This window comes from Apteryx rowi, unplaced genomic scaffold (assembly GCF_003343035.1).
Source record: "Apteryx rowi isolate R43461 unplaced genomic scaffold, aptRow1 scaffold_293, whole genome shotgun sequence".
NCBI classification, from domain to species: domain Eukaryota; kingdom Metazoa; phylum Chordata; class Aves; order Apterygiformes; family Apterygidae; genus Apteryx; species Apteryx rowi.
The window spans coordinates 788,370-860,458 of NW_020449341.1; positions in this window are offsets into that span (position 1 = coordinate 788,370).

The window sequence follows — 72,089 nt, forward strand, 5'->3', positions numbered from 1 at the left end:
CTGCCCTCCACTATTTTCAGTCATTCCTGAATCAGCTACCATCAACTAGTCACATCTTAATCTGTCATATTCAGGACTACACCCTGGCCAAGTTTTGGAAAGTGGGAAATACTTGCCAATTCAAATTTCACGAAAAAAAGGTCACTGCATATTATTCATGTACAGGTACAGAGTCTGAAGTATCTGTTTTTCTTTTCTCTCTATGCAGATATTTTTATAGCATCTCATCTATACACTGAAAAGAAGGAAAAGCATGAACATTTAGGATTCCTTGAAAATTATGTAATGAAAACCAAAAACACATCAATAATTGTATGCATTCTCTGCATCCTTCCTGCAAATTGATGTCTGTCAGGAGAACAAGACTGTGAACAGATTTTAGAAATTGTTGTAGTCATCTGACTTTTATCTGCAGTAAATTATCAGCAAGTGAGACTCTTAAATAGTCTGTCTTACACCTGCATGTAAACCTTGTGGACTTCCAGTATTGCTAATTTTCACACCACCACATTCTGAACAAACCAACCCAAAATGGTTCCTCAACAGCACAATGAATACTCTAAAGACTGGCTTAGAGACACTTGCTTCCGTGACCTGGAAATCAGGCCCCAAAACCACCTCATCCAATTTTATCTGTTATGAGAGGCACGAGATTAACTATTAACCTGCGATTAATGCTTCCAGCACAGCTCTTCAGATCTCTGCAGATGAGATAAAATAACAAGATCTCAACTGACCAAACAGATTTAGGGTGGTGTCTATTTTACCCCAGTAATAAATGCCAAGAAATGGTTACCTGGTTACATTATTCAGCTCCAGAAATGGAGCAGTTTTCTATAAAGATTCATAGAACTATTCCTTACCAGGAGGTGACATACTGACATGACACATAAAATGAAATCTGAAATGTTCACTGTGTCCCACATGTCTCAGACTGAGCCTAGTAACAGTAAGAATGTTCTATACTAAAGTACTGGGTAGTTTGGAGTAAGAGATATTAATAAATAGGTACAGTTCCATACCTATTTGCTACTATCCATCTGAAGAAACTATGGATTCCAAATTCAGCTCGCAGGGGTTGCAACTTTGGGTTGCAAAAATGAGTGCATGAAAAATAACACTTTGATGGGTGCATTAAAAAAGTTACTTGTTTTATTTTAAAAATATAGCTGAGTTCCAATTTCTACATCAAGTCTAACTTGAAGTATGATGTAAGTTGTATGATAGACATGGAAATACGCATGGAAGGTACCAAGAGGTGCAATATTACTAAAAATAAATACATTTCTTGTCTGATATCAGTGTTATTATCTGAGCATTTGTTATTTTCTTTGCTTAGTCTTTGCTGGTGTATAGTAATGGTATTATACAACTTTTTTTTTTTGATTTATAGGACAAGAGAGGTTTCCTTTAGATTTTATAGAAGATATTTTTCTGGCTTTAGTTGGCAGAATTACCAAATGATTAATTTATTTTACTGTTTCATAGAACAGATTCTAACAACTAACTTATTTTTCCAACTCTCAGAGTAAATCCAAACCCCAAATGAATGTTTTTTTCTTTCTAAGTATATGTCATGACATTCCATATTAATGGTTTCCTCATAAAGTAATAATGACAAAATTTTAAAGCAATATTTTTTCACTAGCACAAAATCATCAGGGCTAGTATATAAAATTTTCCTAACGTTGTGACTGTATCTATTTTTTTTTCAGTATTATCTTGCTGAATCATAAAAAGTAAACAATGGCTTTTTCTCTACCTTCTTGAAAACGTAAGTATTTATCCATATCAAAGCTATAATAACTGTGTAGGATGTTTTCCAAGGACTCTGGCCTTGGAAAGGAAAAAAAGATTATGATCCATAGTTTAATTGTCAAGTGACTCAGAGAAATGACATCTTAATCTTGAAAATGATTCATCTGAAAGATTTACTAATAGGCTAACAATCCTTTAAACTTATTCAGTGACAGATAAGATAAAAATCTTCTTTGAATTCAAAGATATCTAAAATAGAAGATGATTTATTTTTATATCTATCTACATAAGCTACTTCTAAAATATCTTTTTATCCTGCTTACATTAAGATCCTAAGTATATAGCCTAAAACAGGGAGAATGCATTAATGATAAGCCTGTGTGTTTGTAAAGTACATGAAATAAAAAATAATGTCTACTGTAGGATATATTCATGAAATTATTCCAACAACGCAAGATTCTGAATTTTAGAAAACAAATTAAACCTATACATGCTTGTGCAGAGCATAGAATGTTATAAAATGACCATTAATTTTAATTCACTCCCAATGCATATGTGTAATCAGCACTAGCACAGAAATGAAACACCTCTGAGATGTAATGCTGTCCTGTTCACAGACGGGGCATCCACTTACGTATATTTTTTTGAACGTGAATCTTTCTGAAGGTCATAGCCTCTCTCAATTCCAGTGTCTGCATTAAAATGTTAGACACTGAGGCAAAATAGTGTTTCATCTTATTTGGTCATGGAAGACTAAACGGAATCTAAGTAGATTTTAGTAGAGCAGTCCTCAAATCCAAATGATACATTTTAGAACACAGGAAAACCTTTTTCACTTTTTTAATGGCATAATCAGTTCAAATTCACAATGTTAAAGTCTCATTTCAATGCACAGTTTAAAAGATTTTATTCTGAGGAAAAAGGCCTGTTCCTCCATCTCAAGGCTGTCCCTCTATTTTGATATTGCTGCCTGGAACAGAAAGTGAGCTACACCAGGGGAAAATTTTGACCTGGTTGGAATGATAGTTTCCTCATTTCCTTCCACGGATTCTAAATCACATATTCTTTAGCATCTGCTATAGACATGCACAAAGTTATTGCAAAGCCATTCTGCTGTCATCTTCAAGCTGTAACACCTCCTCACGTTCTTTGCAACAGCCGATGTACATACTAGGAGATCCAGTGTTCCTAGCCCACAGGAACAGCAGGGGCTACAAAGTTTCCTCCTGGCCTGAGCACCTAGTGCGGGGATCAGGCACTTGTGGGACCTCTGCAAGTTATCCTACAAGGTTTCTGGTATTTTGTATCAGTCTTAGCTGAGCAGTTCTTTTGTGCTTGACTCCCTGACTCTCATGGTGAAAGACAAAGTTGCATATGTATATTTGAAGTTCAGCCATGATGACTGAAAACAACATTTATGCACATTTGTCTTGATCTCATCCCACTCTCTTTTCCCTAACAAAGATAATGATGATAGTGATGTAAGGCCTACCACTGGTTTTTTTTTTTGAAAGAAAGGAAGTGACGGAGAGATTAAGTGATGAGTGAAGGTCATATTGATAGTTAGGCACAGAGCAGAATTGAACCCTGGTTTCCTGTTCTAATGACTGTCTCGTTGCACCTCTGCACACACTCTGTAATGTTTATGCAGAATAAATCACAGATTTCTTCTGAGGGCAATTGTTTGTCTTCTTTGCCTGTTTTTCAAGCCATTTGTATCCCCACACATTCAGCATGTATATAAAATTTCTTTAAGCTCGTCCATCTCGATTTTAAGAATATCAAAGACACTGTTACTTTCTTAGTTTTCAGGAAACTTTCAAGCAGTTCTCTGAAGATTCTTTAATATTAATATAGCAGTCTCAAGTCATATCTTTGCCAGTATAATGAAAAGAGATAGAGATGTCCTCTGCAGATATAGAAGTTGATAGTCCTTTCTAAATTTTCAAGAAAGCTTTCAAAACCTACTTAGTTATTCTGTATACATCTTTGCAAGATTTTGCACCCTGTTATATTCTGGTCAAGGGACTATTCATCATCTAACCTTTCTTTATTAATTTCCTTTTCTATTATACAAATAGAGTGCAGCTTCAGCTGTAATTAGATAAGTGCTAATAAATAAAAAATGCATACTTTCTTATGTATTGAAGATGAACATTCACATTACAGTCAATATTTCAGCCTTACAGCTTACATTGACTATATTCTTATGGTCGCATAACTGATTATCTTTCACTCAGTAACACAATTCATCCCCACAAAAGTATAATACATTCAGAACACTATTAAAGTATTATGGTGAAAGATAAGAATAGCCACAAAGTATATATAAAATAACTGAATAACTAATAATTTATTATATCCACAATGTAAAATACTAAGATGGAAGTAGGCCATAAGACATTGCACTATAGTTCTCATAACTTAACCCTATTGTGGCTAGAGTTAAAATAAAAACACAAAGCAAACACTACTACAAAGACAAAACTCCATGATAAGTTAAAAAAAAGATCAAACATGGCAATGAGTTAAATGAGCCTTCATCACCTATTTTTTGTAACAGAAATTGGCACAGCAAGGAAGAAATGCGGATTTGAAAATTAACCAGAACGCAGAATTTTGACCACTTTGGGGCGTTTTTTTTTGATATAGTGCTTCATTTAATTCTTATACCAGGTGCCACATAAGAGGCAAGAATGAAATTGTTTTGAATAATGTTTTTAAAGAACTATCCTCACATGCTTCATAGCATCCAATCGTTTTGACAGGCTTCTGGAGAAAAGCTTTTAAGCTTTTTCCACCATTAAGGACTGTGAGGAAAGGTTCACACCACCCAAGCAGTCAAATCTGTTTCTAAGTCCAGATCAACAGCTCTATCCCACCATTTCTGTTGATTAGGGCAGGAGTGTTATTATTAGGTTTTAAGGGACATTCACTAGACATCTCTTGAGGGAGAGAGTTGGAATTTTTCCCTCTTCACCAAGTGGGCAGGTAAAGGTTAGACTTTTTTTTTCCTCTGCTTCCAGAAAAGCTCAGGCTTGCTCAACTACAATCTGACAGAGTCCCTTGGATATTCACTTCATGGGGTGATGTTCCCTAGCAAACCACTATATGAAGTAGACTTAGAAGATCATCCCATTAAACAGCTGGGCCTCATTTGGGCTTTGATTGACTAGAAAAATAATGGAGTAACTCCCTCCTCAATGACTTTATGCCAAGGAAAAGCAGGGGAATTCCAATGACTACTGAGGGCTTCAGAGGTTACAACTGCTTTCCTTCAAATGGAAATGATCAGAGGACACATCATAACCCATCACTTGTCTCATAATACCATCTGCATCGTGTCTTGTCTTTGTCTTTTTCGGATGGGAAAATGTTCCCTGATGCATGTGGAGCAGCGTATGCCTTTTGCTGAGAACATTACACACCTTTGCCATTGCTGACTCTTGGTGAAGAAAAAAATCACCTGTGTTGTGATCGGTTGCTGAAAATGTTATGTGAGGTCTGTAAGTAAAAGAAAAGTCTAAGATCTCTGTGTCATAGAAAAAAATCGCCAGGATTTGTGTTATGCACAATACATTTCTGTCCCAGCTGACACTTCACAGAATCACAGAATCACAGAATCACTAAGGTTGGAAGGGACCTCTGGAGATCATCTAGTCCAACMCCCCTGCTCAAGCAGGGTCACCTACAGCACATTGAACAGGATTGCATCCAGGCGCGTTTTGAATATCTCCAGAGAAGGAGACTCCACAGCCTCTCTGGGCAACCTGTTCCAGTGCTCTGTCACCCTCATAGTGAAAAAGTTTTTCCTCATGTTCAGATGGAACTTCCCGTGTTTCAGTTTGTGCCCGTTGCCTCGCATCCTGTCGCTCGGCACCACTGAAAAGAGTCTGGCTCCATCCTCTTGACACCCTCCCTTCAGATACTTGTACACGTTGATAAGATCTCCTCTCAGCCTTCTCTTCTCCAGGCTAAACAGGCCCAGCTCTCTCAGTCTTTCCTCATAAGAGAGATGTTCCAGTCCCCTAATCATCTTAGTAGCCTTCAGTTCACAATATGTGCTGCAACTAGCATCACCTTTAGTCAGGTGCTACTTTTCTGCAGTAAGAAGTATAGATAAAAAGAGCTAGAGTGCTGAAGAACTTGCAGACTAATGTAGTAGAAATTTGGGACAGGTAACATTCATACAAATTAAATTCAGGTGATACATTTGGAAGGGAAGAGAGGAAGACTGAAAGCCATGAAAATGGTATTTACTTAAGTGATCCCATGAAAATTAACAGTGTGTGAGCTGGGCAGTTCACATAACTCACATTCCTGTCCAAAAAGTGTTGATGAAATGCTGGTTATAAAATCAATGAAAAGTACAATAATTTATGATTTTCTTATTTTCCCTTGGCAACGTGCTCCAGGTGACCCTGCTTGAGCAGTGGGGTTGGGCTAGATGATCTCCAGAAGTCCCTTCCAACCTCAATCGTTCTGTCATTCTGGGATTGCAATAGCATGTAAATAAGTTGAAAACACAAAACAAGGTAAATGTTTCTGCAGCCTTAATTCAGACATTAGCTTACTGATCTAGCAAGGACCTAAAAATATATGTTCTCTCTCATAGAACATGTGGTCTTTTTCAACAGATGAGAGACTATTGTAGTTCTAGTTTTATTCAAAACCACTGAATTTATTCTCTCCAACCACTGTGAAAATAAAAGGTAATATTTCTACTAGTAAAGCAGCAGAAAAGTTTGATCCTTCCAATTAAGAGAATGAAAGGCATAAAAGAAGAGAAGGATTGAAAGCAGAGATAGATAAAGTCCTGACTGTCATTGAAAACAAGGGAATCCTTTCCAAAACAAAATTCAGAGATTTAGCAAACTCCGTTTAGGCAACTTTCATTAAGTACCTAAATAAGTGTATCTACCTTTTTGAAGACTTAAAGTTATTCAATTAGACAGGATAAAACTGTTCCTAACAAAAACTTAAAGACAACAAAGATTGTGCTAATAATGGAGACAGCAGTGATTTCAAATGTATTGACTTGACCTATTTGATGAGTCCACAGATGTAAAAGGGTTTACAGGAAATAAATGCCAAGAATAGAATAAAAATAGGACTTATACAGAGCAAAAGGTGGAGCARTATATTCAAGAATATGAGTGCAGAGCATGTATCCTGTAAAAGCATGAACACATTAACTGAAGTTTCATTGACACTAACTTGAACTACTGAATCTGTGGGAAGGTTTCACTTGTATATTCTTTAGGGATAGCTGAAAAAAAATAGTTTACTGCAGAAACTATCCAGGCAACCATTATAAATTATACTTTGAAAAAAATTCTTGCTGAAGCTTTTAAAATAACATTCTTCAAAATTTCAGACTTTAAGATAGGGCGCAATTCATCATGAAGTCTTTAACACCACCATCTCTATATCTGCAGAATATACCATGTATTCTATCTGAAACTGTATTAACATCGTATCTCGTGTTTTAATAATATTCACTTAAATAAAAAATATGCTAAAATAAAATGCACATCTTTGGAATTGCTCATGTTAAAAGACCTGAACTGAGAGGATAAAGAGGAACACAGTGAGCAGCTAAGACTTTGCAGGTTTTTATAACCACTCCATTTTTTTTAACACACATTGCACATTTTTGTTTTAACTTAATCTTTGATACCTCCTCCTATGCAAAAGAAAGGGCTGGAGGGACAGATGCATGGGATGAGAGACCTGAGTGCCAGCACCTGCTCGCTGGACATGGGGCTGCAACACCCATCTAGCAGACTGGGACCAGAGGGATCCCCAGGACCTCAGAGCTCACCACAAATGGCTCTTGTGGGCGGGCAGAGAGAAAGCCCTGGGGTCCTAAAGTATACCAGATCTGGCTGTCTCTAACAAAATGGTAATAACTTTATTTCTCATTTGGAGGACGTGTGCAAAAGCATCCAGTGAGGAAGCAGAAAAATTAACACGTCATATAAAAGCTACTAAATACTAAAATGCACTAGTATGCATTAGAAATAATCTCAAGAATTTAAGTGTTCACTGCTAGAGAGTTATATAGTTCACTGTTTGCTTTAATAGACTATTAAAGTTTAAAATTGTTACCACAATGTTTTTATTCTCTCAAATGTTAAGGAAACTGAAGAACCCTAACAAGTTAAAATTATCTTAAGAATCTAATGTAGAGATCATTTCTTATTATATAAAGTGATTAGTCCAATGTGGTTCCAATCTCTATGCAGAACCACAGTAAATATCTAAAAAGTAGGTCCAATACCATGTTATAGTTCTGGCAGCCTCTGTAGATGCAGCATTATTTCTGTTTTTCTGCAGTTACCATGAAACTCTGAAGAGTGGATAGCAACCGTGTTGTAAAACTAACTTAGTCATTTGTATCTTTTTTTTTGAGAATGCCTGTAGCACTTCTCAGTGTGAAATGCATTAGCCTATACTGGGTGACAAATGAAACTATGGCAAATGTGTTTTAAAAGAAACTTCCCACTAATTAGTTTTTAAAAGAAAAACCTAACACATATGATTGCTTTGCCTGTAGAGTTGAAATTATCTTAATTCATTAACTCAGGCAAAATTGCTCACTCTCCCCAGCTCCACTGGTATATGCATATACACATTTAATTCACATTTAATTTTAAGTATGTGCTCAAGCCTCATCAATATTTGTAGCTGCCCTTGCAAAGCAAAAAGGATTTCTTGAAACTGTGTGCCTACATATTTGTAGCAGTTTCTACATGATTTTCAAAGTTAATAAGGTACCTCCATCCCAGAATAACACCCATCTAGCAAAGTTTCCCTCCTAATCTTTCTTATATGAGTTCTTTATAAATCATTAACAGAAAACAACAACAATTCACTGAAGACTCTAGTTTACAAGCAACATGCAAGCAAAATATAATAAAGGTGTACTATAGTATCTATTAATTTCTCACTTCAGAAAAAGCCAAGGAATAGGTATGGCGGTATGTCTCCATGCAGAGGACCCTAGTGCACTATTTTTTGGAAGGTGAAGGGAGAGAGAGACCGGGCTGGGAAAGAAGAATTGTTGGCTGTTAGTGATCTGGAAACTTGTCACTTCATCTGGTTTACTAACAGCACAATAAAACACATTACATTTTCCAGAGCATTTCAGGTAGCTTTTATGTAATCAATAAAAGCATTACAGTGTCTAGAACAAGGGGTGCATTTTAGGATAAATGTAAAGCTGACAGCACATATCTCACATGGATTAATTCTGTTTGGGAGTCTGATAACAGGGCTACTCTAGTTGCAGAACAAATGCCTGTACTTAGTTATGAGTTGCTCCACCTCTTAGTAAAGTGATAACCTTATCAAATGCATTTACAGATTTTTTTAAAAAATCTTGTTGAGTCCTGTTAAGCTACTTTTTTTTTTTTTTTTTTTTTTGCTATGATTACTGTTATGTGAAGTTAGTGGTATGTCTAAAGGGGTGAATCTAACTTTGTATATCTCCTTGTGGAATACTCACAGTTTTTACCCTTATCATGAATTATGGTGCAATAAAAATCTCTAGGAAGAAGAGGAATTGAAGGTTTCCCTTAAAAAAGAAATGCAATTGAAATTATGCTAATTTCACCATATGGTCACGGTTTAAAAATTCAGGTAGCTATGAAAAGTACGTAGCCTAAATTGTATCACACATGTGTAACRTTGCCTCTTTGGGCTGCTAAGTTCTATCCTGTGTTGGATACGCTCATGTACCTCTTCAGTTGACTTCAGTAGGAGTTACGCTGCTGGATCTGAAGCCAAAACTAAGGTCCTCCTATTACAGGAGGAAAAGGTCCTAGCAAAATGAAGACCTTAACATTTGACTAGGTATATTAAATTATGTCTCTAAAAGCAGTAAAATAGTTACCAGAAAACTATATTCATGGTAATTGTGTCAATTGTGAATAACTTCTTAGCAAAGATTGAAACAAGATTTAGTCTTCCTGACATGCATAGAGAACCACAACTTAAGTCTACATAATGGAATATAGAAAAAAAAATTGAGCACATTTACATACCAAAGGAGCCTACAAAGGCTTAGATTCATTGTGCCTTTGACAATTTGACTCCAGGCAAAGGTACAGACATACTTTTGAAGTTGTGAAAACATAAGCACATACAGGGAGTAGCAAGTCTTTACTCATTACATATTTGTAAAGGATTTTTTAAAACCATCTTTGAAGACAGAAAGAGGAGACTGCTCCAATGAGAAATTTTTTCTCTGCCTTGCATTTTGCATTTTCCTTTCTTATGGAAAATGCCTTCATATGGCACTAAGTAAAACTTTCAGGTCAGAAACAAATTCATACTGCACTGTAGAGCTGATTCTATAAAAAGCCCAAATGGGCCACAGGACTGAAGTGAAGCTTATTCAAGACTGTAAACCAAGACTCTTTCATCCTGATTTCTAAGGGCAAAACCCAGCACTGAACATAATTTCAAGCAACTGAACTGAAATTTGACTGAAATTGTCACATAGCTGGGTTTTAGCATATGAAACAGTTTGGGGTGAAAAAAAAAATCAGTATCTTCTTTTACAGCTGTTTTATTTAGCCTCCTCTATCTTATATGAGCCCTTACATTAGCTCATCTCTTTCCCTCAAATCTAATGAGTCTGAAGAGCAATGCAATTGCTTACTGTGTGTTTCACTATGTTCTTCTGATTATATTTTGCTTTTAGGGAAGGGACTAGAGCTATATAATCTGCCTATTGAACTGCAGTATTATCTTAGATCTTGAAAGAGGGAGGACAGGAGAAGGGGAAAAGGGAAAACTGTACTATAGAGAAAAAAATTCATCAGAGAGTATGAAAAAAGGGCAAGACACATTGGCAGTGTCATTTGGTGTATCTGGTGCTAACTATTGGTACTGCTATCTCTATTGCTAGTCAAATATTTGGCAGCCAAGTATGTGCTTTGTAATTCCCCTAACAAACTTACATGAATAAATCAGCTCTGCTATAGGTAAATATCAGCAAGAAACCTAGACTCTAAATCTTTTGACCCTTTTGACCACACACTGCTTAAATATACTCCCATTCAGGGATCTAAAGTCTGAATGGTCATGTCTCAATGCATCAAACTAAGATCTATATAAAGACACTGGGCTAAGATCAAAATATGAAATAATCATAATTTCTAATAAAAATGTTTAAAGCTGCAAAGAGAACTTGACAGAGGGATCAAATGGATAAGAAATATAACTAATTGGCCATATTTTTAAGTCTTTAGATACAACAACTTTACAGTTCAGATCCACTCATCTACTTCATGTTCCCTGTTATCAGTCTGATCTGTCAATGTAAAGCAGCATGAAGAATGTTAAGTCTGTATTCCTCTGTAAAGTTTTCTTTGACCACACCGTTGAATTGGTATTAAATTAGTGCAAGGCACTGTACAAGTCTTTTAGATATGTAATCATTGGTGCTGTTTTACAGCCATCTATACACTCCAACTACTAAAGACATTTTTATAGTAATCTTCAACATTTCTCCTTTATAAGCCCCCATCAAATGATGCTGCACTGGGGGATGTCAGGGAGTAAAATTGTTGCTGCTTTTTGAATCACAAGCTGAGGTTTTCTTCAAATGCTTTTACAAACACATCTTTTTAAAATTAAATATGAAATTAAGAAAATTTGTGCTAAGGACTGTTTTTTATAGTACCATCTATTAAAATCACTTTTATTTAAACAAAAATCTATGATCAAGCCATTAAAGTTATGAAGAAAGATAAATAAATCACTAAGCAATTGGAAATCACTTGCTAGGCAGATGGAGCCAAATTAAGCTAGCCAGTTTTTGACAATATAACCTCTTTGCAAACACAGAAAATATTTTCTTCATTTCAATTAATTCTACTACTTGAACTCAATTGCTATCTTATTCTATGTCAAAAAGTAATTAGGGATTAAAAAAAAAGAAAATAAGTTTTCTTTCTCTAATCTTTGAATAAACATTATGTGAAAGAAAATGAGCTCTATCAGTTGTATATTCTTGTAGGATGCAGTGGCCAGAAACTAAACTACAAATAGTACTATATTTGTTTAATAAATCACTTAGCTTATCAAAACATGCTCTATTCTAAATGAATTTTTGCTATATATCCCGTAAATTTATAGTACACAAATAAACAAATTTAAAATGCTGGTTATGTACCATTTTAATTGAATTCCAATTTCCATCCTAATGAAGCTTGACAGAAATCACAAGTAAAAATAAAATCATTATCTAGTAAAAGAGAAATGCACCATTTACCATTTTCTATCATAAAAAAAATATGCRAAGATTAAGAATCTGGATAAATGGTTGCTGAACTATAGACTAGCTTAATAGATACACATTTAGGATATTTTCCTCCCTAGGAGTAAAAGGCACAATTTTAGAAAAAAAGACTATATTCAGTCATCAGTCATGACACTTGTCATCAGCCAATAGGAATCAATTTCTCTTTTCTATTCTTTTTTCCTAGACTACTTATGCAAAAATGAATTAAAACTGCTGTTTTGAAATCCAGGTTTCTTGTTTGCTGATTTAAATCATGATTAAAATTGATGATTTAATCTTTTTTTTCCAATCATTTTGGTTTAAAACAATCCACCCTCTGCTGCTTTAAAGATCATTTAAGCTGGTAAAATGAACATTGTCCACTAGTTCAATCTGCTTAAACAGAATAGAAATCAGCCAATGTTAGCGTCAAGAAGAAAAGGAAAGCTTCTTCATTTCTGTAAGCAGCTGACCTGTTTCAAAGAGGACAGCTCTGGTTTCTCTGTCCTCAGTGCATCCTGGCCTGAAGCCAGACCTGCATTATGAAACATGCTTTAAACTAAACCAGTTTCTGCTTTTCAGAGTGAAGCTCAGATTTTGAAGGCTCAATTTTGTCATAAAAGCAGCATGAATCAGCCGCTTACTCAGTGTTTTCATTGGAGACAACGGTAAAAAAACACTTCGAGAATTTATAGACTAGATTTTTTCCAAGGATTCAGGTACCTCGAGGTACCTGAAAGCACTTCTAAGAATCTAACTAGTTGCACAGATTTCATTTTGAAATCAGTGGGAACTAATCGCATCAATACTTTGAAAATACTGCTAAGTCTTTAAGTGTATTTCTTACTATGTAAGTAACCCCAAAAAACTGTTCCAAATACTTATGAGCACAAGGCTGTTTCAAAAAAACTGAATAAATATTCAGACCTACAATCCAACTGTTTGCACACAATAAGTAAACACAAGTTAACTGTGTGCACACACACTTTAGCTCATCACGGGCTAGCATCACGATGCACTAGCTTAAACCTCTGCTTTACCGGTTTTAAGACTCCCTGCTATCTTTAGTTAGCTTTCTTTTAAATGTGCTGCATAAGCTAATGATATATTAGAGTTTCTCTGTACCAACTGAACATGCATAGATATCATACCAGCTGTGAGTAATAACGCCCACAAATTTTTAAACTTAAGACTTAAAGTAACACATTTTACCTCGCGCTTGCTTGCCTCTGCAGGCTAAGAGAGCACATGCAGACCAGCCTCGAGGGAACCCATTAAGCCAAAATAACCAGCCCAGGTGTCCAGTCCACAGGCACAGGGGAATCCAAGTTTCATGGAATTTAAGTGAGAATTTGCAGCTTCTGTTCCCCTCAAAGACTTACCTCATTACAGGCAGTCCTGGGTTTTCTGACTTTTCTCTCTGGATAATTAGGCCATTGACTTGACCGGGTACTTTTGAACAAGAGCAGACTGACTCTTTTAAAAAATCGTTACCAAAAATGCCATATGCCAATGGCATATTTTCCTTAACCCTTCATGGGATCAAGGTATACAGTTTGCTTCCCTATCAACATTTGAAGCCAGAAGAAGGAGGAGAGACGACACCCCTTCATATTATGAAATCATTTGTTTTGAATAAATTCTACAGCAACCTCCTAAAACAAGATTCAAACGACAGTATAACTGAAGACTAGGAAACATTTCACCTGACTTTAGCCACCAAAATGAATCATCTAATCTAATTTATTCACCCAGGCCCCTTTTGTAGTCAGCAGAACTAGCACCTCTAGCAGCAATTCATGAATTCCCATGAGAAGTATCAAACTCCTTCCTGCCTATTGTATGACTTTGCTAAACTTTTGCCTACTGAAGACTGCTGTTAGCTTCTGGTCATTGCACTCATAAAGTCTTTATGATTTTACCCTCTGGCTCTTGTGTGTTATTTCTCACACATTATCAGTTTCATGTATATTAATCTTCAAGCATACATATCATGTTAAATCTGCCTTTTGAAATGTTTTACATCTTAAAACTTTTCATACTTATCAAATAGCTTGAGAAAAGGACCAAAATCCAGAAGCTAATTTTGATTTTGTCACTGACAAGCTGCATATAGCCTCCAGGCTAAGCCTGTCTCCTTACAATCTGCTCCGAGAAAGAGGAAATGTGTAGTTGCATATCTCTCAGCAACAAAATAAGGACCAAATTGTGACTCATTGTCACGTTTCTGTTTGACTCCTGCTTCTCTCTTGCTCCACTGGGGAAATAAGTTGTGTCAGACAAACAGCTGGCATAGAAACCTTGTCTTTCTCCTTTCCTCACCTCCCAGGATTGGATCAGTATACAACCTCCAGAGCATTGCAGCAGGCAGAGCTAAGGCTCTGTTCATTGCGCCATGAGTGGGAGGATAAAGTGCCAGGGGACAGCCATCAACCTTGCACTGTGACCTGCAGTAGATTGGACTAGAAAGCACCAACTATAGGGCTCCTGCTGGCACATACTGATTAAGCTGTACATTGGTAGAAGCCATTTCTCAGGGATGCCAGGCTTTTTATATTTGTATTTCAGTGGTGGCAGTTCTAACTGCATGCGTCATTGAGTCCAGTCCAATGCCCATGTTCATAAACACAGCAGAGTAGCAGAGTTAGATGCCTGTGGTTTTCTAGGCATGCTCATAGGTGGATCACAATACAGTCCCTGGCCATTACAGAACACTCAGTAACAGCTGAAATATAATAATAATAATAACAACAACAACAACAACAATAATAATAATAATAACGTTCCTGAGAGTGTTGCAAAGAGGGAGTACCTAATATCTGTAGTGAGCTTCCATTTGTACATAATTTTATGCAATTTCCCAAGAAACATTTTAATAGGACATTACTGTTGTTACAATTAAATGTAACATGAGGGTGCTGAAGAAAATCCTTTGGAATCTCCTTTCAAATATTTATCACTTGGAGACCCAAGTCCTGCCAGCTTTCTAAGGTTAACTATAATCTTTGCAGATCTTTTGTTTTTCACCAAGTATACTTCACTAGTATATCTGATCACCATGCCACCTGTAGCTGTGATAACGTATAGGTAGCACAGGTGACTTGCAATTAAAACAGGCCAGGGTCATTGCTCAGTGGCTACATTTTCCATCTATTTAGTGTCATTATCATTACAGTGATGCTGAACTGAAAGAGCACCCTTCATCTCCATGTATTCTGCCGCTGAAAAGATCGTGATATCGACATGGGCTATCAGAAAAAAGATACCTCGAGATCTGTATCAAATGTACCAGTCTGCCAGAGCTGGACCACCGCTCTCTAAATCTGCAGCTGGGCTGGGCATGGCAGTGTCAAGACCTGCATGGCTCCAGGCACGCTGGTCACTATGCACTGCTGTCTGACATGTAGGCATGGTATCTCAAGGGGCAAGTAGTCTGACAGTCTGTCTGATGTGTGGCTGACAGCATAAAATAGTGATAAGAATACCTATCACGAGGAACAAGTAGTTTAATCCTAACAAGCCATGAAGACTCCAGCAAATCGTAGATTGGGAAGCAGTAATAAAAAAAAAAAAAGGAAGAATAAAAAAAACTTGTATGAAAACAAGAGATATTTTAATTGTTTTTCTATTTGTCCCAATGATGTGTTTGTTGAAGTTTAGATTTGAATTTTCAGACAGCCTTTTGAGTGGCAGCAGTAGCCCCAGAGGAAAATAATCTGCAGTAAAACATTAGCCCCAGGCTGAATTTTTAGTTTTCTGCCATGGGTAAAATTTCCATCTCATGGATCCAGAGTTTAAAAATCAGACAATGAGCATAACTCCGTTCCAAATATAAGAGAAAGAAAATTGTATTCTATGACTGAAGGTCAGATTACTGTGTCGCTGATATCCATTACCACCTGAAGTCTCCATTGCCTTGCACAGGCAAAAGAAAGATGAAAGACACACAATATGACAGCTAAGGAACAGCTACCTGTAAGCACGATAAGGACATTGTCAAACTTTCTGTTTTATTCCTTTTATATACATACATATATATACACACAGACACACATATATATATGTTTTTATATATATATGAATATATAAAATTTTAGGGGGGTATCTTCTCTTTTTCAATTAGAAAATCCAAGATTTAGCAGCGCAGAACACCTCTGTAGACACATTCAGTGTAGCTAAGTGATTTACTTACTGAAAAGTCTTCTATGTTTGATATTAATTTTGGACTAAGAATCTTGCTAATTTTCATTTTTAAGCAGGGTTCCCTAAAGATGGAGAACCTCCCAAGAGGCACCTCCACACAGCTTACCTGACACTTAACGGTGTTAATGCACACATTTTGGAAGACAAATAAAATTTCACGGATTTGCCTGATAACAATTACAAAATAAACAGTGTTTCCAACAAATCAGGTTAAGAATATCCAAAAAAACTAGTTGCTACCATCTGAATTAGGGCTGTCAGGCTAAGCCACCTGTTTTGGCAGTATTTGCTGCCAGAAGTGAATTATAAGTCCATCCACCTGATGACCAAAAAAACCACTCATAACCACATCAACTCTTTACTGTCGCTAACTGGACATGAGGCAAGAGCTGTAAGCAGTTTGACATAGTCCTGATTTGGATCCTCTGGGAGAAAATGTACAGTCTCTAATATTGCTTAATGCAGATCATCTTACAAATATTAACAATGAAGAATGGAAAATGAAAAGTACRTCTTTCATACACTGAAACACCACATAACCTTGACAAGTGAAATAAAAATAACTTTCAGAATGCTGTTTAAAAACCTTCTTTTTTTGTTTTTATAGTGTCTTTATGAAATTTGGATAAACAGTAGAGTGACCCATACTATTAAAAAAGGTTAGCATGAAATTCCACTGAAAAATTCAATATTAAATTTGAAGAAGTTTGCATTTTAAACATCTCCCCTGTCTGACTGTGGTTGATAAAATATTGTTACGCATCTAAAATGTTATCTAAATATGAATGGTCAGGAAATATTAAAGTACATGAAATATTCATATTTTAGAACATATATTTATTGGCTAATACAATTGCCTTTCATTCCTGTGCATCTCTAGAGCACTTATTTCAGCAAAACTTTCACCGACTCCCCTGGAAGCTTATCTGAATAAGAATTGCAGTCCTGATAGCGTTTACCCTTCAATAACTTTATTTACTGTTCACAAACATTCTGTGCTCCTATGGAAAAATCAGGGTCACCCAGCTAAGCTCCCATATTCTGATCCAGGCAAATCTCCTATTATAAGGGACTATCAGAGATTTACCTGAGTAAAGACTGGAGGATGGAACCATGTGATTTTTCCCTTCTTGTATCATACTAATGGAACTGCCTAAGCAGTGTTGTTCTGCCTGTGAGACTAATGCTATTTTTAGAGGTGCACAAAGATCTAGCTTCAGTAACTAGTAGAAAGGCTAGTTACAGGAGTGAAAAAGAGGGGGGGGAAAAAAAGGAAAGAAAAGAAGAAAGCAATCCGACAAACAAAAGTAAATGACCCTGCAGTAAAAATGTTATTTTCTAAGAGCAATAAATCACATTGACACAGTAGCTCAATTACATTGTCAAAGTATATAACATTTTTGGTTAATTCTATYTGAAAATAGTTACGGTACCTTCTGCTGTAATCTCGGCCATAACGATGATGGTAAGAGATACTCTGTTAAAAAGGTCAAGGTATACTGTGACAGCTCAGATAATACTTCTGGGTTGCTGGCTCTTGCAGAAGTTGCAGAATGAAAAGGAGGGAGGTCCTTTGTTTTTTCTAATTCTGTTTCTTCTTCTTTTGTGCCCCTTCGAACTTTGTTTCCTCTGCAGACTCCTGCCCACCCAGAACAACCTAGGGCCTTCCAAAGGCAATGCATAAAGCTCAGTCCAAAGTATCAGCATCTAACAAAAATAGCCATGCCTCACAGTGAATCTTCTGCACGTTTTTTCTAACAACCTAAGCACTTTGCACACGATGAAAAAAAGGTAAAAATACCCAGCTTCAAATAGGACAGGAAAGCATGGAAACGCAGCAAAAAGCAAAAGAACTGGGAAAGAACTGTTTAGAGCTCCTGCAGCCTCTCTAGCATAATTCCAGTTCTTTAGAGTGTATGTCAGGAAACATGAAATATAGAGTTCAAAGTAACCTTATCCATCTCAGCTCAACTTTATTCTTAGCACACTCGGTGCTTAGCACATTCTTCCCTGCCTTATTTGGTTTGGGGAGGGTCCTATTAGGTTTACCACTAACTAAGGGGGAGGGTAAATTTAGGTAATTTTCTCCATTTTGATTCTTAGTCCCAATTACAGAGCCAATAAAGATGCCACTCTAAACCTGTAAAACTGGTAACTTTGGGGGGTTTGATTTTTTGGATCTTTTTTGATTTGTAATGATGACACATACCTGTGAAGTTCATCTAAGTATTAAAGATCACTGGTAAAAAAGTAAATAGTAATAGTTTACACATGCTATAGTAATAGTTTATATAATCTAAATGTGTCAAGGTAACATGAAAAAAATATTAAGAAGATCAGATTTTTTTTTCAGGTCTAATTTACAGAAAATGTCAAACTTGGTTAAAAAAGCTGAGGTTGTAAACAAAATTTTGTAAAAGTGAAAACAAGTAGACTTTAACCAATATTACAGCAAAAAAAATAATAATTTAAGCAACAATAATAAATGAAAAACATGAGCAATCTATTGATTGCATTGCTTGCAATTCCACAGTTGTAAGATTATTGCAAGTTTGAAAGTGAGATTAACTAAAAAGCGCCCTTGAGCCAGCATGCCTCTACATGAATGTCATCGTCACATGAAATCGGATGCCATCTTAAACAGTTCTGAGCAGGGAACCTATAGTCAGCTCTTCTCCACTACATGGGCTGGCATTTGCACTTCTCATCTTCCCCGCAGGAGATATAAGCAACTGGCTCTGCGGCAAAGTACAAGCAAGRGAATCTGTTTATCCAGTGCACAAGATGCAGAAGGGAAGACTCACTGAACAGAAGTTAACAGTCACCATTAGAATTTCTTTCTGCTGTAACCCACTTCAAATGCGCTGCATGACTGAAAATGTTAAAAATGGCTCTAATAGCCATTTTCTAGTCAAAGCTTAGAATCAGTACTCCATCCCTTTTCTCCTTCAGCTCTGTTGAACAAATCTTTTGCACTGACAACTCTGGCTGCTCCATGCTCAGTACTCAGTGCTGTTCTCTTTGTTCCCATAACCCTCCCTTTTTTCTTCTTTAGCCTAGGCCTGTCTTCCTGAGAAGATCCTCCTCATTGAAGCTGATGAGTACATTTTAGACAAAGCCTTATTCCTTCAAAAAATGCTGTTTTATGAATGCCTAAATGTTCTGTGGAATCATATGCACATCAATAAACAGCAGCCCACAATAGCTTAGCGGTTAGTAAACTGTAGTAAATTGTGTGATACTAAAGCAAAATCCTAGTCTTTCTTAATTACTTCATTTTTTTCTGCTGGAGCATTTCCATTTTCCACGAACAATTAAATATTTTGGGTCATCTGTAGTTCCACAGCTAGGCTACTTGCTTGAGATGTGAGACATATCATCTCAGCTGATGCTGAACAGATCAAGCACAAAGCAATTCATTACCGTGAAGTCAGGATTGCTTTCACAGGTATTAATATACAAAGTGAAATGAAATAATAAGGCTCAGTTTGGGTATATAAGAGAAGAGAACTGGAGATAATACCCATGGATGAATTTTGTTTTTGCTTTTTGGCTATAAGGCAAGCTTCTGAGACCATGGACATCTCTGCTTGTTTAATTGTGTTTGTATGTTTTTCTGTCCCTCACTGTTTCCATTTTCAGCTCCTACCACCTGCCTTCTCGCCCTCATGCCTTACTTCCTTTGCTGCTATTTTTTGCTCAATCACCAATCATAGGCTGATACTCTGAAACTAAAATATAAGAGCAGAGGAAGTGAGAGAATCCAAGTGGACATCACTTTTCCACACATCAGTCCAGCGGCCAGAGAGAGAACTGCTTGCTAATCTCTGTATCCCTTGCAGATGCAACACATTCATTCTGGAAAGCAGGCTAAAGCTGTCATGTGCACAAATATCTTACAGCAGGCATAGCTCTAGGCAACCATATTGAGATTTACATAGCTCCCTCTTAAGGGGGCAAAGTCAGGGGAGCTGTGTGTCATATTTATTGGAGACAATCACAACCTTTGCAAAAATATGCCAGATTATGGTAAACAAGGTTCTGATTTTGTGTGCACGTGCATATATGTACCTTTACTTTGAACAATAAATGTCACTTTCAGAAAATTATAGAGTGTTATGCTTCTTCTTTAGGAGACTAAGGAAGGGAAGTTCCCCAAATTAGGTTTAGGGCTGGTTAGAAGTTTTGTTAAAATCTGAAGTCTAGCAGCTGACTCACTAGTCTATGAAATTCAGATTATGCAGAAAGCCAGCACAAAGTATATATAGCTCTTCATCCTACAGATTAAAGGTTAATTCCCTGGGTTAATTCCTTGACCTAGCTTACATATTGATTCTGACCCAGAATGCATATGAGTGGGAGCCTACCCTGTCTAACTGGATGGAAATTTTGACTCTTTTTGTAAAACGTCCTTTCTCTGTCCTTCATATTATAAAAGACAAAAATAATGAAAAATTAAAAACTTTCTTTGATTCTTTGAAGAGATATCCAGACCTAGACACACACACAATTTCTCCTCATTTTCTTCACATCAGGTCTCAGGCATGATATAAAAACGCTCTTGGCTCTGTTCTTCAAGCAAGCAACAGGTATTCTCTTCCCACCCACAGAAGCTACATCTTAAATGAACTGCTCCAGGATCAGATCTCAGATTCAGTGATAATGGAGAGAGTTATAACAGAAGGTTAATTTTCCCTCCTCATACAAGATTTCTGAGCTATACAAGTCAGTTGAAAGATAATAAAATGAATGTTCTCTTTACTCTCTACCTGCCTGGATAGAGAAAAATTAGCAATCTTGTAGAAAAGAAAAATCTGAACAGAAGAGTAAAAAAGGGCTTTATGCTACTACAGCTGTCTGCATGTGACCATGTGCCTTGATCTCAGGTAATGTTTCATTTAAGTGAGAGTCTTAACTAAAAATTCAAGGAAAAGCAATAACTTGAACATTTTATTTTAGGAAAAAGTCATAGATTTACTATTTGATAAGCTCTACTACTAACTCCCACTTTTAAATGACAAGTTGTGTTGTTCAAATAATCAGAGTAGGTGTACACAAATTCTTTATGAGCTGATTTCTGGGTTGCCATGATGATATTGTTAAAAAGGGAATAAAGAAAGACAATAGATCACATTAAATTACTAGGTAATGAGAGGAGAGACTTTCATACTGATTCAAGGAAATATTTGAGGAACAGAGTAAAACCGTCTGTCAATAAGAAAATGCAGAACAATGTTTGAAGTTATCTGCGAACACATTGCTGAGGAATTCTAGGAGTTCAGTCTTACAAAATCAAACTAAGCAAAAGAAAAGGGCTTTGTATCTCAGTGCATGCTCAGCAACACAGCAGGGTCAAGGAAAGGAATCTTAACCTTAATTCTGATATAGCTGATGAATCCTGGGAGTATATTGTTATCAGAAAACACCCAGTAATCAACTGGTATGAACTGAATATAGGATGGAGGTATAAAGCTAGGTGAATGATACCCAATCTGTGGATACTGGTGAAAGTAAAAATGCAGGCAGAAACAAAGAGGGGATTATAGTGATGTCTGTCACTGAGCTATGAGATACATATAAAAAAAATACTAGTATTTGTTTGGTGCATTGACTGGTTTCCACTGAACATAATATTTCCCCCTCCTTTTTTTTAGTTCAGGAATGCTGTTACATATAGATGTGACTTTTGTTAAGTTCCACTGATAAGATCGTATGTTCTTCAGTAGGAATAGGAGCAGAAATTCAGATTTTGGTGCCCATGAAGCCTGCTCAGTCACAGATATAGTTCTTGTGACCTGCTATGTACCTTTACACACTCTGAAATAATTCTCTTCCATTCAGGCTGAAATGTAATGAATAGCATGTGCAAGATTTTTGGCATCACCATGACCAGAGTAAGGCATACTCACAGTACAGGTAGACCTAAACAAGACCTAAGTATCGTTTCTGATTTAGATTGAAACTTGACACAGGTTTAAATATTTTCATAAATCAGTCTGCATCATTTTTCACTGAGAGAGTTACATACATAGCACCTTTAAAAATTTTCTTCTTTAAAGTGTAGGAGAGAGTTAGTTAAAACTGTGTGGTAGATTTAATGTGAACTATTGACAGATGAATGTAGAATACAATTAAGAAGCCCTGTCTCTGTAGACAGACCAGTCTGAATTCAAATCAGCCTCTGCCTGGGGACAGCTGACAAGCACACTAGGGTCATATCACGCTGACACTCTGAGCTCATTAAGGGACATCTGATAGGTTAGGTTTCACAAAAAGAAATTACTTTAAAGCTACATGATGGAAAGTTAGCAGATATGAAGGAAAATATCTATTATACTAACTATTCCATCTCACTATAGACAATACCCCCAATTAGACATTATGCTGCAAAATTGCTGATGACACCTCAGCCTGGATGTATGATTCAATTATGAACCATTTTTAATATCAGAAGACCCACCGATTGTAAAACTATTTGAATCCCAGGAAGCAAGGATGTTACAAGATTCCCTACTCTGTCTTCTTGTAAGCTGACTGAGAAGAGGGTCAAAGGAGGGAAATTAGACTACAGCAGACCCTTTGCTTAGGAGTGTTTTTTCAATTTTATTTGCTCTAACTGTACTCAATATTACTATGAGCTAGGTTCAGGGAGGGCATCTATTACAGCATATCAATGTAGACTGTATTTGTATGAGCTTTAGCAGTTCTGTATCACATAATGTTCCTTTAACCTGTTTTATTCTTGCTGTTCTTAACTAGTATTGTTTTATTACAATCCTTGTGAATTTACATTCATATCTGGGAAACTTCTCAGAGGCGGTCTTACAGATAACCTCCATGATAACAAAGAAGGGATATCCGGATCCAACCCTTTTTAGGAAGCAATGACAAAAAGTGCACGTTAATTGTCTTTTCCCTCAGGACAAGCTGTGTCCAAGGTTAACGGTGTACATAACATAACAAGTAGCCAGCTAGTTAGTAGAGACATGGGTGGGCTCTGACATAACATTAATTACCTCATCCAGAAATATTGACTGAGATCTGTTCTAATATCCTAATGAACCTGGTGTACTGGCTGGCCAAAATGTTCTTTCAAAGAAAGACGACTGTACACTCTGTGACAAAGTTTTGCTTGAGAACAGGAAATTTTTTTGTTAAAAAATGACTGCTTGTTCAAAATTTTATTTAAACCAAGTTTCTCTGATGAACTCACAGGACTCAGAAATATGTCACACAAAAGACGTAGCAAAATATCTGAGCTGTTTCTGAACTTCAAATTGCAGACCTAGTTCCAAATTTTCACTGATGTATGTTTAAGTTTGTCTCCCAGTCTCTCTCTCAAAAACAATTTCAATAGAAATCAGCATATAAAATAAAATTCAGCTATACTACGTAGTAGAGCATCCTGCCAAAAACAGAAGAAAAGAAAAGYAATTTTGGAGAAAAGCCTGATTGCACCTATGTTAAAAGGCAAAGACAAATACATATTCTCATGCCAAAAACTTTCGAAAAAATATGGGATCAAATTAGCGCTCCAAGTGTCTTCACTAGTAAGAACCCTCTTTGGGACATTGGAAACTATCTGCTGGGTCTGATCTTCATAACCAAAGGGAAACCTCATCTTTTTTTCCATTTTATGACTCATCTTTCTGCTTGATATTTTATGTTATGTATCGTGTGCTCTTAGGCACTGTGGAACTCCCACAGTCACATTAGCAAAGGATTCCTCTCATAACTAATACCAGTCAAAACCTCAGGAGGTCCTTCTGGATTTTGGCTCTTGCCAAGGTCTTTCTGCAAACAGATAGTCTGGATCAAGGCATGGTGATATAAAAACCATTTCCAAGCTAAGCACCATTTGCTTGGAAAAACAACAGCAGTGTAGAAATAGGCTTAGACAAAAAAAGGTTATAAGTCTCAGTCCTTGCTTGCAACTTTAGGTAGGCCTTCTTATCCTAGACATTCCCTAGGTGGTATGGACAGTATCTCTAAGAGTGTTCCTGTAGATAGCGTGCCTCTGCTGTACTTTTTTTAATGTCTTTTTTCTTTTTTTTTCTTTTTTAACCATTCCAAGGTTTCTCTTTGCCCTGGGACATCAGAATCTGGTTGAGTTATACATTTCCACAGATGGGATAGATATCAGCTCCTGTCAGTGAATTCACGATTATGTCCAACTGAAAATCATTCTTCAAATACTAAAATATGAAAGGCTCCAGACTGAATTAACCCTTTGTGTGCCAAAAAGTCAGTCACCCACCCAGCAATACACAAACCTAAGATGCAAAATACTTGGGAAATACTGGCATCTGTTATTTGTCATAAGTGTATAGAGAGGCAGATACAGGAAAAAGGAGAAAAAATATAAAGCAGGCAAAATATTTCAGCAGTATCAGCTAYAGGAAAGAAATTACATGACAGCAACCAGATTTCTGAAAAGGTAGAGTTTAAAAGGAAAAATATGCTTGTTTTAACAATAGCTACAATTTTTCTTTCCATTTCTTTCTTTCTGCCTCATGCTAGCCATGGTCTAGGACTGATCAAAGTCAGAATTGCAGATGAAGAACCTGCTTTATTATTATTATTATTATTATTATTATGATCATTATTAAAAGAAATCTAAACAGGGAGCTTTTCATTAGGCAATTTAGTCTCTTTATAGAGTATGAGTGGAATGAAAGAATTAGTAAATTCAAACTTGTCAGTGCTGACAGCTGCAACTGCACTGAAAAAGTTTGTGCAAAAAATGAAGGATCTTTTAAAAAAAGAAATCAGTTTGAGCATTAATGTCTTTACCACTCAGCATAGCAGATATATTAATTTTCCTTGAATAGTACATCACCATTTGTCACTGTCGATCTTATTAGATTCCTGTCCAAGCTCCAACATATGTCCAAAGTCAACTTTCTAATGCAAACCATAAAGAATATTTGTCTGTAAAGCAGTTATTGAAAAGACTTGCTGCTTCTTCCTTACTCCTCCCCCTGTCTCCCTGAAATAGTAGAAAACAAATGCAGAAGGGTGCAACAATCCTAAAGGGACAGTTCAGCCAAATTCAACCAAATGAATTTTTCCAAATTCACAGTTTAAAGGAAAATAAAAATATTACCCCGGAGACAGAGAGTCGGAGATCCTCAGCGACGGCCACAGAGCTCAGAATGCAAGGCAAGGACATTGGGGACTTTTGGAAGCTCACGGCTGCATTCCCAGGGTCTGAGGAAATTGTGTGCAACTCTGGTACAACTGGCACAAACTACAGCTGCCAAGGACCTGTTGGCAGTTGTTCCCTGTGGGGTGAAGGCTGTACAGCCACAAGCAGCAGCCTAGTACATTCAACCATTGTGCCACTGTTAAAACAATCCAGACTGGGACATAAATGTTTTCAGTGTAAGGGGGATTTGGCCTGGAGGTAAAGGATTTTGTTTGAGATAATTTTATGGGTCTTGCAAAGAATCATATCTTTAATTGTGTATTTTAATTTCCTAGACACTTTTTGAAGTGTGCATTTCGGTATAAAATGCCATTTTATATCCCTGGTGTCTTAAAGATTTTCTTTCTCTGATTGCTTGTAGTTCTTCCTCTTTCCTCAGCTAGCAGGACAGTTAACACATCTGCTCAAACTCATGAGTAGTGAAAGGTTTTGTGAAACAACTGTACCTTGAATATTTGGATTGCACTTCATCTAACAGTGCTACTTTATAATGATCAAGGAAAAGTCMTGTTTCTTTTACTTAGATGACAGCTGACTGCGGGGGCGGGGGGTCAATTCGAAGTAGAAAGTTAACTAGGGTTTTACTTAATTTCTGTGGAGGGAAGATTTAACAATACTCCTATGCACCACATTTCAGAGCAACAAAAAAAATGTTGTCTGTCTACTCTACAGATAAGAAACAAAGCACGACAGCTGTGGGAAAGCAACTCTGTGGCTCAGCTGCAATAATAACAGAAGCAACACAGCATCAAGACTACACAAACTCAGGGCTAGAAGTACATCCAGCCAGAACATGTGTTTTTCACACATCACCAAATTCAAGCTAATGTTTGGGATCATGAATATAGCCTATATACTGCAAAGAGGTGCTCAATGTAAATGTAGGTACTGTGCAGTCCTGGGGGCAGTAACGTACTCAGGCAGAACAGGGCAAACAGTGAAATGTGTATGTCACAGTCCAGGTTACAGATCACGCTACCACCTTAACTATCTGATTTGACAAGCCTACTCTGAACGTCATCACCCTACTTCCTCTACAACACTCATCAGATGAGTCCTTTTTGCCTCACTCTTTCCATCAGTACTTTCCTCTTCTTATTTAAAAAGCACCTGCGTATTTGCCCAGTTGTGCTCGGCAGGAATCAGCAGGGTCTTATAGGCTTTTTAAATCACTCAGACTAATGTTCCCAGTTGTGATCCACTAACATAAGTGTCCGTGGAAATAAATTTGCTCCTATTCTTTTTTTCCTCCTAAAAGACTTCAGTCAACATATATTAGGAAGACAGCAAAAGCTCTTTTGCCTTGCCTAGACATGCAAGGCATATCAACTCTTTCATTGGTGTCAAAAGAAGTGGAGGATCAGCCACTTAAAGCTGGTGTTCCTGAAGTAAATTCATGTCTTGAACAGTCTGGGTTTTTTTCAAGAGATTAATTTAAACACACCTGTCACTCTTACATGCAAGGCAGTTGGAGGATATTAATATTCTCTTGAATTATTTAAAAGATATGACTAATGCTTCATGTACTATAAGACTGTTATCTGCAAAAATAACATCTGTGTCAGTCATTGCTGGGCAGTGAGGATTTCATTGCTAGCATTTATGAGAATCTCTGAATCCAGGGTGCAAGGGATTTCATCAGGTTACAAGCTCTTCTTCACCTTCAGGTGTAAAACCCAACTTACAGATTCTTTCATATTATTCCTTTTGATCAGGGATGAGTCAGACAATGGTATGGAGGTTCCTTCCTGAATAGAAACTCATATAAAAAGATATAAATATATATATATTATATATATATAATATAAAAATATTTCAGAAAGATTCTGATAAACTATTTATTTTCACTGCCAAAGACTATGTTCTAGATAAGTTAGTCTGATGTGATTTAAGTCTTCTCTCAAGAAAGCAGAAATTGATCCTACAAAATTTTCATCTGAGTCCCGAAGAAGAGCAATAGTACCCAAAGTAATAGCTCAAGGAACTGAACTAAGTACATTCTTGAAAGGCACTAAGAAAAAAAAAAAAAGGAGAAAGAAAAAACTCTTACAGTTTATGCTAGATAAATCCACCTTTTGGCAGTGGTAATGTTGCCAGGTACGTATAAAAGACAGTCTTCATTTGTACACTAGCAGTGAATCATCATTGGGAGGAAAAATAAAAAGGACATTATAAAGTGTGAAAAACAAATTCTATTTCCTTCAGTTATGGAAAAGCGCACCTGTCTCCCATGATATGTGTGTGATGCCACATGCAGAATGCCTGGCTATGGAAGTTATTTYTGGTAATTATCAGTTCTGTTTGGAGAGGCAATTCATGAAAGAGATTGTTTCTGCATTCTTCTGCTTCTGAATGGGACAGCACCAGAGTAACAAATTACGCACCCCTTTAAAAGTTTAACCATCTCAGTGATTCATCAAACCAAAGTCATCCACGAAGTACAAGAATATTTCAAAGAAAACAGTTTCCTTCCTGCTACAGCATGCATGAAATAAGCTTTTTATCACCTGTTACTCATGCATTACAAAAGGGGTCCTGGCCAAAGCCTTTCAATTAGAGTCTAATTTTCAGTGTTGAGATTATCAGTTAAAGCAAATGAGAACTACAGGAAATTTTAAAAATAAAATGCAAGTTATGTACTCATATTGCATTTATAGTTTTATCACATACGCAATCAATGATTGCAAATGTAAGAATTTAATTGATGGCATGTATATGTTATGTTTGTACTGAAAAACAATCATTTTATTAAATGGTTTAAATTTTCAGTTACTTCATAAAATATCTTTCCGTAATCTCACAGTTACAGAGAATTTGAATCAGCTTATGGAATGAATGCATGAATGAATGTTTAGTAGTAGCCACATGTTTTGCAGAAGGTCTAGACTTTGATTATTTGATATTTTCCATGTAAAAGGACATGTAATTTTTCTATTACATTTAGTTGTGAACCTTGCTGTCTCTGTAAAAGTGAAATTTATTTCCATAATCGAGACTATCAAGACATTGGTGCTCTGACTTCAGTTTATTTATATAAACTTCGTATCTGTTTGTTTTACACTTTGGACCATTCCCATTACACTGTACAAAATCCTGTTTTCCACACACAGCAGAGTGTTAGCTAGTAGCCTCACACAGTGACAGAAGCATATCTCATCATAGTCACCGATAGGAATGAACTTCAATGTGTGAGATACATTTCCCCCTACACACATCAAATACATTTCCATGGAATTTCTAAAGAAGATTCAGTTTTCATAGTAATTTTACGCTAATCATTTTCATTTAGGTCTTGGCTAGATCCCAGGACATTGCATACAGCCAACACCTAAGCCTTGGTTAACTGTGGGGATGGGAGCAGTTACAATACTCCAAGTTCATCTGCCTGACTGTCTAGTCAGAGCATTAGATCATGCATGCTGTTAAAGTCCAGGCTGAGAGGACTCCTGAAAACTTCTGCTGGCAACTTCTGGACTGCCTGGGACACACTGCCTTGTGATGGCTAGCTGTGTAGGATTCGGGCTATGTAAATCTAGAGTCAAAACAGTGGAAAATTCTGGAACTCCAGAGTTCAGGCAGGGGCCCAAAGGTAGGAGCGTATATAGCCTCAGCTGGAATAGTAGAAGCGTTGTGGTTCCTGGGTCTGTATAAGACATGGGGCTACAAGTGCCTGAAAGAGCAGATCTACTGCTACAGTAGAGTTGGGAGAGGCACAGTGAGTATCTAGAGCTGGTCATCTCGCTTTCTAGATTTGTGCTAACCTCCACCAGAGCAAGAATTTGAAATAAATGCACCTTGGGGACAAGTAGTAGATAGATATGAGTATGTCAAACAATTTATGAATGAAAAGTTCTGATCCAAGTGCATTCCCATGCCCCTGTCTTGAGAACTGTTTTCAGCCATATTTTCAGATTAGACAGCAAATTATGTCCATAACTCAAAAGAAGAGGTCAAGTACCTCATTTGGATGCGTCTCACTCAGTTAATGTACTTTCTGCATTTCAACTAGGGCAACTGCTGCTGTGCCAAAGGCATCTGAAATGAAATATTAAGATGTGATATTTACATTACTGTTTTATAAACCTTTGCAAGAACCTGGAATCCAGTGTAAGAAGTTTACACCTGTGACCACCTACTGTGTCTGTTGCTCAACACCAAAATAACTTAGGGAGTATTCATCTGTCACTATTAGAAAGTAATAAAACAGGACTATAAAAATGTAAGCTCACCATGAGAATTTTAAATACTTTGACACATTTTTACAAAAAAAAAACCACTTAAAAGCTATTTTTCAAGTGATTAACATTGATTAATTCACCACTATAAAGATTATTTGCATAATTTTGGGGATGTATAATTAACACAGTGATTTGTATGAACACTTTAGTCTTGAAAGAGTCTTTAAAGGTTCTCCTTTCAAATCAAGCTGCTATTTTTGCATTCACAGCCAGTAGAGCAAAATTAAAAATATATGGCTTGTTCTTTATACTGTCCACATTTATTTTATGTAGAGAATACAAACGCAAATTTTGAGGCTGTTCAGGGTGAGCCAGCAGTGACAGAAATTCTGTGCCTGAGTGTTCTGACAGCTACATAATATAGTGTCATTAAGGTGGAGGAATTCCAGTCGCAATTGCAATTTTACTGGTTGTTAACAACAGATGACTGCTGTTAGCACCTGATCACTAGCCTACCTCACACACTGCTGAGAGAAAACCCAGCTAAGTTCATAACTRAAGAACCAAACTCAGTTGTACTAGAAAATATGCTTAGAAAGCATGAGTGACAAAAAGCAAAACCAAAAGAACATGACACACATACAGTACGGATATGCAGGATATGCAAGAGGAGGCTGGCACTCTTATTTTCTCCCTGGCAATTCTGATCTTGGACAAAGGCAAAGAAAATGCAGAATTCGGAATTTTCTGTGTTATCTACCTATCCCTTTAAGATAATCTAAAGTTAGAGCCCTGTGTTCCCTACAGTGTCCAAGGAAAGCTCTCTCTGGAACACAGCACCTCCTTCTATGCTTTCTATGTTTAATCTTTGACTGCTGTGAAGCTCACACACTAATTTTACAAAGAGACAATGTTCTAAAGAATATCCTAATAAAAAGGGGAGCAAAGCTATTGCATGAATTCAGCACAGTGGAGAAATAAACTGGCTGCCCATATCCTCCAAGGAAGTACCATAAGAAAGGCAGGAAAGAGGATACTTGACATGAGCATGATTCTACTGCTGCTGAAAAAAATTGACCTGTAGCCAAAATACCAGTTCTTTGGTCAGATTTTAGCAATAAAACCCAGCTAATTCACTGATTAATATCTAAACTACATCTCTTTCCTGGCAAATTTTAAAACCTTCTTCTTATTCTGGAAGATCAAAAAGTCTATTATCACTATTCTTGGTGACTTGTCAGCAGAAGGATTTGCCTTTTTAATGCAAAAACAAGCGCACTGATACTTGTTGTAAAGGTTTCCTTTAAAATTTATTTAAAAAATGACAGCCTCTTTTCTCTTTCATTTCCCTCTGGAAAACCTAGCATTCACAAATTTGATCTTTTGTCTTCCAGATTTTCAAACATCTCCTGAATCTTCATAACATCAGATTGATTCTGTCACTGAGTTTGATATGAAGTTTCTCACTCCTTGTTATCCCTATTTCAGTATTCTAGCTCAGAATCCCTTGCACTTATCATTTATTCCTTTAGCTTTAGAAATCATCTGACAAAAGAAACACTGGAACAAAATATCCCTCTAAGATTTCTCGTGCAGCTGCCACTGTCCTGCTCTGGCAGGCTGGCAAGCAATTCTACCTGATTCTACAGACCTGCTACATCTTGCCCTGAGAGGTTTTAACCTTGCTTGTTTAAGAGCACTAGCAATGGTGGCAGTTAATATCTGTGAAGAACTGTCGGCCTACTACAATTCTGAGCCCTGTTAATCCAGTGAAAGCCCTCTAAGTACTACCCAGAGCAATATATTTCCTTAGCCATAGGAGAACAGCCCTTGATTCTTCAGGTGGATTCCTATAAACATAGCCTGACAAATAACAGAGGATTGCTTTGTCTTGCAAGGACCATCAGAAATAAGCAATGCAATTACCCTAAGCATGGTTGCTTAGGCAGAAGACGACCAGCATGACACAAAAATGTCTCATAGTAACAAGCATGACACAACTGTTCTGCAAAAGAAGTATGTGGTGGTGGGGTCTCTCAGGTCTACAGCCATCAATAGTCAGGCTAAGCTAACATTTTCTTGGTGGCAAAGGGATGCCACCCTGGACATATTAATTTCATCCAGTTCATTCGGCCTCTATCAGCAAAACTGCCACTGCAGACATTCACCATATTCAGGCAACACTAGTCACAGGCCTTTTCTCCCCATGGATATCTCCAGGCTACTGTTTCTTACCACACAGAGCCTCCTTATGTCTCCTGAGGCAGGCCTTTTTATAACTTCATCACTATATTGGGGAAGCCACAGCCAATTACTGACAAACAGCTTTTCTCTGGATGACCACAGTACCAGGTAAGGAGCTATCAGCTCCACTACAGTATCTTTACGGTACAGTATTCTCAAATGGAGACCATAGTTTCTTCAGTGACTTTAGAAACTTCAATAACTGTTGGAGCCATAAGGTTGAATATAGACAAGGCCCAAAACCACAGGCCACAAAACACCAGTTCTTCCAATTTCCAGGTTTGTCTCTTTTAGACAAAGAAAATTATGGGGCTAGGAATTCCTTCAGCCCTTTGAGACCTTGACTGTCTTCTCACACTTACCTGCTTACAGCTGGTTAAGTAGCTTGCCTAATTTATGAGACAGTTGCATCAGTCTTTCTGCTTTTTATTTGAGTGATTCAAAACACTCACCTCAGTGCTTCCTGTCAAATCTCCTTAAGGAATAAAACATAGAATGCAAGATACGGTCATCTCTGAATTTCAAATTTGTGCCTGAAGTGGAGATTAAGAACTAAACAAAAGATGGAGTAAAATATAAAATAAAATAAAATAAAATAAAGAAAATTAACAAAGGAAGGAAAGATTTATCAGTCTGAATCAAGTTTTGGAGAAGGGATGGTCAGTGTTGGGGACTAGCAAAAAATTCCACAGAAAAGGTTTCTTATAACACCACTAGCCAGCTGTACAAAACTATGCTAGTCTTTCATTGCAAGGAATTAAATACAGTCCAAAAATGAAATGTATAATATTTTGCATATTAATTTAACTGTACCTCACAAAGGGACCTATGAACCTAAGTCCTGCTCTCCCTATAAAGAGCTAAAAATATATCAGTTTTTAACTTTAATGTGGATGAGTAGTGCTGTTAATGTACCTGCGTCACACATAATTGTGTCATCAAACACTTGTTTGGAAGGATGTAGAAAAGCTTTCATGAGAACTGTGATAAATGGAAATATTCCCTTCAAAAATAGTCCTGTGACTTTGTCCTCCATTTAAAGCCTTTTCTCAGGATTCCAGATTCTAGTCCAGTGTAGGGCTCAAATTATTCTTATGACTCAGAATATCTGAAGAATACATGAAGACTCCTCTAATATTGACAAGGTTTCTTTTATAACTTGTGTTAATTATTTTTGTATTTTACCTACTGCTGAAATCACTGAAGATTTCAACTTGACATGCGTTTCTTTGCACCAGGTTAAAATGAGTTCATGAATCTGACTTACTTCTGCTGTATTTCTTCCTAAAATCTTTATTTCTCTCTCTCTGCTTTAAATATGCACAGACTGCTTGGCTGAAACTGTCTTGGGATATCTGAGAACTGAATGTAAAAAATTATATTAATTCTCACTGACTAAAAAATCAGTCAGAGGGTTCTCCTACCCTCTATCCACATTAGCCTTTAGTGGTGTAGAAGCTGATTGAACTTATAGATAAGGTATCTTTATCTTATTTTTTTATTAAAACTATTTTTACTGCCACTAAAAAGGAACCAAAAAGTTACATGGAATGAAAATGAAACTTTGAAGACAAAGGATTAGTTCTTAGTAGTCTCTTGTCAGGTCACTGTTGTTTAGTTGCTGTTGACTCAAACGCTATTCCCCGAAAGGGGTTTGTTTGTTACCTTTGTATTCCACTAAGCCTAAACCCAGAAGGACAGTGTTTACTATTTCTGTGGATAAGTGGGTTTTGTCACTCTGCAATAGAGTGCTCACTTCTGTACCTAACTCTTCAAAGATGAGAGAAGTACAGAGGTCACAGGCAGTGGAAACTCTCATCTTCAGCAAAGAAGAAAACAGAGAAAATTATATACTCCTGCAAAAGTTACTTAGGAAAAATCAAATATATCTTTAAGTTGTATTTCAATGGAGCAACCTCCAGGGTTAAAATCTGATTTAAGGATAGGTTTCTGGACCTGACTATGGACAAGAATAGTCTTAGAAAATTTGGCTGACAGATGCAAGCATGGAAGCATTACAAGAGACCAAGCTGGTGTTAAAGCACTGCTCACATGGCCACACTTTCTTGCATAGTTTGGTGTTCTTGTGTTTGCAGCCTAGTTTTTTGCTCCTTCAATAGTGAAAGAAAACACGCTTCTAGCCTCATTCAAATGCCATGCATGTGGATGCTTTCTCCCAGCTGTTTCTCCATTGCAAGGAGTGATACAGCTCTCTAACTGCTGGATGATCAATTCATCAATTCATTTCAAATGATGTACACCAGTTTTCACTTTGCCCTAAGAGGAGGTACTTACAGATCAAGAGGAATGCACTTTCCCTGATCTCATTAAAGTTTAGAGTTATAGAGCACATCATCAAGCTATACTCTACAACTAGACTTCCACAGATTTAAAGAAAGACTTTAAAGAAGGTAGACATCATTTATTTCACTTTCTAATCCCTAGRGAAAGTAAAGCAGCAGCAACAATCACACACTTCATGGCATTTATTGTTGGGAATGTCTCTAGAAAGGAGTAGATAAATACAATTTCTTAAAAGTTATTAAAGTCAGATTGTAGGAAAGTGCAGTTTTAGAAAACAGTGGGAGATATCAACAGGAAACGTGATAAGAGGGAGCAATGGGAATTCATTTTGGAGGGAAGCTGCTATATCCTCCATCTGCACTTCCATTAGGGAAAACCATTTTAAAGTTGTTTGCTACATGTAAACAACACATCCAGAGGTTCTGTGAATACTGGCTAGGAAAGATGGTTAGAACTTGTTAGGGTGGTAAGAGGAGAAGAGTTTATGGTGCCTCATATACCGTATGAGAGTCCAAGTGTTATTCTAAAGTCAACCCTTTTGCATCCTGAATTAGATTATAAATTTTATTTCCACTGGGCATTCCTCATGATATTTTTAGCTTTTCTAGTAAGAGATGATAACAGCTTGAGTAATAAGAAATTCATTTCTCATGTATTAGTGACTACCAGATGTTCAGTTCTAGGCAGAAAAGCAATGGTAGAGATTAAAAAGCTCCACTGAACTTCAAGCACCCTGATTTCTCTTGTTCTGCCTGAGTRTCATTATTCCATTAAGAGACTTCTAAGATATACTACTTAGGCAGCAAAGAATAGGAAATACCTTATGTAGTGTTTACTAAAATACATTTGATATTTATTTCAGTCTAGCCACTTAGAAAGAGTATACGTTTTGGATTGCTTTTTGGGTATGCAAGCACAGCGGATATAAAACAGAGAATTTTTGTTCTTGTTCCCATAATATTAAAGAATTATATCAGAACTGCATTCTTTCCCTATTTTTTGCCCAGATAATGGTTGATGTAAAATTTTTTGTTAGTTACTATACCTTCAGTCCCAAGAGAACCCTGTCCTTACATCCTGAAGGAGCAGAAATCAGTCTAAAGAAAAGGTAAAGGGAGGCTGAATATTTTGTTATGAATGAGACGAATATCTGTATCAGGTTGTTTCAGAGCTCCAAACTCTGCGAATATTTCAGTACTGAACATTTTTTCTATGTTAGATCGAAATCATACATATTTTCCATTTGCTTCCATCAAAACTAAAATACTGAAGAAGTGTTAGCCTTAAGTAAATGAGCACATTTATTTACTTGCCCTGCCTGGGGCTGCATCAGGGACTGCATCACTGTTTCTCTTCTCTGCCAGTTCAGTTTCACACTGCTGGTACAAAGAGTTTGCTGGTGGAGACAGAATTTGGTCAAAGTAGATGTTACTGGCCATTAACAGCTGCTCGTTGTCTTGCACACAGACTAGTGATATAGAGAAAAAGGGGTAGGGCTTTTTAACTCCCCCTTCATAGATATGCAGTACAGCTCATGACTAAGCCCTTGCAAGAAGAACAGCTTTTACTAGACACATTCAAAGTTCTCCAGTGAATGGGAAATCTGGGAGAGACAGGCACAGGTGACTTGTTTTCTCTGTTTTGAGCCACAGGTAGGAGAAGCGTAACATAAAGTGGTAATACTCAATTAGTAGGGTCAATACTGTGGAGCCATAGCAGATAGCTTGATACTGAATGGTTCTTGGTCAGTCCAAAAGCAGCGGAAAGTGACTGAATTTACAAAATAGTGTCACCTGACCTCCTGGTTATAATAAGCATCAGTATCCAGGAAATGCTACAGGAGCCTGAGAAGAGAGAATTTGCACTCCTCAGTGACCATATTCCACATTATAATATAACAACACTAGTTCTCTTTCCTAGGTCTAATTATTAGAAATGATATGGAATTAAGAACTAGATGCCAAATTCTGAAGAAGACTTTGAACATCTTTAAGAGATGCACAGCAACTCTGTTTCTGATTACATACCAGTCTGGGGACTTGCACTGCCAACAAATAAGCCTCTGAATACCTTAAACAATCCTAGAGATAGCCTGAAATGACATCTGCCCATGCCCAATGATCCCCTTCATGGGTAATGCCATGGCCCAGATCAATCACATGCCTGCCACAGCCTGTCTGCCTTTGCCCCCAGCATACCTCAGGACTGCTGTAAAGGTTGTAAAAAACCTGTCTGCTGCTGTTTTCCTCAGTTACTGAGTCACAGGAATTATTCTCAGCCTGGAGTTTTCAGAGACCTTACGCATTACTCTAGCCTCAGTCTCTACCTCCAAACACAGGAACCAAAGTTGGGGTGCAAATAGCTAAGATCTATTTTTCTTCTGTCTTGTTTTTTTTGATCATGTCTTTTTTTTTTAATACATAAAAGAAATAATGTTCACAGCACTGAAGCATGCTACTTTTGCCATCATTAAATATGTTAGTTTAGCTGTCTCATGTTAATTCCTATTTATTCATGCATTGACCCTTCTCATGAACAATTAACATTAAATAAAGCCAAGTAAAATACAAGGTAAAATGGATGCAAATCTGGAAAAACATTTGGAAATGTCCAAATGAGAATGCAAGAAAAGAAAATGCAAGATAGCTTTTAGGAAACACCCTTAAATTTAAATTCAGAAAAGGAAAAATACTTAAGCAATGAGACACAACAGGGAGTGTGATTATCACATGAGAATAACTCCCCCAGGCCTTCCCAATGATTTTCAATCCACACTATAAATAGCATCACAGTAAATGCTAATGGTTGAGTTTCATGTTCATTTTTTGTTGTTATCATTGTGCAGATCTTAAGGGATGCATTCCTGACAAAACCCATCATGCCCTTCTGCAAAATGAGCAGAATTTTGGATGTGAGTCTGAACAATAGGTTTTACAGAGAAAAATGTTAATTTTTTAAACAAATYTTGAAATAAGAGGAGTTTAGAATTGGTATTGCAGAAAATCTCATACCTTCTTTCATATACAAAGTGAAAAAAATGTATTTCCGTCTCTGAATTATATTTATGAGAATACCAGAACTCTAATAATAATAATCATGTTCCATTAGTGTTTATATTTTGTAACCCAGATTACAAAAGAACACTGTGTGACAGCGGGAAAGAATATAGATTAAAAATGTGTTAAACAGGAACTCACTGGGCTGTCTATGGGCTTTGGGAGTTCTTGAATCAAGAAAAATAAGTGAGGTTTCAATCAACTTACAAAAACTGATAGGAGGAGGTAAAGGTTTTTAATAACTGGAAGGAATAAACATATTTGTCATTAAAAAGATTTCAGAGAGGGTTTTATATGTAAACCGTGTTACAACTTTTCACCAGTATATGTTTCCACTCTCAAATTCAGTGCTCTCAATTTAAATAACAAGATAAGGCAACCATAAATACATGCTGGGAAGGCATCATGACAAACTGGAACTCCTTAGAGGCACAGCTTACCGTGTATGATCAAACTTGACAAATCCTAATTAATACACAGTCTCAGTAGCTTTCAGAGACAATGTCTGACAGGGTCCTGTGGTCCTGTTATCGTTTTTCTACTTGCATCTCATGCATGGATATAAAAAAGGTACCCCCACTTACTTGCTTGAAGTTTCTTCTTTCAGGAAAGATGCCAGAAGAGGCTGCTTTTGCTAATTCTACTATTATATTTTTGAAGCAGAACAGAAGTCCATGCTTTTCTATAGTTGCATATAACTATGCTTTTGTATAGCTGCGTATAGCTTATGAAGACACCTGGTGTATTTTCAGCAGGGACATAATACTGATCAATAAGTAACAAAATAAGTTACAAAGTAACTGAATAAGTAACAAAAATAAACTGTAGAAAATATGCAAACATAGGCCATAGTTTACAAATCTCTTACAGTTTGCTTTTCACCAGTAGTTCTCAAAGTTCTGTGCCACAAGATAACCCTATAGACTGCCACTTTTAGACATGAGACACTAAATCACTGAGAGGAATATATATTTACCAAAAATCATCAATTGCTAAACCAAATAATTTGGAAGAGAGCCCAGGTTTCTCAGGCCCCAGGCCATCACACAGTTTCAAGTTATTCCTTTGATAATCTCCTTACTCTTCAATAAACATTTCAGAAAAAGGTTTTATTATCTACAGTTCAAACTATCCAATAAGAACTAAGTGTGTTCAGTATTTCAGTGGAGTCCTAAGCTTGTCACAGGATCAAATCCACACACAAATGATTTCCATTTCTGTCTTTCCTCAAAGCACATACTCACTTTGCTTTTTAATTTTTAAAGAAAAACAGTTTAACAGTATTCAGAAAATAAATTTAAATAATCACAGGAGGAACATAATTTCCTGTTGCAAAGACATCCACTTACCTTCAGTTATACTTTTCCTATTCTTATAACGTGCCAGATGTTAATTTGGCTCACAACCCCTTGCATACAGCCCTATTGCAACTTTAATCAAGTGATTAAGAGAGCTGTTATTTCATTAGTGCATCCTTTTGCTGATCATTGCAACACATTAGTCATATATAAAAAGAGTACCAGTGGCTTGCTCCAAAAATTGTATATTGTGGTTTCAACTGCAACAACACTTTTTTTTGCCTGCAAAAAACCTGCAAAAATGTTGTTCTGAAAAATATGGACTAGCAACTCTTCCATCTCCATATGAAGAGGCTTTTATTCTAGAGCAATAACTACCCTTTTAGCCTTTTTCTATTAAAAATAAAAAAAAAAGAGAGAGAGAGAAAGGATGAAGAGATGCAGATGGATATTTTATTTTGCTATTTTTAAAGGCCTTTTGACACTGGAGAAAAACTTGTTGATAACAATCTGCCAGTTTAGTTCCTCCATCACTTGTGCTAAAATTGACTTGACTACTTGAAAAAGCACTACACTACACTTTCCAGCATTTGTCAGCACATGTATGCAGATCACTCAGGTGCATGCAGAACATGCTGAGTTGAACATTTTTTTGTAATGAATTCTAATAATAAATTTGACTCTAGGGCACAACTAAAAGTTAGGGGGACACTAAAGCAATTCTATCAATAGAACCAGGATGTATGTGTATCACCAATAGATTTCCATCCTCCATTCTGTTTGAAGTATGTGTGAAAAATATCAAAAGTTTATACACAGATAAGTCAAAGGCAAATTATACAAAACTTAATCCTTTAGTGAATGACATATACCTCAGGTTTTAAAAAGCCAGAGATCTGTGAAATTCATCCTGTCTTCCCAGACATCTTCAGCTTCATAATATATCAACATAATTCAGCATATAGTGGAAAAAAAAAACAGAAAAACAACATTTAGGTGTTCACATACAGTTGTGATTTTGACAGTTTAGAACGTACTGACCTGGGTCTGGGGCTCAGCAGTCACACAGGTGACTCCTGCGTCCTGTTCAAGGGCCACACCAGAGTGAGTGTCTCTCACTTCTCAAGGGTGGAATCTGTGATTCTTTTCCACCTGGTTTCACCTGTGGAAATCAGATTGAGAGCAATGACGATGAATGGATCACTAAAGAATTCCTTGATATTAATCCTTCAACAATACAAAAAAGATGTTTTCAGGGAAGAATTATCAGAAGTTGAAAGAAAGCACTTTCTTCCTATATGATCAGTTACAGAGATCGGAGACCAGTGGAAAAAGTAACCAAGGTTTTGTCCAAAATTGGAGATGATCTGATCTAAGGAGTATGGCAACTTCCTTCCACAGAGAAAGAGGCCTTTTAATTTTGAATCAGTAAGAGGACCTCATTTGGCAGGTCAATCTTTCTCCTGGGTTTCAACCAGACTTTATAAGATAAACGGATTTGTAAATAGTCACTCATTCCACCAAGAAAAGATGGCTTTTAGAATTGCTATTAAAGAAGCATTTGACACCCTATTATTACAGTCTAATTGCTGCATACATTCACAATGCCATAAAATTGTGAAAGGGTATCCGGTTACTTTTTGCTGGCAAGTTTATTGTGATGTAAAACGTACAGAAGTATAGGGTATTAAAGAACTATAGTGAAATTCAATTACTGTAGCATACATATAAGCTATGAGAAAAATGTAACAGGAACAAGGAGCTCTGTGTTACTGACAGATAATCAAAGTACTGGCTGCTTTTCACAAGTATTGCAAGAAGGGATTTTCTATTAAAACTTCTCATTTAAAAAAATCAAAGTAGATATGTACTGCTACTTTAAATATTACACAAACAACCAAACAAAAACCAAAAAAATGAAATCACAGAACCACAGAATCGCTGAGGTTGGAAGGGACCTCTGGAGATCATCCAGTCCAACACCCCTGCTCAAGCAGGGTCACCTACAGCAYGTTGCACAGGATCATGTCCAGGCGGGTTTTGAATATCTCCAGAGAAGGAGACTCCACAACCTCTCTGGGCAACCTGTTCCAGTGCTCTGTCACCCTCACAGTGAAAAAGTTTTTCCTCATGTTCAGATGGAACTGTCTGTGTTTCAGTTTGTGCCCGTTGCCTCGCGTCCTGTCACTGGGCACCACTGAAAAGAGTCTGGTCCCATCCTCTCGACACCCTCCCTTCAGATACTTGTACACGTTGATAAGATCTCCTCTCAGCCTTCTCTTCTCCAGGCTAAACAGGCCCAGCTCTCTCAGCCTTTCCTCATAAGAGAGATGCTCCATCCCTTAAACATATTTGTGGCCATTCGCTGGACTCTCTCCAGTAGCTCCCTATCTCTCTTGTATTGGGAAGCCCAGAACTGGACACAGCACTCCAGATGGGGCCTCACCAGGTCTGAGTAGAGGGGGAGAATCACCTCCCTCGACCTGCTGGCAACACTCTTCCTGATGCAGCCCAGGATACCATTGGCTTTCTTGGCCACAAGGGCACATTGCTGGCTGTATTAGCAAAAATGTATTAGCAAAAATCACAGTGGATCTACTGCAACCTCTCCTTCCTCCTCAACAAATATGGAGATAGCCCTTAGGTTTCATCAGTAGATTCAGATCCAGAGTCGTGATTAGGGTCTGAAAATCTTAGTCTGAAACTGAAAGATGCACTTCAGCTGCAAATATGTAGCAATTATCATGAAATGAAGTTCATTCCACATTTTAGCTAATCACCATGGAAACCTATATTCATTGGCTCCTAATTGGAAACATTCCAGACCTGGAAAACATTGCAGGCTTAAGACTGAATAATTTCTTATTTAAGCAGTCGTACTATTCTTCTCTGTTTGTGACAATACGTTGTGGCAATTTTGGCAATATCCCTAGAGGAAATCCTCTCTGAAGCCTGTCTTTGTAAGTATTTTTCACACTTCAGTGGGACTTCTGCCCCTATAGGATTGTTTCGTCAAGCCACTTCTATGTTTTGTCACATTAATACTTGAACAACCAAATATTATAGAAGGCTGTTGTTCCAGGAACTCTGAATTATAACATTGATACTTGAATATTGCTAAAAGCATAATGCTTTAAACTTCCTTATTATATGCAATTGCTCAGTGGTTCTAATGGATTTAAGGCTGAGTTCAAACTGTAGTGTCAAATATTAGCTATCTTTCATAAGATTTTCAGAAAAATGCTTAAACTGACTTAAGCAAAGAAGACCTACTGATTTTCATTGATACATTCCTAAATATATCCTCCAGTTTTGAAACTATCCTAATAATCAAAAGTGATGAATGCTTGTAGATTTTATTAATTTTACTAGGGTCCGGACAGACCTTCTCTGAAAATCAGAATATTCAGTTAATTTGTTTCTTTTCCATCACCCCCTATACCTTTCCTTTCCTGAATATTTGGTTCATTAACGCATATCACCAATTTCTATGTATATTCTTTGTGTGTGTGTATATGTGTGTGTGTGTGTATGAGCTGTCCTGCAAGCATAAACATAAAAAGGTTCTAGATCACACATAATTATACAATTTGATATGTAATTTTCATTATAGATGGTCACAAATTCTGGTTGCACCAGATCTATTTAGAAAGGAGACTTTTAACTACAAATTCTTTGATGACTGCTTTCTCTTTTGAAATGCGTAATTACGCTTTCTGGCTTTCATTAGGATTATGGCAAGTAATTCTCCCTACCTTTCAAAATTAAGGCTCCAAGAAAGAGTTGGTTTTCTGGAAAGAAATATCCATTGAATTTCTAGATTAGCTTGCTTATGTCTCTGTGTTCCCAGAAACACATACATAACAGACCACATTTTCCTTCTATATTCCAGCTGTATAATGATTGTTGTATCTTTCTGTCTGAAAGAAAACTGTGGCGCAGTGAAAGTGTTAGGAAAACTCATACAAGAAATGTTTTCCAGGGATTATTCTGTTTGTTTCCATAACACAGTGCATCATTAGGCAGAAAGGAATCAGGACAAGCTGGAAAAATCTACTTAGAATAACTCCTAACTTAGGGTCATGCTGCCAGACCAAGCTCAAGAGTACTGGTACCTTACACAGGTATTGGTGTCTGAACTAGCTAGTGTTAAATCAGTTCTGGTTTATCTGCAATCACACAGTTAGATTACAATGTAAATGCTTCCTACCCTGCTATCAAAAGCACTCTACAGATGTGTTTCTTTCATCCATTACTATTCTTCAAGGAGTGAAAATGAATCTCTCTTAAGCAGTTACAAAAAGGGCACAAAGCAACTCAATTTACTGCAAAAATTCCTGTTTGCCTTTCTGGGGTGGTAAAGGTTTAGCACTACAGTTCTGCTCCCTTCCTCAAGCTCGCACAAAATACACAAAGTGCACAGGACCATCCACATGCCTATGCCTTTATATACCTTTATACAGTTGTCATACAGTGGCAATTAAAAAGACAACAAATACACATAATATCCATGGAGTCTGGCATAGCATTAGGTGGCATTAGGTTGTAGAAACTGATAGCGTTAGTTTGTCAGCATAGCATTAGTTTGTATAGCCTGATTTTTCAGTGGAGTGCTACTTCTTTCTAATCCCCTTTTTCTGCTAGGAAATTAATTGGTCTTTACAGATGAGTCAAAAGAAAATATTTCTCGACTTCACAAAACTAAAATGAAAAACGATTGTATATGAAAGGTCTGATATTCAGGTGGAATAGAGTTATGCACATTTATATGAGTTTCAGAAGTGCCTTCAGGTAATTAAGAAGTACAGAATTCTTTTTCATTTCCACAGGGCTAAGATTTGATCTTGTGTGTTGACACTGTAAGGTGCAACAGAGTCATTGGTTTGATTTTTATCTGTGTCAAATCACCTTCCTGAGTTCAACCTCCTCTGACAATGGGAAGCATAGAGAATTAATGCATCTGTTTCAGTGCCTAGTGAAAACTTTTTCTGACCAGCTAAAATGAGGGTGTAGATAAATGTATAAATGTGCCTTTACTGTTTGTATTCTCCAGCTCTTGGTTTAGACTTTTTCTCTGGCTCCCAGTCCACACATCTTTCACTTCGCCTTCTAAATATCTCTCATAAGCTGCTAAGTATGCACTCCTATCTTTACTGTGCTAACTGCTTGTCACAAGGAATCTCATTATTAGGTTATTTTCGGTATGTATTTAATTCTCTGATCTTACAATGGAYAATGCCTCAAGTTCATGTCCAGGCTCAGGTGGTTTTACCTACTGATGTTGCTGCTAACTCAGGTAGTGGCCATAGCCAAGTCCATGTCTCAGGTAGCTGCTCTTCCTTCCACCTTGCCCAGTGCAGTCTGTCTGGCACCACAGTCCCTCCGGTGCCAAAAGCTGCTCCCATCTCATCCTCCTCCCACTAACAATTGCAGCTTTTTCCTTTTGTCCTCACTAAAGCAGCTTTTCTCCCTTTTTTTCAAAACCCTTCTCTTTCCTCCACCTCTGCCTCTTCCCCAAGGAATAATCACCTAATAGTCCTTCCTGCATTTCCTCAGCTGATTGTATGGGCATAGCATGATAAAGGAGTGGGGCATCCGCTTTGCTACTGGGACAGGAGAAGGATGGTGTGTTTAGATAGCACTACAGAATTGTTGTGCCAAAAGCTGACGCCTTTTCTCCAAAAAGTTTCTGTTGGGATACCCATTGCACCACACATCTAGCTAAGTTGCTGAATTTGAGATTTCATCAGTCTAGCTGCCTAGGCAGCTAAAAGACAAGAAAAATATTGCTTTCCAATTTGCTCTTTCAGAGAAGCAATTGTGGACAAACTACCCTTCCTGTTGGCTAGTAAAATCTTAAATGCATGTTTTACATATCTATTACACTGACTTTAAAAACTTCCAGACTTTACGAACCAGTCTTACAAGATATCATGGCCCAGCATAGTAGTTTATTTGGCATTGAGAAAACCTCTAAATTTTGTTCTAGCACTCCTTCTAGCTTCAGGCCATAAGATATATTTGAGAGCTGAGTTTTAGATACATAAGACTTCTCCTCCAACATCTCCTGAGAACCTTATGAATAATCAGTCTTCAGATTATTAAATGTATTAATTCATTTTGTTACCAAAGGCCTATTATGATCCAATGTTCACCTTTAGTTACATTGTGTTGTACCTGACTATGTATCCCTAAAAATCGAAAGTATTATCAMAATTATAAAATTTAGGTGAGACTCCCAAAGAAATCATACTTTGGAAGTCTCAAAGGGGGGAACTGTTACCAAAGGCCCCAGGCAAGAAAGAGTCTCAAAGCGGGGGGGAATGGGGGAACTGTTACCAGCTCGGACAAGAAGAAGTCTCAACAGGAGCCTCAGGCAAACGTACCCAAGGACACAGGTGCAGCTGCGACCCATACATCCTGAGAAAGTACAGATAAACCAGCAGAAGCCAGTTGGAGCCAAGATTAGGACTGAGACAGTTTTTCTCAAACAAGGAAGCAGGCCAAGCTGAGACCATGTATGGAAAAGTAGAGCAAAGTTCATGGCAAGACGCTGAGTGACACCTCTTCTGACACCACCAGAGACCACCAGAGACCACCAGAGACTCCCACAGAAGACCCCCAGAGACTCAGACCGCATGCATAATGATTATGTAAATGTAGTAATTAGTTCTAAGAAATAGAATGAATATGTATAATCATTCCTGGAAATTTAATGCATATGTATATGATAGAGCAATATAAACTTCAGGTGATGTGACACATGGTGTGCACTTTGGGTGGAGCTATCCCCCATGCACCCGGTGCCATAATAAAGAGAATGCCTGCTTCTTAMTGCTACATTGGTGTTAAGGAGTTTTTCTCCCGATTTTGGTGACAATTTCATTAATGCTTCCTATCTCTGAATGGTGTTATGTCTTTCATGCAAATATTTGGCAGACTTTGAAGTTTTAGTTTAGTCTAGCATTTAAGAGAGTTTAGAGAGTGCTGATACCTTTTTTTGAAGTATTCTCCCCCAATCTCCTTATTGCCCTCAGAAGAACCACTTTACTCCTGTAAACACCTACATGATGAATGAATGCAAGTTTATTGCTAGCTACTTTACAAAATGAACATTTTTTGAGTTCATGCTTTGAATTCTTGTTCTCTAAAATTCATTCCCATAAATGTAACTCCAGAAAGATTGATGATTAGATTAGAGCATACCTATTTTAAATCTGATTGCTCTTTTAAAAATTACGTTCCTGTCAATATCTCCCTTTCTAGGTTGCTCTGTTAGGATGGTAAAGAAGGGGGAGCTGGGACAGATTTATATTTTCACTTCAGATGTGCAGAAAAGAAATGCAAGAAATTAAATTTAGGTTTCACTAAATCAAAAAGCAAAGCGAAAGAAATTCACTTCAGGTAAGATTATTATTATTTATTATTAATTGTGTTCACTGTTAAAGGCAGGGCAATAGATATTGTTTTGTTAATTTACATAGAAGACAAATAAATAAAGGGCTGGTTTTGAAGAAGTGGTTGTGGTTGCCAACTCTTTCCCAGAAGGGTGATGCTTGAAAAACTTTCCCAGGTTGCATGAGGTAAAGATTTAATTTCAACCTCATTCTTTAATGATTTAAATAATAAAAATAAACAATGCCATGTTTAGAGATAATGTGGGATGTTTTCAGTTTTCCTGCCATACCTATTGTGCCATTTTGCACCAAGTACTTTAATACTCATCTAGCCTCAGAGAAAGTGACTAAACCTTGTCTTTCTGTTTTTAAAAGCTATCCTAAAGAGTGAGGTTACTTCATTCCTCCTCTTGGGATTTTCCTTCCATGGAGAACAGCTGGGATTAAGTTTGTCTTGCCACCACTGCAGTCACCGCAGCCCTGCTGGGAGCGGGTGCTGGAGGTTGTCTTCTGAAGGGAATGGTTCTTGTTAGAATTTATTTTTTTGAGGCCAAATACACCATTGCAAAACAATGAGCAGTTGCTGAACCACAAATAATGTTCTAAAAGGGAAACGCCTCCACACCTCCCAGAGTATCATTCCTGAGGTTAACCTTTCTGAGCATAGCTGAGTTTTACTGATGTTAAGCAAAGCTTCCTTCAAATGATGAAACTTTCTGAAAATCAGCATTTTACAGTTCCAGAGATAAAAAGTTGATGTGTGAGCAAGATATATGTGCATCTAGATAAGCTAAACCCTTTCTCCTGTGGTGGACAAAGGACTACAGAAAGAGGAATTGAAATTCTGATGTATTTTTTAAAGAAAAGAATTAATTTTAAAYCTTACAAGGAACAGATGAGGAAAGACATATGTTAGTAGGATTCTGAAAGCAGGAAGGGCACTATGATTTGAAAGCCTTAAAATACCCATTTTATAAGACTAATTTATATCCAGCATGTTATTAAAGTCATTTAATGTCATTCTTCTCCTAAAAAGAATGTTTAGGAGCTTGGATAGTACAATGACAGGTGCTAGTATAAAACCCAGAAAAAATAAAATACTACTGTGTTAATTCAGATAGAATAAGTAGGCTGAGTGTTAAAAAGTTGTTCTCATGACCTTGTCACTGAAAAATAGTGTGAACAGCTAAGTTCAGGATTTCAAGCACCAGGGCAATAAACACTTCAAAATTTTTAACTTTTATTAAAGATACAAAAATGAGAAGAAAAAACAGTTAAATCGTATGGCATGTAAGGAACTGAAGAAGACTAATTTTAAACAACATTTTTCTATTTCTCTCTGCTTTTTCTCTAGACCTTTTAGAAATAAACTCCCTATATGTCAGCCTTCTAGATGTTAATAGCTGTCCATTTGGGACAAAGAAAAAAAAAATAAAGGCAGTTTAGGTAGATGCTGTTGTTGCAGTGTGTGTTTTCAGAACAAAAGAATATAAACACAGACMAAAAGAAATGAAAAAGAGTACCGAAAAAGGAAAATGCATCTTCTGCTTCTGAGCTTGGTGCCCTCAGTTCATTAGAATAGGACACAGTGTGAACTGAGAGGCTGTTCTGGCTAATCTGGCGTGGCTGCTTACCCCACTGAAGACACACGTCTTCTTGTGCTCACAGCCGTGCTGCCTGAAGAGGTTACTTTTGTCAGCCAGAAGATGATGAAATACTTACCCACCAAAGTCACTGTGTGGGGATGGGGCAAACCTCTACCAGCAGCAGATTATTTCAAAATATTTGTTTAGCAACCTCTACGAGATGAGGCTTTGGCTGGCAAAATCAGGATCTTTGATGGGCGAATGAAGAGTTAACAGGACTGAAGTTTGGCAAGTGCAAAGCTGTTGAACAGAGAAGTTAACAGGACTAAAGAAGTCTACCAACTCATAAGCGCAAGGATTGATATGCGCAAGGCTGCGGAATGGAAGCATTAGCAAGACTGAAGAAGTTTGCCACCTGGAATCTGCACGGGAAGAAACAATAAGGAGGTATTGTGGTCTTGCCTCGCTAGCAGGGTCCTCCCAGCAAACAAACAGACAGTCCTGTGCTTGTGAAACTCGCAAAAAGTCAGCAAAAGCAGTGTTTGCCCAGAGCCCCAGCCGTATAAAAAGAGACTTGGGAGCTAGGAGAGTTTGAGCAGGGACAGGAACCTGACCTGATCATCCTCTCCGGCTGGACCGTGAGTATTCCCTTCCCTTCCCTTCCCTTCCCTTCCCTTCCCTTCCCTTCCCTTCCCTTCCCTTCCCTTCCCTTCCCTTCCCTCCTCTCCCCTTTTCCCGGGACGCTGGGTTAAAGTAACTCCTTGAGGTTGAGAGTCCTCTCACTAGGAGAGTGAACAAGCTAGCTTTCAAGTAGGGATAAGCAGTGCTTCCAATTAATAACGCAGTAATCGACGGTTTCAGGTTATCCTTTCTAAATTAGTAACTGATGGTTTTGTGTTATCCTTTCTAAATTAGTAATCGCATTATTTTAATGGACGTTACTAATCCAAGGACTTGTGTGAGGAAATAAACATTTATTATTATTATTTTACTGTCTCAGTCGTTGCTATCAAACCTTCATAGCGTGACAGTGCAACGATCTTGTTTATGCCAAAGACAAAAGGAGAAAAGATCCAAAAAAAAAAAAAAAAAGAGAAAGAAGATAAAAAGAGATGTGAGGGAAAGAGTGGTGGTATTAGGGCTTTAGCTCATGCCATGAAGCTGGTATTTTCCCTTAATTTCCTCCATCTGGTGTAGTATGTTCAGGGCAACTCATCGAATGGGCTGGTGAAAGTTTAGTGTCATGATGGAGCCTCAAAGCTCTTGGGAAGGGACCTAGGAGGGGGGATGTCAGTTCTTGCAGGAAGGAAACTAATTAAAACTGATGGGAGGAATATCCTATCCTCTGAACTTTTTTTCCACGAAGTAAAATACAGTCATTTTTGGTCCCACACTCTTGGTTGTCAGACATGATCTTAGCACAGTCCTCTGTGGATAATTTTGTGATAATTCATTTTTTTGGAAGAAAAGAACAGCTTGGCACAGTCAGTATAATACTGGCTTAACAATCTCTGTATGAGATGGATTCAGAAAGTCACAGAATTTGCATAGTAAACCAATTGCAATAATTACATTGACAAACCAAAACCATTAATTGAAGAACCTGTGTTTGAAGATAATGCCCTTAATTATAATGAGGTTAAATATTTCTGGCAAAAGTGAATCCTTCCAATGACATGTAAGTTGGGAAGAGAGAAGTAATCCACATTAAGTTCCATGGCTGTAGCTTATTATTCTTCATAGACCCAAACTTGAAAGTGAGCTATATCAGAGGTTGCCTAATACTGATCTTTTTACCTTTGAGACTGTTGCAAATGTCTATCATTAAGGCAGCTACAGCTAGCCAGTCAGTTAGTGTCAATCAGAGCCTGTGAGGCATTTTACAAATTAGTCCCTATTGATATATAATGATATATGAATTAAAAGCAAGAGATGGAGCCATTTGTCATTGTAACAGCTAGGTTTCCAATTAGCCTTTTTAGCTACTTCTGTTGTGTATGCCATGCATTTTTTATTGCTCAATGCATTCTAATTGAATAACAGAAATGCTTCAAGGAGTTGCCATTAAGACAGAAATCTTTAATCTACTGTTTGTATGCAGAAAGAAGGAGGAGATTAACATTTCTTATTTTATTCCTAACTTCATTTTGCCTAGGTTATTTACTTCAGATTTCTTCACACACTGAGAGGCTTAAGTTATAACCAAAGGTCTTCTGACAATATTTTAGGACTAGATTTGTTGATAACAAAAAGTAATAGAGAATTCTCAGACAAAAAAAATCCAGGGTGGAGATATCTATCTCAGCAATGTAAGTCTAGTTTAAAACTGATGGCTATAACTGAGTTATTCTGACATTTTACTAGTGAATGTGAGATAAGAATCTATTCCATATATTTTCAGACCTGTTCCTTGGGATTATTTCTGTATACAGTGAACCTAGCAGGAACTATATTGCCTTGCATGGGTGCTGGGGTGCCCCAAAATGCAGGGTCACTTTACTCCCCAGGATGTTTAACTGGAAATGAGAGAGAAGGAGAAGGTCAAACCACATTTTCGCAACCGTGCTGCAGCTTTTCTCTATTCCCTGGCTAGAGATCACCCAAACCATAGAGAATCAATTGAGCAGCTGGCTGATAAGCCACAAGAATGGAGAACTGATGCTATGTCAGGAGCTGCTCTTCTCTAGTTAGGGTAGGAAACTACTGTTTTAATTACTCTGTATTGATCTAGATTATAAGTGGCAAAGTGTCTTTATTTCTTTCGATTTCTGAAATGCAGGTCTCTCACATATTCCTTATTAAAACAGCACAGTAATCCTACTAAGATTATTCTTGAGTTATTTGCAATATACATACTAATGTTTACTTATCAGTTCTAAACTATTTTAAACATTGATTTGCCATTTGTTTGGCAGTTTGTATTCAGAGAATATGATAGTTTCATTAAGTGACTTTTGGAGGATTCTGAGTTTTGAGGTGACATAAAGCCATAAATAATAAGATGCTTTTCACAGAATAAGAATAAAGAAAACTTCAAAAGTAAAAAAAAGAAAATCTAAGCATTTCACGTAACGATATCAAGTAGTTACACAAACCTGCTAGGGTCTGGAAGAACAATGACATGAAAAAGAGGGAATTGTTAGCAATCTTCTGTTCTAGAAGATTCCTACTCTGAAGCATCTTGCCTGATACTCTGTTTTGGATTTTCAAAATCAGTCCAGGGATTTAGATGTTAAAGTCCCACTGGAAGTGCCTTTGCAATTCCTCCCTAAGAGAACAGACTGGAATGAATTCTGTGCAAGGAGTAATTAGGAGCTAGTATGTACCTGCAAGCTGAGCAGACACAGAATAACACCATCTGTATAGCAACCCTAATTCTGCAAAGAATTTAGGCCCATAAAAGACATTTCTTTCCTTATTAATCCAATTGCTCCTCATTCACCACCGTACTCTCCCCTGTGTATGCTCTGTTTATGAGAAAAACACTTAGAATCAACTCATTGCATTGTTCTTTTTAATCCTTCAGAAAACTCCCTGTAATGACAGTTACTCTATTTACTGAACTAACTGCACTTGTCTCATTGTCACCTCCTCCTGCAACCACATCCTGGCATGCAGCTGAATATTATAGGAACATGGTGGAGCACAGGTGTTGTAGGGTACAGACTCTCCAGAAAAGATAGAAATAAAGGCAGATAAGAAGGTATCTTGGGATTGTTAAAGCCATGTGAGATTGCAGAGAAATAAGGACATGAAGGAGACAACAGAATCAATATGAGTCAAATTCCTTTGAGGAAGGTGGTTTAAGAGGTTTTACAGGCATAGTGTACCTTCAAGCTAGAGAGCTCTGTACTGCTATTAAAATAATGGCAAAATTCCTGAAAAAGTTTACAGGAGAGCTTTATTTTCCAGATAAAAATTAAGAATAAATGCCATTAAAGACTGTTCACACATGAAGTAAATAGCAGAAAGAGATAAGAGCTATTTACAATGATGGACAGCACTGGCATAAAACAAATCAGTGTACACTGGAGAGGAATGAATTCAGCCTGGAAATTAGAAGCTATCTAACCATCTCAAGAGCAGGGTTCCAAAAGGCTCAGCATGTGGGCCAGAAAAATAATCCATTTTTGAATGGAACATGAGAAATTTATGAGGACAGTTGTATGATAGATTCATATCCTAGGAAGTGAAGAAAACCCCTCCTGTCAACTCTTCAGTTGGCCTGCTGTTTATCATTACATACTGAAAATCTAAGCAGCAATTGTCTTCTCGCTATATATTTGGGCACAGCAAAGGAGACTGAATCAAATACTGCTAACATGGTAGAAATTATAACAAAATAGCATTGAGGTTTAGAGAGAGATATTTAATGGAAAGATTAAATTATGTCTTCCATACAAAATTTCAGTATATCTGCCACAGTCTGGTAAGTTCAGAATAGGTGAGACAAGGCTATGACAACATTTACTGGGTAGGAATCACCAAAGTGAGTCATTCATCCTGGATGTCATCTCTAAGCAAGTCGAGGAAAAGAAGGTGATCAGGAGTAGTCTTCATGGAGTCACCAAGGGGAAATCATGCTTAACCAATCTGATAGCCTTCTATGATGGAATGACTGGCTGGGTAATGAGGGGAGAGCAGGGGATGTTGTCTGCCTTGACTTCAGCAAGGCTTTTCACACTGTCTCCCACAGCATCCTCATAGGTAAATTCAGGAAGTGTGGGTTAGATGAGTGGCCAGTGAGGTGGATTGAGAACTGGCTGAATGGCAGAGCTCAGAGAGTTGTGATCGGTGGCACAAAGTCTAGTTGGAGGCCTGTAGCTAGCGGTGTCCCCCAGGGGTCAGTACTGGGTCCAGTCTTGTTCAACTTCTTCATCAGTGACCTGGATGAAGGGATGGAGTGCAACCCAAGCAAGTTTGCTGATGATACMAAACTGGGAGGAGTGGCTGATGCACCAGAGGGCTGTGCTGCCATTCAGAGAGACCTGGACAGGCTGGAGAGGTGGGCGGAGAGGAACCTCATGAAGTTCAACAAAGGCAAGTGCAGGGTCCTGCACCTAGGGAGGAATAACCCCAGGCACCAGCAGAGGTTGGGGGTTGACCTGCTGGAAAGCAGCTCTGCGGAGAAGGACCTTGGAGTGCTGGTGGACACCAAGTTAAGCATGAGGCAGCAATGTGCCCTTGTGGCCAAGAAGGCCAATGGTATCCTGGGSTGCATCAGGAAGAGTGTTGCCAGCAGGTCGAGGGAGGTGATTCTCCCCCTCTACTCAGCCCTGGTGAGGCCCCATCTGGAGTACTGCGTCCAGTTCTGGGCTCCCCAGTACAAGAGGGATGTGGCACTACTGGAGCAAGTCCAGCGAAGGGCTACAAAGATGATTAGGGGACTGGAGCATCTCTCTTATGAGGAAAGGCTGAGAGMGCTGGGCCTGTTTAGCYTGGAGAAGAGAAGGCTGAGAGGAGATCTTWTYAAYGTGTACAAGTATCTGAAGGGAGGGTGTCGAGAGGATGGGACCAGACTCTTTTCAGTGGTGCCSAGYGACAGGACGCRAGGCAACRGGCACAAACTGAAACACAGACASTTCCATCTKAACATGAGGAAAAACTTTTTCACTGTGAGGGTGACAGAGCACTGGAACAGGTTGCCCAGAGAGGTTGYGGAGTCTCCTTCTCTGGAGATATTCAAAACCCGCCTGGACATGATCCTGTGCAACGTGCTGTAGGTGACCCTGCTTGAGCAGGGGTGTTGGACTGGATGATCTCCAGAGGTCCCTTCCAACCTCAGCGATTCTGTGGTTCTGTGATTCTGTGATTTCTATGAGTCAGGAAAATCAAGAAAGTGAGTGGGAAAAATCATGGAAAAAATGGGAAATACCTTTTTTGAAAACTGGGAACTTGGAGTTTAGGTGACACAAACATTCTTTGTTGTCTTTCTAAGCAGAATAGTAATAATAACTCCTGATAATAGTAATAATAACTCCTGATATTTCAAGCACTAGATTATCCTATATGTAGGTCAAGCTCTAGATTTACATACAACTATTGGTGCAATAGAAATGATTACAGTTAAATAGAACCACATAAGTGTGTCTTCTTTGAAAATAAATGTTTCAGTGTGCCTTTACTATTTATTCATATGCGTTAGCATTCATGTAGAAGCAAAAGACTATTATCCTGTGACAATGTTCTGTTCGATTCATATTATCTCTTAATTAAATTAATACATGCTGTATTGCAGATACTTATTAAAGTAATTGTTTCCTTAAAGCAGGGATATCACAGATATAAGCATTCTAATCATTTTAGGATGATTCAGAGATCTTTTCCAATTATTTACTTGAGTAAAAATCTGGATTTGGCTTGACCTGTGTGATAATAATCTGTCATATTAGCAACTGGACTAAATTATTATACAAATTCTTTACTAGGCTTACAAATCTAGTTAAAATTATAAAAAGGAAGGCTGAAAGAAATATTGCAATCTGTGAGGTTTGGTGATCTTGTTTCCAGAAACAAATATCTAAGCCATAATTTCCTTTTGTACAAAGGAAATTTATGGAAGGGAGTAGGAACACTGCCCCTCTATCTCAGACCACTCTGTAATAGATGGGCCAGCGACAGCTTCCTCTATGAAGTTGTGAACCCAGGTCTTCACAGTGGGAATTTGACTCACATTCATCAACAGCTTTGAGATTTTCAATACCGCTGTCTCTGAGATAAATTCACTGATTAAGACTGATAATGATGTTGTACATTTCTCTTTAGCAGCAGACTTGCCAAAATAATGACTTGGAGTGTCACCTCTTTTTTTTTTTTTTGTATTCCTCTCTCCCCAAGGTATATCCTAACTGTCTGATGATTAGTGAAAAAGCTGTTTAATTATACCAAGAATTTGAGAGAAAACAAGCTTTTTTCTCCACATGTAGAGATTTCCCCCAACAGCTGTTAAATTGATAAATTGATATTAAATGCAGAATGTCATGCCATGTTCTTTGAGTAGTATTATTTAACAGAGCAATGATTTTATTGTCTTGAACATCACTTCAGAAGTCTACAATATTCAATGCTTAGGAATCAAAATCAGCCTTTGATTGAACACGTTTCATTTTCACTGAAGTGTATGTCACTGAAGAGAATGTTAATCGCATGGATTCATGAGCTGAACTTGTCATTTGTAATTTCACTGGTAATTATTCCAATAAATTTTGTCTTTTCCTTTAACACAGAAATAGGCTGAAATGTAAGCATTGTATCACAACATCCCTTAGTTTGGTCAAATTCAGTTGTAGATTAAGCTTTACAGATGTCTTCTATACAATCTTGGTAATAATTGTAACCAATTCCCATCCTCAAACTTCTGCATGACTGGATCTAGAAACACACCACAAGACTAATGCTGCTCAATTATACTATAGAATGATATGCTTGTAATGAGGAAAAAAAAAATTACAGTTCCTTGATGTATAGATGTTGGAACTTTAGCAGTGCTGAAGATATAGAATTTCCTTTCTGTATGAACTGCCTTAACACAGCCGAATGTATATTCCTGAAGTTTAAGATTTTGCTGAATGGCTTAACCGGCTTTATAATACAGGAAAAAAACCCCCACAGAATTACTTGTAAATTGTGGAATTGGCTTCCAACCCAGCAAGAGATTGGTTGCTATGGCTGCTGCTTGTGAAAGCAGCTGGCTTCCTCAACATCTGATTATTGTAATATATTAAGTGGTAATCTCCAAGCACCAGAATTTTTTTTTTTATATATTTTTAAAAAGCTTCCATAGACAGCATTAAGAAAAAAAATGATCTATTTGAATATTCTATGTCTCTACATTCCTCTTTCTGTACTATTTCTATTATTGGTCTCAGCCAGATACATTTTATGGGACTTGACGGACAAATTTTCTTTTTCAGTATTGTAAATTCTRTGCTCCTACATCTGATAAATTCAGGCCAATGCTATGACATTTACTTTCACTTGTGAGGAGAGGTGGGATAATTCATTCACATCTATTCTTCGCAACTGTTACTTTCCTTTTTTAACAGTGAAACTGGAAAGAATAAAGGAAAGTGAGGAATTATCTGGATTCAGGTCTGCTACAGTTATAATTTTGAARCAGATTATTAATTGCCAGCATCAAGCTGCCTTTTGAGTAACATTTGTATACCATGCTACAACAGTACAGTCAATTTTTCTTTTGGTAATTTTATGGATCAATGAATTACTGGCAAATGAAAAATGAAGTAAGTAAAACAAACTCTAATTCATAATTTGCTTGGACAAAGCTGTTTGTCTTTTTTTCTTTTTGTTTGTTCTACAACAAAAATACAGAAGGTGTTTTGTTTCTTTGGTGTACAAGTCATTACTGATGCTTGTGTGATGTCTATTTGCTATAGTATAACAAGAATTTTCATGTTCAGCTACAATGACTTTCAGAGGGAATCAGTTGTTTTCAAGGCTTAAGCTGCAACTGGAGAAGTTCTAAATCATTACTTAAATTTACATTATATTCTGTCTGGAAATTTATTTTTATTACTTGCAGACCCTATCCTTTTCCTTTTAGATAGGAATTTTGCAATTGACTTCAGTGTGAAGTCAATTTTTTTTAAGAGATAACTGAAAAGATTCTGTTTTCCTGTTATTCTGCTTAAATATGACTCATTGTCTATATTTTATTTTTGCATATGAAAGAAGAAAGTGACACAACATCTAGAAAAGACCTATATTCTTGCAGAGAATGGGTGGTTATGGACATAACAGTAATGCTCTTTTGCAGAAATATATTTTATACGCCTGTACTGCTGAGATTTATTTCCTATATTTAAAGTGCAATGCAGCAGCCAGTAAATGTATGCAGGGGCCCTGAGAAGAGCTCTTCTGTAAGAAAGGGAGTGAAATCCTGTTTCCCTCAATCATTAGGTAAAAACCTTCAGGAGTAAAGGACCTGACTACTAATTCCACTTTGAAATGAAAACTTTGAGGGCAGAAGATTTCGCCACTTACAAGAACAAGGTGTACTGATATCAGTCATCCTGGAATTCAAACAGGTCTCTTGTTGCAAAGGTTATGCTAAGTATAGGAATGCTTCTGAGTTTGGGAAGAAAACCTACAAAAATGTACACAAATCCCTGCTCTGGACGCGGTTTATCTCCATGACACTATTCACATCCTCTGCATTAAAAAAAAAAAAAAAAAAAAAAAACTTAAATAAAGCCAAGTTCTTAATGGAATCTTGGTTAGACAAAAATCTCATGATTTTGGAGAAGAGCAGAAAAATGGTTGCCATTTTGGCTGATTTGTACTGTGAGTCAGAAAGAACAACAAAAAAGGAACATTATTCCTTCTATTGTGCAGTCAGCCTCATTTCATCTTTCCTTCCCAGCTTAAGAGTTTTAGCTCAAGAAGCAGAGAGAGAAAAGAAAAGCATGTATTCCCCTCAAACAAATTTACTGCTTGTTTGGCCATAAAGGCAGGTTAATATTTTTGGCAACTCACGTTTTTCCCTTTGAAGCAGGAATTCAGCAGCTGGGAACTGTCTGCCAAAGCAGATGCATAATCTAGGCCATTGCCTCAGAACTGCTTTTGAGAGTGTTGTTAAAGGAGACACTTTCTATTTAATACTTTGTGAATCTTAAAAGTAAAGAGCATGAGTAAAAATAATAGGATTCACTTGTCCAAGCTGGATCAGTAAGACCAGCTGGTTGCACAATTTAGGTATGGGGATAACAAGTTTTCTCAGTTCTCCTAATAAATATGCATCATTATTTCCTCGGTGGCTAACCATAAAACGAAGTTCTAGCTGATAGTTGTAACTCAGAGGAACTGACTCAGGTTTAACTCAGGTGTGGATGAAACCATGCATTTCTCATGACATATTCATTAATATGAATGCAATCATCCTTTTTTCTTGAATAAAGGAAGCATAAAATCACCAAAAGGTTTACTGGTTCTTAGTCCCAAAGCCTTTTCAGCTAGTGTCTTTCTCTCAACTTGCACACGCACAAACACACACACTCATATGCTTACGTGCATCTATTAAAAAAACTAGTTAGCAGCATCCTTCCATTTTTGACTCAAGTGGAAATGGGTGCCTTGTGTTTGGGGCTTAGAGACTGCTGTTACCTCAACCATCTTCTGTGAAGGTTCCCACTGCTCCTCCCAGTAAAATGAGACCATTAAACTCATCGGTTTCTACAATGTTGTATTCAACCCGGTACATTTATGGTGCTGAGAGAGATCTTCTTTAAAACAGAGCAATTTGATAGGATTGTCATCTGCCAAATATAATTAAAAGATTTTTGCATTTAGTTCTCTAGCCCTGGAAGTCATCTTTGCTTAAAGCATAGTCAGCTTAGGGCAGCTTGCTCAGGGCAACATTTCACAGTCTCTCTGGGAAACCTGTTACAGTGTTTGATTATTGTAGCTTGGGCTTGTTCTCTCTTGCCCTTCCACTGCTGATGTTCAAAAAGAGTCTAGCTCCCTTTTTCCTACTCTCCCTCTTTAGGTAATTGAAGACAGAAATAAGATCCCCCTTAACCTTCTCCTCTTAAGACTAAACAAACCGTATTCTCTCAGTTTCTCCTTGTATGTCATGTGCTCCAGCCCTTTAACCATCTTGGTGAACCTCAGCTGGATTCACTCCAGTATGTTAGTGCCTTTTTTGTAGTAATGGCATGCTGGAATACTCAACAGTGGAAGTCGTATGTTTACTGTGACTAGATAGCTCTTCCACAAGCTCTGTGTCATGCTCCTTTCTGCTCCAGCTTATGGAATAGCTTTTTATCTAGGGACATTTTAGGTCCAGAAGCAGGCCACATTTTGCATAGCACAGCTGCCAAGATAATACTCCTTCCCACCACCAGGAAAGCTAAGGACTACGATACAGAGAAGTCCAGCAGACTCCATATTGGTCTGGAAGGGTTTGCACAAAACTGAAGTTGGTTAGAGCTTCTTAATAAGAGCTGGTTTACTTATGCAGTGGCCAAAGTTTCTTCACCACAGTTCCCAATGTTCTGGGGAAATGGCTGCAGAAGCTGTGTAGGTGAGGAATCATGCCAACTTCACCTAGATTCCATGAAGCCAGTTCAGGTGCGTCTGTACCGCAGATTGTGAAGGTGTGATTTCTGCACTGTCCAATAGTCGTTTTCTATAGATATGTGGGTTCATATATCTATCCACGTATCTATTCCATGGCTTACAGATTTATAGTTAATCTATAGGAAAAAAAAAAAAAAAGGATTACTTCTCCATGGTCATTATTAGTGAAACAAGCAGGACGTTAGGTGGGAATTACCTATCGCCTCCGTACCTACTGATGCAAGGAAGACCTTGGCATCTAGTTTGTTATGCTTTTCATGCTAAAATATTAATTCTGTGTAGACACAGTGTGTGGGATGACTCAAACGTTTTATTCTAAAAGACTCGGTCAGTATTCTTTAAAAGCTTCCCTAACAACTGTTCTGATGTCCATTGTGGAAAAGAGTCAACATGTTTTAATGGAATATCCCTCTTTCAGTGGTAATATTTCTGAATAAATTTTGAGAGAAATGCACATACTCATATGTCAAGAATAAAGATCTTATGGAAAGAAGGGRAAAAAAAAGGTGGGAGAGGAGAAGAGAGGAGAGCAGAGTAGAATAGATTTCATCAGCTGGTACGCAGTATTGCCTGAACAAAATTTTGACTAGTCAGAAAAAAACAAACAAAAAAATCCTGGTATCAAGTAAAAACACTTTTTGGTCTCTAACTGATAATCACCCAAGTTAGCAGGGCAGACGTCTGAAGCTCTTGGGTGTGGTACTAGGTAAAACTTAACTACATACAACAGAGCTTGTTGGCCAATTTCATTGTTGCGTTTATCAAGTTCCTTTCTCAAACAGTACTGTAGTGAACATATTGTGGTTAATATTGTCTTAAGATAAGAAAACTATAATGAACTGCAATAGGCTCACTTAATGTTTTTATATTCCTAACATGAAGACAGATGTGTGTCTTTTGTACTGCCTAATATATATATCCCTGAAGCAATAGCCACATGAGGTCAGTGTTGTTCATACATGAATCATAAGTTTAAATCATGATATTTTTAGTTGACTGAAGCCAAAATGTGTGTATTATACATTAATAAAAAATGCAAAAAGAATTAATAGTGGCAAGACATATTCCTTCTAAATGCAAACTTTAACTGCATAAAATAGGGAAAATAAATTAACAGTTTCATTCTTTGAAAACCATTATCTACTATATTTAATGGCACATTCTCTGTAGTAGTTACTCTCCTTTGTATTTGGTTATAGATTGTTTGATGGGCTGTGCTGACAGAAGAACACCAAAAGAGTCTCAAGAAAGAATTAGAAGTTTGCAATTGTTTAATTGCCCATCTTTCATAAGAGAGGTTTGTTTTTTTTTCTTTTACATTTTAAGTTTATTGTCTTCGGAGGTATGAAATTGTGGCACTCTCTCTGAAATACTATGTGCAGTGTGAGAGGCTCTGGCATTAGAGAAACAACTAATTAGAGAGACATTGTTATAGCAAACCTGTATTGAGCTGTGGTGTGAAGCCATTTTGACTGTAAATTAGTTACAAAAATGTTTTCCTTAGACTCTTATAAAATATTATACCTATTATGCTGATGCAGTTTCTGTGAATTGTTCACTCATTCATGTGATTGTATAAAATAATGTGCATTATCAGAAATCTTCCCTTAAAAGGTTAGATGTGGCAAATTCAGTGTCATGAGATTTTAGAGAAAGTAAATTTCTCTTCTATTTTATTAATTAAGAATACGTGTCATATTAGCCACTGCTGTATAGTCAAGAAATCAAAGACCTTATAGTGATCAAAATAATCAAGAGAATAGTACTGAAATAGCAATTGAAAATGTCATCTGAATTTATAGAATTTTGTGTGATTAAAATCTTACTCCCAGCACTGAATCAAATTCACATTCATATGCTTAGATTCTGTCAAGAAAACATTTTTATGCAGGTGTATTCATCAGTGTGCATTTAGATGCAAAAACATGACTTGTTCTACTGATAAAATAAAAGATAACTTTAAAGTTGATTAATTTTTTCAACAACTTTAATTTTTGCAACATCTTTTATTAATGTGCCAAACATATTAACTTGTACATGTGGGCATTAAAAAACTGTACATAATGTACAAAACGGCTACTTTAATAGAATATTAACAGAGCAAAAAAACCCAGTCATTTGCTCTGATAGACCAAAGCAAAGGCTGTATGTGTATCAACAGTTCTATTTCTTGGACATATTTCTTCATCCTTAAGCAGGTGAGTAAATAAAATTCATAATATTATGTAATCATTTCATAATATTTAGATTCCTCTATATGATTTAAGAGGCCATGGGGAAAAGTAAACAAAAATAGAATATATTGGTCTCTGGTAAAAGATGAACACAATAATGAATCTTAAAGGACAGAGGTTGCATAGTGAAATAGGTAAAAATTAGGCCAATACAGGACCTCACCACCAAGTTCCATTGACAGTATATTGCCTTAAAATTACAAAAATAAATTAGCTGCATAATTAAATAACCATTAATTTAAACTGTACAGTAGATCTGACTACCGTTATTGTGACCTCTGTGTTTATAGAAACAAAACATGGTATAATTACAAAATATAATTAACCATACTAATTAAGCTATAAAATAGCAATAACTCTCAGTAAGTATCTCGCTACAGTTTTCTGCTTAGATGAATTTATGACTGYGAAGGAAGTCTAAAAGGACTAGATAGGGGAATGAGTGCAACAGTTCATCCAGCCCCAAAAGTCAGCTAGATTTTGAAAATCTGTTGGAATAGCTGGTGAAAAATCAGTAATAACAGCATGTGCAGCAGATGGTTGTCCAACAGAAGAAACAAGTCTGTGTGTGAAAGACTGCAACAGCTCTTCCGGTAGGTGGTAAACCTATTGCAATCTGAGAGGACTAGAGGGGATTTTACCTCAAGATTTGTTAGCCAAGTCCCCAGAACAGCAGCTCAGCCACCACTGCTCTAAAGAGGAGCCAGACTATTACCCACAGAAATGTTTTAATTGATCAGGTAGCAATAATGCAATGTTTTCGCTTTGGCAGAGAAAAGGGATAGATGGTCAGTTTGCCACAGTGAGAAGACTTGGTTTGAGCCAAATATGAATTGTAGATGTAATTTTGTTGACCTCAGTGTGGGGAAATGAGTTTTCACCATATCGTATCAAAGAGCAGTGATGAGCTGGCATGTGCTCCCCTTCCTGGGATCCATGAGAGGCTCCTTCAAGTCCTCAGCTGAGAGTTGTGCTTGGAAGACAGGGAGGCTCGTACCTTATGTTAAGAGCAAAGATTTCTCTTCTTCATTGCTGTGAATTTTCAACTTTCAGTGATAGGTTTAATTGGTTCCTTGGAAAAGTGGAGCACTGTATATACAATTACTTGATTGAGCCATGAAGCAACAAGAGAGAAACTTGTTGCACCCCCAAACTCAGATTGCTACCATGGAACAGCTGAATATTTTTGCTTTGGCTCTTATGCTCAAATAGATTCTGATTTATTGTGCTAACAATTGTCCTAACATCTCTGACCTTTTAAACCATATCAGGTGACAGTTGTTGTACGAGACCAATATATGAGAGGTATTTTCAGGAACAAGCCATATGACAAACAATTTCAACTTAGTGTTGCTTCGGTGTTTATCAAATAGTGAATTGCTTCTTTCTTTTGCTATCTTTCCAATAAAGTATTTCTGTCTAAGAAAGCAAATAAGGTAACATACCTCCCACTACCTTGCTTTTACTCTCTGTAATAAAAGTCCTCACTGAAAAGAATTTATCACAGGACAAGGAATGTATTTTTTGAGTGGAAACCCCTCAAGATATTGGCAACACATCACTGCATCTCCAGGAAAAGAATATCATCATCTTTATTAGAAAATATGTGTTTTGGTGCCAGCTACTATTCCACTAAAAGCTTGACAATCCAGTAGACTACTATTAATCATGAAGTGTTACTGCCCAACTATGTCAGTCAAGCAGATGTTGATGAGACAGGTGGAGGGCAGTTCTATTCATTTCTTTCAACTGACTTTTAATTTATTCTTCATCCTTTTTTCACTGGGAACTTCTCTTCCTTGCCTTAATAACCTGCTTTGTTCACTGTGTATGGCAAAACCAAAGAGGAGATGGAATAATATTTTTTTGTGAGTCATATGATGGTAATGGTCTGAGCTATTTTACTGTCTGAAGTAACATAGCTCTTTCATCTCTTAGGTAGTTTTAACACTACTGACTAAAGGTTTAAAAGAATGTATGACCAGTCTATCTAAGGGACAGCTGACCCACAGTCACAAAATCCACTGGGGAAATTTTAAATCAGTAGGGTTCAAATATGACTCAGAAAAAGCAGCCCAAAAAGCCCTTCATCGCAGGCCTGTGATCTTGAATGTAGCTTTTGTATCGTATCTCCATAGCCTGTAACTTATGTGGATCTCATTTGTAGCATCCTTCAGAGAACTTTTTGAGATTTCTTAGTTTCCATTTTAGTTGTTCTACATTATATTTACAGGAGAAGAATTAGCATAGGGCTCAAAGGCACTCCTAATTCTTTTGTAAGAATCCATATCATATAAAATAAACAAATGATAAATTCTGTATTTCTTTTCAGACAGATCCAGCATGCATTTAGATGTAGAGATTCCTGTTGACATAGGCATTGAATCAGGGTTTGAAGTCATTCAGAAGCCTTTTCATATGAATGCCTTCTAACAAGATATCATAATAATGTTCATCTTTTTAAAGTTTTATATAACAATAACATAAAGTAAAACAGTCTGTTTCAACTGTTGTGCAGATTTTTGGACCACCTTACTCTCTGTAGAAAAGTTTCTTCTTCCCAGCCATGTTGAGACAATCACCTGCTCATCACAGGAAGGTTCAGAGCAAAGCATCTTCTCTCTGCTTACCAGAAAGCTTGACACTAGTTCTGTTGTACATGTAGCTCCTGTATATACTTTCCCTTTAGGTGAGTGTGGATTTTTATCTCCACTTTATCAAGCCACCAGGAACATGTAAATCCTTGTCATCAAGACCTTTCTGTAATTGTTTCTTCTCCTAGGAAGTGTATGTGTGTATGTGTGGGTGCACGTGTGTGTGCATGTGTGTGCATATGTGCGTGTATGCTTGTGTGTGCTATCAGACTCAGAATAATTTAGACTGAAAGGGACCTCTGTAGGTCTTGTCCAACTCCCTACTCAAGACAGACATACATTCACTAATTAGGCTAGAAACAGCAAATTATTTATTTCTGTTAGCATCATGACAGTTACAAAGCAGACACACATTCCTGATAAAATAACCTAGTAGCTTCCAATTATGTAAATTCAGCAAGACAGTTTTTCAGTTCTCTTTCAAACATAGGTATGTATATTGCTCTTTACATATAGATATGTAAATATATATATCACATATTAAGATACAAATACATAAGTCTGACAGAGAAATGAAAGGATATATAAATATATATATATGTATATATATTGCTTGCAGAATATTGCATTTCTAAAGAGGAGTATTCTTATGTTAGATGTTCTAAAATGACATTCCTTTCCCCTAGAAATAAACAGAAAACCATAGAGCTTACTAAGAGAGCTAAAAGAGGACAGAAGGTAAGACCACTTGTCTTTAGCTTAGATCAGCCCTTTCTAACAAAAGTACCATATATTATGGAAGCTGGATACATTATTTGACATTTTGAGAGCACATCAGTTGCCCTTCGGTGCATTCCATATAAGCTTAACAAGTCAATGCCAACCTGGGTGACATCTAATTAAGACACTACTAATGAGGCTGTAAAATTTGGGGTCCTTAGAGATTCCTGATTACTGACRTCTATTGCTCTTTGGTCATTATTCAAGGAGAAATATCCCTGAGTGAAAGTTGGAATGTTTCAGAKAGGTTTTCAAGAGCACAGCTTTCTGTGATAAATAGAAAACAAATGTGGTTAATCATGCAGATACCAGCAAAACATGGAACATTATGCCGTTGTGTTGATGCAGAAAGAAAATGTGTTTGATGTAGATGTTTAGCTTTATAATAGCTTAATAGAACCAATATTTGCCATATTCAAATACCGGACTACAAACAAATGTGCTGTCACTCTGAAAGCTTTCATATGGTTGCAATTTTCAAATTAGCAAACTGAAAGTTATCTAAAAGGCAACATATTGTTATACTCTAATGGGCCATTATGGCATAACTTATTTACTTACATAGTTATTTGTTCCAGCTAAAATTCAATTTCTGCAAATTTTGGACTCACAAGCCCCACAGGGCTTTTACAATTTGGCTGCTGTAAAGCCTACTCCTGTCTCAAGAAGTAGACATTTTCTCCTGGACTGTTACAGGAGCACAGACACTGCAGTGCTTGGCAATACATCTGTCTAAGTAAATGTGACCTGTATAGGCATTTCTTCCTGTACTCATCACCCCTTTTACAAGACCAGTGTAATGCAAAGACTTCCTTGTCGTAATATACCCTTGCATACAGTAATACAACATGACTGACCTGAGCCTATTCAGAGAGAATATCTGATCTCAACACGTCGGGAGAAGTTGAGTAAAGCCAGATTGCAGCCAATTGACCTGAAAGGAAAACATCCAAGCTTCTATATTAGTTCCACTGATGCTCTACTGACTGAAAGGCATTTATATTCATGATAATTTCCCTGTGATTTCTCCCCTGACATTTTCTTTTCTAGTTTTAAAGCAGAGAACATGAAAAAGGTTGCCTTCTTTAACCCATATACACAACCATAATACACAATAATGCTGTTTGCTCAGGTTCAGCAGGTTCAGCTGCTGTCTCAGGTTCAGCACCCTGACCTTAACCTTAACTGTCCAGAGTGTAATGTCTGTATATGAAGTACTCACCCTAAGCTGTCTTTATAGTAAGTTTCTATAGTCAACACAGAGTCTACTGGGGATGAAGTGAATCTGTAGACTTTTCTTTGCAATGATTGGTCTCTATCAACTAAATAGGTACCATGTGATGGTCTGTCAGAGGTAGATGCTGACACTACAGACACCCTCCTTTTGTCAGATGACTCCTGGCACTACCTCAGTTTGTCTAAAGATAACTCATTTCTCATTAAGTTTGGCCTTAGTGTAATTACATCTGGAAAAAACTTTGAAAAGCTTATTATTTAGTTCCTCCCACTTTCCTTTGAAGGACTGTTTCTTCAAAACATCAGATCTTTCACTCTTACAAAGCAAAGTGACTTTCCTAATTCATTTTTGATCTTCATATACAAAATCAGAGCATACATAATTTAGGAGGTAAAAATTATCATCCATGAGGCTTTGTGATAACTATAACTGGAATATTAGGACCAGTTTTAATTTAACATTTTTCCATTCTCTACAAGCACCGAAAACATTCAATACCATTTTGGAGTTTTACCCAGAGTCTACTGTAGTCTGTTGAAAGATCTACAACAATGTTCACATTTACTGGTTTAGACTGGAGATATTTAGATTGTTTAAGTATCTTGGGAAAAAGCCTGAATGCTGAATTAACTGTGGTATTTATGCTGGTCAGGCTTTCAGTATTGCTGAGTGACCTGCATGTCCCATTCCTTAATGCGTACTGTATAGGATCTTTGATCTTCTCTCAGTGACTTTTCTTTCAAAGCCCCTAAATACAGTTTAGGATGCTTCTCAAACCTGCCTTCAATTTTTCAATATATTCCTATTATAGAAATGCCCAGAACTGGTCACAGTATTTCAAGTGTAGCCAGCCCTAAGCTTTATAGACTGGAGCAATTATCTCCTTGTTAATGTATGTGCATTGCGTATGCCAAGCAAAAATTTGTTTTCCTTGGTAGATGCAACATCACAGTTGCATTTCTGCTTTGCTGTCTACTGACACCCTTCATCCTTTGAAGAATAATGAAATTCAGAATATTACCTCTATGGAATATCTTTGTTTTATAATATTCCCCATGTGTCCTCAATGGTATTTGCAAAAATTAATATATTATTGCCAATTTCATTAATATGCCATTTATTCCCACTTCTTCTGGGTTTTTACTGAAGAAGTAAAAAAGACTTACTTACCACAGACTCAGTAAGAGTCATCTTGCCTAGCTGCTGTCCACAATGTAGGTAACCTTTTCAATTCACTGTTATGACTTTTCTATTATAAATCATTATATGATTTTATTTCTCTTTCTTTGTTTTTGAAATAATTATATCATATGCATTAAAAAAACGGTGATCATACTGAAGCTATTTTCAAATTATTTATGTAGGGTTTTGTGGTTCCTAATGTAAAAATGTAGCTGAAGTCTGGCATAGTCCTCAGGATGGAGTTGGAGATTTAGATCTCCCTGCCCCCAGAGCTGTATATTTATTAGTAACAGTATAATATACACCAACAATATTTGCAGCAGGAACCAGAAATCACATATCTTCCCTCTCAGACAGAAAAAAAGATTGGGTTGTTAAAGCTGGCTTTTGCCCTTTCTGGCATCTCTTTGCAGAGTGGCCCATTTTCACCAGGGGCATGAGAAACACTCTATAACTACGGCATAACTGGAGTTTAGGACAGTTTGCTTGAGAATGGAGTAGTATATATCTGAATCTTATCAAGCTGAGATGAAGAAAAGTACTTTACTTTTGTGCTTAGGGGCTCCCCAAATATGTTCTATATTTAAATAGTTCTAAACCCTGAATTCACGTAGTCTTTGGTAAGGTTGTATACTCATTACTATGACTCAATACCATGTAATCCGATATGACCTGTTATATGTAGTATGACAGTCCTTTAACCTGTTCTGTTGCTCCAGATTAGTCTGTGCACTAGATCTTGTAGCTACAAGCTACAGCATAAGCTATGTGATTGGGGGGGGGGGGGGAATTATATATCCATACTATGGACAACAGAAGTTCAACCACATCTTCCTCATGGGCTCACAATTTATGAGATAACTATGACCTGTCACATTTCTAAGGGAAATTCATAAGCAGCTAATTGTAGAAGAGCGTTTTTGATTCTCTGTTTCATCTTCATGGAGATGCCTAACTTAAAAATGAAGGGAAGGGGCTACTCACAAGATTTCAGATAATCTACTTAAAAATCCCTTTTCAGTAGTGCAGCTTTTGGTGGAACCAGAGAACCAGGTATACTAAAGGGTAATTTTCTGAGATGTTATAAATCTTCACATTGCTTGTATTAGGACATGAATAGAAGGAACACTCTTAAAGATAAATATAATGTTTGTAGACATTTATATGGCAGGTGAAATGGAAAAATTATTCTGTTTTATTGAGAAGTAATGATTACTTCTTATGACTAAATTTTATAGTGCTGCATTATTTACAAAGCTTTGGGCAGACATATTAAAATAGTCATTACCAAGGGGCGGATTCTCCTTTCATTCTGTCTCTGTTCTTTCACATAAAAGAACATATTGCAAATGTAAACACACTTTGAGCTGAATATATACAGTATTTTTAACACTGTTTCTGGCATCTTGCTGGCAGATGACTAGCTGTGATATAAAAAATGTTTTTGTGACAATTGTTTTATGTGCTTTTTACTGAGACTTTTTTTTCTGATATATGTGCTGTCACAATGCACATGGACAACATATTTATGCTCTGTTGACCATCTATTTTTAAAATATGTCAGCTGGATAGAGGACAATGAATGTAGTCAGTCTCAAATGTCCATGAATCTAAATTCTGTGAGCTGAAGAAATCCAGGTAGCTTTTAAAAACTTACATACCTCAACTCCTTTGTGTTTCTATTTTCTAGCCTGCATCTACATACTCCATTTGTACTAACAAAATGAAAAACAAAACAAAACAAAACAAAACACAGGTTATTATACAGATGAGATTAGGCTTTTCAACATAGCCACAACTGAGGTACTTCCGTTTAGCCCAGAAGTCCCAGGAGATAGTGTGTTCTTCTGGGACACAGATTGTACCCTCATTTCTCTTTGCAGCATTAGGATCAGTGCCAAAATTTGCTGTTAGTCTATACCACCAAAGGTCCCTTTTCCCTTCTGCTAGTGGTTCAGCTGAGCTAACCAAAAAGCTGAGCTAACCCAGGAGCCAAGGAAAACTTGGTGCTAACTCCTATGTCTGTGAAACTGTGGAGAGRTTACCTCAAAAAAATGGAGTCACATCCACAGTGCATGCAGACCTGATCTGTGCTTCCAGCTACATGAAGGTGTAACAGTTAATCATTTTGATGCAATATTGTTAAAAATTGGGTGGGCCTGCATGAAAGGAATAAACAAGATGGAAAAGGGGTGGGATGCTGAGCACCATTTACATCTGTAAAATGCAAAAAATTCTTTTGTGAAAGCTACAGCACACTGAGGACCATTGCTGCGCACTTTGTGTACCTATAAATCTATTGCATGGAGTGTGGTATTTGGGGTGGGCACGCAGTGGATATGAGGGAGAGAGGGCAAGTCTATGGTCTTAYGGATTGTATTTGCTTCTGGTTAAGTTATAAGTCTTAAAAGACCAAGTATATTGATCAAGATGGCGGCTGTCATATGTATGCTGTAAAATGTTCACCTTGAGTGAATCATCCAAAATAACTGCATGAAGGAGAGATAAAGCAGGCAAATTTAGAAAGAAATGAATTCAACTGATACAAGCTGGTGTTAAAAAAYAATGTAACACTGATCGTATTCCTTTATTCGGCATGATTTGCATTATCCCAGTCAGCTCTATCCACACCTAGAATCTTGTTTGATGAAATGAAAGTCATTTTAGTAATATAGTTTGCAGAGGGCATGGAGAACAAGATTGTTTATTCTTATGTTATAACATTATTACTTTGCATATTTGCAGGAGAAGTTCCTTACTATAAGGAGAAAAATGAAGTTTTACAGCTTGTGTTTTCACTTCTGATATTTGGGTTTTTTTTTTTTTTATTTTCATTTCATTTCCCATCTCATTTTTAGATAATTAAAAAGAAATCTACAAATGGAATCAGGTAACATATATAGTCTAAGAACCACTTATAATAGGAAATTCTGGCAACATCAAAAACTGCATGGCTAAAATATCTTCATGTCTTGATTGTATTTTCCTCTATCATGTTTTTCATTAGACAATTAAAGGAATAATAGATAACCAAACTTTTAAATTCAGAAGAGAAATTATAACATATCCACTGGCATCTTAAAACAGTTGGTTTCCTCCTAAGGGTCAAGACATTATCAAAAATTTGAAACCATGGAGCTTTTAAGGGCTTTCTCTTTAAAAGTACTTAGATTATGGAAACTGAGAAACATATAGTCTGGAAGTCTAAAAGGAAAATAACAAAATATTTCTTGTTGATTACAAAAGGTATAGCTGTAAAGACATTGTAAGTGAATATATTCATAATAGTCCATGTTTAAAGAGACAACTCTACATCTGAAGCTAATTGGTCTCAAAACCAATGTTAATCAAAATAGTATAATAAGCAAATAACATAAGTGGAAAGAATTTTCAGTTTTAGCCTGTAGCCACATGTTGAATATACAGCTGAAGTAATTTTTGCCCCAGTGCTGTTCAGTTATCAGAATGCTCTGTGTTTTACGTGTCAAGAAAAAAACACAAATTAATGGGAAAGAAAGTCCCAAAAGTAACAAAAAGCCAACCTTTAGAGTTTTCTGCAGGAATTATCTGCAAATGAACCACAGAGTTCGTGAAGAAGGAACCTCAGTAAAGTGAAGAAAGCTCAGTGACAGAAGCAACACCTACAGGCAGTGAGAGCAAAAAGAAAGTGAGTCAATATGTGTGAAAAGAACTGTGTCAGCGAGTAAAATAGCTGAAGAAAAAGTGATAAAGAAAAAGAATAAAACAACAGGAACCAGAATAAAATGTGATTGGAGAATATAGTTTTACTTTGGATTATTTTTTATGTAGCATCTTTGTAATGAGTATTGAAAGATCATGCCAGGCTGGTCAAACCTTAGACAAAAAAAAAAAAAAAAAAGCTGAGGAAAAGACTGAAGAGAAAATTCCTTTTGGACTTTTACAGAATTTAACAGGAGAAATACTACAGAACTCCTCACCCTCAGAAATAAATGATCTTTTTTAAAAATATTATTTACCATCTTATCACTATCAGCTACCACACTGTTTCTTGAGAGTCAGCCAAAAGAAAAAAGTTTTTAACTATCTCCCAGGCATTGTGGGAAAACCTTAGACAAAATTAATGTTTGCTGAGATATTTTTAAGGCAAAGTTAGCCTACCGTGGTTTGTGGTACTTCTTGCACGGGTGCATGGGATTGTAACACTCAGTAGCTGGCTGGAGGGATGGATGAAAAACACATGGGAGATACATATGTATTATTAGGTGAGGGCATGAGGAGTTAAAATGTACCTCAAGAACTTATATACTGAATAAGACACGACACATCATTGTTTGCAGGTGAAAATAGAGATAGGTGATTTGCATCCACAATGAGAATGAAACAGGTATCTTGAGAAGGACAGCTCTCTCCAGAGAGGAGAGCAGACTCTGGAACATCAGTAAAAGGCATTTGGAGAAGGGAGAAACAACAAATCTTAAAGACAAATGACAAAATGTAGAAACTACTACACTAAAGCCTCAGCTGTTGTGGCTGCAAGAATTGACAAACCTTTCTAGTTCAAATTTAACCTCAAGGCAGAACATGAAAAATTGGAAAGCACATTAATTGCAAGAAAACTGAGAGAGCTGACATCTGCCACAGCTAAAGAAAAAGTGAAATTAAATCACTTTGAAATCCACAGTGAATTTAAGAGCAACTGAAAAAATCTGCAATAAATTTTAACAGGATACACAAAACAGGAGTTTAAAGAACACAGTTCTTTAATGTTTTAGCCATTTTAATGTTTAATTTTTAAATGCCCAAACATATTAAACATTTCACAATACAGTTAAAAGGCAAAATCCGTGTCCTGAAGAATTCACTCTAGATTTTAAAGCAAATCTTAGAACAAAAGACTATATCCACAAAAAGAACTGGAAATGCTGAAATCAGGCAACAGTGCTATCAGGTGGTAGCTCGTTTGTAAGTTTACATGTGTCTCAATGGTCTGTGAAATGCATGTTACATGTTAGAAACAGCATGTCAATGATTAATTTTAAAGAAGAATTTAAAGAAGGAGAAGATAATGGGATGGGTGAAAGAGAACAAGGTAGACCCTAAGTTTCTAAAAATAATTAGAGACTGTTGCTTCAAAATAATCAGCTTGGCAGAAATTTCAGGAGCCTATTACTCTGAAGAAAAAAGAGTCATAATTAAAGATCAAAGCTTAATCCAATCTCATGTCTCTCTGGTAAGTTAGTGAGAGCAGGAAAGAGGTTTACTTCACAGTTTTTATGATGAGATGCTTTTTTTTTTGTACAGCTTTGTTTTAGCTAGCTTCCATTAAAAGAACTAATTCTCTCCTGAAAAATTTATTGACCTAAACTTTTCATGTTTTACTCTGCTGGAAAGCGAAAATAGATTTGAAAATAATATACTATTCTGGCTTTATTATTATAACTAAACTAATCTACACTT